Here is a 72,089-nt window from a genome sequence, read left to right as displayed (position 1 = left end):
AGTTGAAAATCATCGTAACAAGAAGATCAAGTTCCTACGGTCTGATCGTGGGGGTGAATATCTGAGTTTCGAGTTTGGTGCTCACTTAAGACAATGTGGAATTGTTTCACAGTTGACACTGCCTGGAACACCACAGCGTAATGGTGTGTCCGAACGTCATAATCGTACTTTATTAGAGATGGTGCGATCTATGATGTCTCTTACCGATTTTCCATTATCGTTTTGGGGTTATGCATTAGACACAGCTGCATTCACTTTAAATAGGGCACCATCAAAATCCGTTGAGACGACACCATACAAACTGCGGTATGGCAAAAGGCCAAAGTTGTCGTTTCTTAAAGTTTGGGGATGTGATGCTTATGTCAAAAAGCTTCAGCCTGAAAAGCTGGAACCCAAAGCGGAAAAGTGCGTCTTCATAGGTTACCCAAAAGAGACAGTTGGGTACACCTTCTATCTCAAATCCGAGGGCAAAGTGTTTGTTGCTAAAAACGGAGCTTTTCTCGAGAAGGAGTTTCTCTCGAGAGAATTGAGTGGGAGGAAGATAGAACTTGATGAGGTTGTCGAATCTCTCATCCCTCTGGATGGTGGCATAGGGCAAGGGAAAACCCCTGTAGTTGCGACGCCGGTTGGGGAGGAAGTTAATGATGATGATCATGAAACTCCGGTTCAAGTCCCTATCGAACCACGCAGGTCGACGAGACCACGTGCTGCTCTAGAGTGGTACGGTAATCCCGTTTTGTCAGTCATGTTGTTAGACAACAATGAACCTGCAACTTATGAAGAAGCAATGGTGGGCCCAGATTCCAACAAATGGCTGGAGGCCATGAAGTCCGAGATAGGATCCATGTATGAAAACAAAGTGTGGACTTTGGAAGTACTACCTGAGGGCCGCAAGGCCATTCAGAACAAATGGATCTTTAAGAAGAAGACGGACGCTGATGGCAATGTGACCGTTTATAAAGCTCGACTTATGGCAAAGGGTTTTTCACAAGTTCAAGGAGTTGACTACGATGAGACATTCTCACCCGTAGCGATGCTTAAGTCCGTCAGAATCATGTTAGCAATAGCTGCATTTTTCGATTATGAAATCTGGCAAATGGATGTCAAAACGGCGTTCCTTAACGGTTTCCTTAAGGAAGAGTTGTATATGATGCAACCCGAAGGTTTTGTCGATCCTAAGAATGCTAACAAGGTATGCAAGCTCCAGCGATCCATTTATGGACTGGTGCAAGCATCTCGGAGTTGGAACAAACGTTTTGATGAGGTGATCAAAGCATTTGGGTTTATACAAGTGGTTGGAGAATCTTGTATTTACAAGGAAGTGAGTGGGAGCTCTGTGGCGTTTCTAATATTATATGTGGATGACATGTTGCTGATTGGAAACAACGTAGAGTTCTTGGAGAGCATAAAGGATTACTTGAATAAAAGTTTCTCTATGAAGGACCTAGGAGAAGCTGCTTACATTCTAGGCATTAAGATCTACAGGGATAGATCGAAACGCCTGATAGGACTTTCACAAAGCACATACCTTGATAAAGTTTTGAAGAGGTTCAAAATGGAACAGTCCAAGAAAGGGTTCTTGCCGGTTTTACAAGGTACGAGATTGAGTAAGACTCAGTGCCCAGCAACTGATAAGGATAGAGAGAATATGAGCACCGTCCCCTATGCTTCAGCCATAGGTTCTATCATGTATGCAATGTTGTGCACTAGACCGGACGTTAGCCTGGCCATAAGTATGGCAGGCAGGTTCCAGAGTAAACCAGGAGTGGATCACTGGACGGCGGTCAAGAATATCCTGAAGTACCTGAAAAGGACTAAGGAGATGTTTCTCGTGTATGGAGGTGACGAAGAGCTCGCCGTAAAGGGTTACGTCGATGCAAGCTTTGACACAAATCCGGCGACTCTAAGTCGCACACCGGATACGTATTTATTCTTAATGGGGGTGCGGTAAGCTGGTGCAGTTCCAAGCAAAGCGTCGTAGCTGATTCTACATGTGAAGCGGAGTACATGGCTGCCTCAGAGGCGGCTAAGGAGGGTGTCTGGATGAAGCAGTTCATGACGGATCTTGGAGTGGTGCCAAGCGCACCGAATCCAATAACCTTGTTCAGTGGCAACACGGGTGCCATTGCCTTAGCAAAGGAACCACAGTTTCACAAGAAGACTAGACACATCAAACGACGCTTCAACCTCATCCGCGACTACGTCGAAGGGGAGGACGTAAATATATGCAAAGTGCACACGGATCTGAATGTAGCAAACCCGCTGACTAAACCACTTCCATGGGCAAAGCATGATTAACACCAGAACTGTATGGGTGTTAGATTTATTACAATGTAATTCGCATGATGATGTGAGGGCTAGATTATTGACTCTAGTGCAAGTGGGAGACTATTGGAATTATGCCCTAGAGGCAATAATAAATATAGTTATTATTATAATTCCTGTATCAAGATAATCGTTTATTATCCATGCTATAATTGTATTGAATGAAGACTTATATACATGTGTGGATACATAGACAAAACACTGTCCCTAGCAAGCCTCTAGTTCGCTAGCCAGTTGATCAAAGATAGTCAGGATCTTCTGATTATGTACAAGGTGTTGTTGCTTGATAACTGGATCACGTCATTAGGAGAATCACGTGATGGACTAGACCCAAACTAATAGACGTAGCATGTTGATCATATCTTTTTGTTGCTACTGTTTTCTGCGTGTCAAGTATTTGTTCCTATGACCATGAGATCATATAACTCACTGACACCGGAGGAATGATTTGTGTGTATCAAACTTCGCAACGTAACTGGGTGACTATAAAGATGCTCTACAGGTATATCCGAAGGTGTTCGTTGAGTTAGTATGGACCGACTGGGATTTGTCACTCCGTGTGACGGAGAGGTATCTCGGGGCCCACTCGGTAATACAACATCACACACAAGCCTTGCAAGCAATGTGACTTAGTGTATGTTGCGGGATCTTGTATTACGGAACGAGTAAATAGACTTGCCGGTAAATGAGATTGAAATAGGTATAGGGATACTGACGATCGAATCTCGGGCAAGTAACATACCGAAGGACAAAGGGAATGACTTACGGGATTATATGAATCCTTGGAACTGAGGTTCAAACGATAAGATCTTCGTAGAATATGTGGGATCCAATATGGGCATCCAGGTCCCGCTATTGGGTATTGACCGAGGAGTCACTCGGGTCATGTCTACATAGTTCTCGAACCCGCAGGGTCTGCACACTTAAGGTTCGACGTTGTTTTATGCATATTTGAGTTATATGGTTGGTTACGGAATGTTGTTCGGAGTCCCGGATGAGATCACGGACGTCACGAGGGTTTCCGGAATGGTCCGGAAATGAACATTGATATATAGGATGACCTCATTTGATTACCGGAAGGTTTTCGGAGTTACCGGAAATGTACCGGGAATGACGAATGGGTTCTGGATGTTCACCGAGGGGGGCAACCCACCCCGGGGAAGCCCATAGGCCTTGGGGGTGGCGCACCAGCCCTTGGTGGGCTGGTGGGACAGCCCAAGAAGGCCCGATGCGCCAAAGGATAAGAAATCAAAGAGAAAGAAAAAAAGGGAGGTGGGAAAGGAGAGAAGGACTCCACCTTCCAAACCTAGTTGGATTCGGTTTGGAAGGGGAGGACTTCCCCCTTTGGCTCGGCAGACCCCCTTGGGGCTCCTTGAGCCTCAAGGCAAGGCCCCTCCCTTCCCACCTATATATACACAGGTATTAGGGCTGATTTGAGGCGACTTTTCCACGGCAGCCCGACCACATACCTCCACGGTTTGTCCTCTAGATCGCGTTTCTGCGGAGCTCGGGCGGAGCCCTGCCGAGATCAGATCACCACCAACCTCCGGAGCGCCGTCGCGTTGCCGGAGAACTTATCTACCTCTCCGTCTCTCTTGCTGGATCAAGAAGGCCGAGATCATCGTCGAGCTGTACGTGTGCTGAACGCGGAGGTGCCGTCCGTTCGGCACTAGATCGTGGGACGGATCACGGGACGGTTCATGGGACGGTTCGCGGGGCGGATCGAGGGACGTGAGGACGTTCCAGTACATCAACTGCGTTCACTAACGCTTCAGCTGTGCGATCTACAAGGGTACGTAGATCGGAAATCCCCTCTAGTAGATGGACATCACCATGATAGGTCTTCGTGCGCGTAGGAAATTTTTTGTTTCCCATGCGACGTTCCCCAACACTCCGGGATCACCAAGTTTCTTTGGAGTTCCACCTTTGGAAGTGTAATTAGCGAGCATGGTGGAGATCTCAAGATCTGGTATCTTCCGTTTATTGGTCATGATATCTTTCATGTACTTGGCATATGGAGACATTTTGAGCATATGAACTAACCGCATCTGTAGAAGGATGGGTCTTATCATTTCAATAAAGTGCTGAAAATCCTCATCATCCTTTTTCTTGGATGGCTTAGGAGGAAAGGGCATAGGTCTGTGAACCCATGGCTCCCTTTCTTTACCATGCTTCCTAGCAATGAAGTCATTCTTATCGTATCTCTTAGGTTGTGGGTTATCAGGATTAACCGTAGGTTCAATCTCACATCCTTATTATTGCTAGGTTGAGCAGTATTATGAACATCGATGTCCATATTGTCACCAGGTTCATGTTCATCACTAGATTGTGTTTCTGCATCAGACGCAGAAATATCATTTGGTTCTTCAGGTGTGACAGTATTTGGTGAACTGGCATGTAAGTTTCTATCATCCTTCTTCTTCTTCTTAGGATGACTGGGTGTATCAGCATTAATTCCTTGAGAATTTTGATCAATTCTCTTAGGATGGCCTTCAGGATACAAAGGTTCCTGAGTCATTTTACCTCCTCTAGTAATGACTTTGACAGAGTTGTCATTTAATTCATTGAGCAAGTCATTCTGAGCTTTAAGTACTTGTTCTACCTGAGTAGTAATCATAGAGGCATGTTTACTCGGAAGCTTCAGATCATTGACATTTCTGTCTACACAAGCACTTAAATGACTAAGCATACGAGTACTTTGTTCCAAATGTCTGCTAACATAGTCATTGAAACTCTGTTGTTTGGCAACAAAGTTGTCAAATTCATCAAAGCATAGGCTAGCAGGTTTTTCAAAAGGAATATCACTCTCATCAAACCTACGCAGAGAATTTACTTCTACTACCTGTATCGGGTTATCGAGACCATGGATCTCTTCGATAGGTGGTAGATTTTTGACATGTTCAGATCTAATGCCTTTCTATTGCATAGATTTCTTGGCTTCTTGCATATCTTCGGGATTGAGGAATAGAATACCTCTTTTCTTCGGAGTTGGCTTAGGAGGTGGTTCGGGAATAGTCCAAGCATTGTCGTTGATCAAGATGTTATTCAGTAGTATCTCAGTTTGTTCTATAGTTCGTTCCCTAAAAACACAACTGGCACAACTATCTAGGTGGTCTCTAGAGGCATCGGTAAGTCCGTTATAGAAGATATCAAGTATCTCGTTCTTCTTAAGAGGGTGATCAGGCAAAGGATTCTGTAGCTGGATGAGCCTCCCCCAAGCTTGTGGGAGAGTCTCTTCTTTGAGTTGAGCAAAGTTGTATATTTCCTGCAAGGCAGCTTGCTTCTTATGGACAGGGAAATATTTCTCACAGAAGTAATAGACCATATCCTGGGGACTACTCACACATCCATGAGCAAGAGAAGTGAACCAGGCTTTAGCGTCATCCTTTAGAGAGAAAGGAAACAACTTAAGGATATAGTAGTAGCGGATCTTCTCCTCACTAGTGAAAAGAGTGGCTATATCGTGTAGTTTGGTAAGATGGGCTACGACCGTCTCAGACTCATAACCGTGGAAAGGATCAGATTCGACTAGAGAGATTATCTCAGGGTCGATAGAGAATTCATAATCCTTATCGGTGATAAAGATAGGTGAAGTGGCAAACTTCGGGTCGTATTTCATCCTAGCTTTCAGAGATTTTTCCTTCCACTTGAGAAGTAATTTATCAGTGTCATAGGCATCCTTACACGCAAGAAAATCCTCAGCTATCTCTCCCTCCATAACATAACCCTCAGGTATATCAGGCAATTCATATCTAGGAGAGCTAGATCTAGCAGGAGCAAGTATCGGCAGTTTCAGAAGCATCACACGCATTGGGAGTAACTCTAGCAATATGAGCATCAAGGAATGCCCTATTGGCACATTAGGCAAAGTAGTATCTCTAGCAGTATCAAGCATAGCATCATCAGGCAAAATAGCATCTCTAGCATCATTAGGCAAAGCAGTATCAAGCATAGCATCATCAGGCAAAATAGTATCTCTAGCATCATCAGGCATAGCATCTCTAGCAGTAGCAGGCATAGTAGCATCGTAAGCATCATCAAGCACAAGAGACATATCAAGATTTCTAGCAGGAGGTGGTGTCACAAACTTACTCATAACTAAAGGTGAATCAAGTGCACAGCTAGATGGCAGTTCCTTACCTCACCTCGTAGTTGAGGGCAAGACTTTGGTTTTTCGATCTCTCAGATTCTTCATAGTGATCAACAGATATAAATCCCAAGTGACTTAGAGAATATAGCAGTCCTTCCCCGGCAACAACGCCAGAAAAATGCTGCTGCCGTGCAACTATTCCTGACTTGATGCCTCCCCGGCAACGGCGCCAGAAAAATGATGCCGACGTGCAACTATTCCTGACTTGATGCCTCCACGACAACGGAGCCAGAAAAGAGCTTGTCCCAGTTGCTCAACAATTAGAAATTGTCTTGCAATAGCCCACCAGCGCGTGGGATCGCGGCAGTTTTCTAGGGTAGAGTATTCAACCCAACTTTGTTGGTTCGCACGACGGGAAGTGAAAGAATATTCACAAGTATTAGCAGCTGAATGTGTTAGATTCAACCACACGTGAAAGATTAGTATCTGCAAGCAAAGTATCAGCAGCAAAGTAATATGATAGCAACGGTGCCAGAAACGATCTGTTGGCGACAGACTATTCCTAACTATTGTATCAATGGTGCCAGTAAGTTGCCCATGGATGGGAAATATTCTTTCCCGTCAACGGCGCTAGAAAAAGTATTGTAGCAGGTAGCAGCAGTGTAACGAGTAACAACAGTGGCAAGGAACAGCAGTAGTGATAGCAGTAGCAAGTAGCAATAGTAGCGAGTAACAGCAGTAGCAAGTAGCAGCAGTAGCGAGTAACAGCAACAACAAGTAACAGTAGCAGCAACAGTAGTAACAGCAGTAGAGCAAAACAAGTAACAGCAGCAGTGGGACAAACTCGTAGGCAATGGGTCGGCGATTCATTGGATGACATTCATCATGCAACAGTTATAACACGGAGAGATATGTGGCTAGCTCGCGTTCGTCAATGTGATGTAGGCATGCATTCCGTGTGTCGTCATACGTGCTTAGGGAAAAGAACTTGCATGACATCTATTGTCCATCCCTCCCGTGGCAGCGGGGTCCAAATGGATACTACGGGATATTAAGGTTCTCCTTTTAATAAAGAACCGGACCAACGCATTAGCACTTGGTGAACACATGAACTCCTCAAACTATGGTCATCACCGGGAGTGGTTCCGGTTATTGTCACTCAGGGGTTGCCGGGTCATAACACATAGTAGGTAACTGCAACTTGCAAGATCGGATCTAAAACACACATATATTGGTGACAACATAATAATTTCAGATCTGAAATCATGGCACTTGGGCCCTAGTTACAAGAATTAAGCATGGCAAAGTAGTAGAAACATCAATCTCAGAACATAGTGGATACTAGGGATCAATCCCTGTCAAAACTAACTCGATTACATGATAGATGTCATCCTACTCATCACCGCCCAGGGAGCCTACGAATAGATTACTCACGAACGATGAAGAGCTTCATGGAATTGGAGAGGGAAGAAGGTTGATGATAACGATGGCGACGATCTCCTTGATTCGGAGCCCAAAACGGACTCCAGATCTGCCCTCCAGATGAAGAACAGGATGTGGCGGCGCCTCCGTATCGCAAACGCGATGAAATCTTCTCTTCTGATTTTTTCGGGACGAAAGGGAATAAATAGAGCTGGAGTTGGGGGCGGCAGAGCCACGTGGGCCCCACAAGCTTTGTTGCCGCGGCCAGGGGGGCCGCGGCAACAGGGCATGTGGCCCACTGGCCCGTCCCCTCCGGTGGATCTTTGCGCAGGTATTTTTCATATTTTCGAGAAATATTCTCCTCAAATTTCCAGGACGTTCCGAGAACTTTCATTTCTGCACAAAAACAACACCATGGCAATTCTGCTGAAAACAACGTCAGTCCGGGTTAGTTCTATTCAAATCATGCAAATTAGAGTCCAAAACAAGGGCAAAAGAGTTTGGAAATGTAGATACGATGGAGAAGTATCAGGGAGGCCTAGCTCTATTCTCTGAGTCACTTGGGATTTACGTCTGTTGATCACTATGAGGAATCCGAGAGATCCAAAAACTAAAGTCTTGCCCTCAACTACGAGGACAGGTAAGGAACTGTCATCTAGCTCTGCACTTGATTCACCTTCAATTATGAGTAAGATTGCGACACCACCACCTGCTAGAAATTTTGATGTGTCGCATGTGCTTGATGATGCTACTTCTGCTATCCATGATGCTTGTGATGATGCTTTGCTTGATACTGCTTTGCCACTATGTGCATTCCTTGATGCACAAATTGCTAGAGTTGCAGTTGAATGTGATGATACTTCTGAAACTGCTGAAATTATTGAAGTAGAACCTGTTGTTTCACCTGTTAGAACTAGCTCTCCTAGATATGAATTGCCTGATATACATGAGGGTTATGTTATGGAGGGAGAGGTAGCTCAAGACTTCCTTGCTTGTAAGGATAGTTATGATCTTGAGAATTTATTGCGCAAGTGGAAAGAGAAATCTCTGAATGCTAGGATGAAATACGATCCTAAGTTTGCTACTTCACCCTTCTGTGTGACTGATAAGGACTATGAATTCTCTGTCGATCCTGAGTTAATCACTTTGGTCGAATCTGATCCTTTTCATGGTTATGAGTCTGAAACGGTTGTAGCACATCTCACTAAGCTGAATGATATAGCCACCCTATTCACGAGTGAGGAAAAGATTCGCCATTACTATATCCTTAAGTTGTTTCCTTTCTCGCTAAAGGGTGATGCTAATACTTGGTTTACTTCTCTTGCTCCTGGTTGTGTGCATAGTCCCCAGGATATGATATATTACTTCTCTGAGAAATGTTTTCCTGCCCATAAGAAATAAGCTATCTTGCAGGATATATATATAACTTTGTGCAATATGAAGAAGAGAGTCTCCCACAAGCTTGGGGGAGGCTTGTCCAGTTACTGATTGCTTTGCCTGATCACCCTCTTGAGAAAAATGAAATACTTGATATCTTTTATAATGGACTAACCAATGCTTCTAGGGACCACCTAGATAGTTGTGTTGGTTGTGTTTTCAGGGAACGAACTATGGAACAAGTTGAAATTCTATTGAATAATATCTTGAGCAATGATAATGCTTGGAATATTCCCGAACCACCTCCAAAGCCAACTCTGAAGAAAAGAGGTATTCTATTCCTCAGTCCCGAAGATATGCAAGAAGCCAAGAAATCTATGCAAGAGAAAGGTATTAAATCTGAAGATGTTAAGAATCTACCACCTATCGAAGAGATCAATGGTCTTGATAACCCGACACAGGTAGTAGAGGTAAATTATCTTCGTAGATTCAATGAGAGTGATATTCCTTTTGATAAACCTGCTAGCTTATGCTTAGATGAATTTGATAACTTCGTTGCCAAACAACAAAGTTTCAATGATTATGTTAGCAAACAATTGGAACAGAATGCTCGTATGGTTAGTCATTTAAGTGCTTGTGTGGATAGAAATGTCAATGATCTTAAGCTTTTGAGTAAACATGCCTCTATGGTCACTACTCAAGTAGAACAAGTACTTAAGGCTCAAAATGACTTGCTCAATGAGTTGAATGACAATTCTGTTAGAGTCATCACTAGAGGTGGTAGAATGACTCACGAATCTTTGTATCCTGAGGGCCATCCTAAGAGAATCGAACAAGATTCTCAAGGAGTTAGCACTGATGCACCTAGTCATCCTGGTATTAGGAAGAAAAAGAAAGATGATAGGAACTTGCATGCTAGCAAACCTGCTGCTGTTACACCTGAGAATCCAAATGATATCTCTGTTTTTGATGTCGAAACACAATCTCGTGATGAACATGAGCCTAGTGATAATATCGATAGTGGTGTTCATGATGATGCTCAACCTAGTAATGATAAGGATGTGGAGATAGAACCTAGTGTTGATCTTGATAACCCACAACCTAAGAACAAGAGATACGATAAGAACAACTTCATTGCTAGCAAGCATGGTAAAGAAAGAGAACCATGGGTTCAGAAACCCATGCCCTTTCCTCCCGAACCATCCAAGAAAAAGGATAATGAGGATTTTGAGTGCTTTGTTGAAATGATTAGACCTGTCTTTCTGCAAATGCGTTTGACATCTATGCTCAAAATGACTCCTTATGCTAAGTACATGAAATATATTGTGACTAACAAAAGGAAGATACCTTAGGTTGAGATTTCCACCAGGCTTGCCAATTACACCTTCACGGGTGGAACTCCTAAGAAACTAGGTGATCCCGGAGTGCCCACTATACCTTGCTCCATTAAAGGAAATTATGTTAGAACCGCTTTATGTGATCTTGGAGCTGGTGTTAGTGTTATGCCTCTCTCTCTTTATCATAGACTTGAATTGGATAAGTTGACACCCAATGAAATGTCTTTGCAAATGGCCGACAAATCAACTACTTTTCCTATCGGCATTTGCGAGGATGTGCCTGTTGTGGTTGCTAACGTTACTATCTTAACGGACTTTGTTATTCTGGATATTCCCGAGGATGATGCCATGGCGGTCATCCTTGAAAGACCCTTTTTAAACACTCCAGGGGCTGTTATTGATTGTAACAAAGGCAATGTCACTTTCCATGTTAATGGTAATGAGCATACGGTGCATTTTCCAAAGAAACAATATCGAGTACATTGCATCAATGCTATTGAAAAAACTTCATCAATTCTTATTGGAAGCTTTGAATGCCCTATACCTACTGTCAAGATGAAGTATGATTTACTTGTTGGGGATATGCACATCCCCGTTGAGATGGATGAATCTAGAAGTCACAACCTTCTGTTCCCAACTTATATTCATGCTCACGCTTTCACTTTGATAGTTGGTGTTCACACTTTGCCACTGTATCATCCATGCTAGTTTATTTCTTTTTCTCGCTTTCTTCTCGTGTGTTTGTTTAGATTGAGAAAAACAAAAAAAATTAGTTGTAATTTTGCTTTCCAGCTTTCTTAATGGTGTTCAAAAAGAAAATCCAAAAAGATTTCCCTTTCTTCTTTTGCTTGTTGGGAGCTTTCCCGTGTAAATAGTTTTCTTTTTCTTTGGGTCAAGGTAGAAGACCATGGTTAAAATGTTTAGTGGCTCTCACATGCATATCTGTTTATCCGTTAAAGAGCCATATTACTTTGTCTTCTCCTCTGTGTTTGCTTGCAGATTCCAGCTTAGTCCAATGCACGAGCACTCTCATTATTATTCACACCATTCGGTCGTGCAAGTGAAAGGCAACAATGACGATATATGATGAAGTGACTGAGCCTGGAAAAGCTGGTATGAACTCGATCTATTCTGTTTTTGTAAATATGACTAGCTCATCGTTCCTAATTCAGCTTTGTTATGAGAGAAACATGTTTGCAATGACAAGTTAGAGATCATAGTTTCTGATGCCATGCTTAATTAGCAAGGAGCTTATAATGGTTTGTCTTGGATGCCAACATGAATTTTAAGATGATTATGATGTAGTATGATAGGATGGTATCCTCCTTTGAATGATTCAAGTGGCTTGACTTGGCGCATGTTTACGCTTGTAGTTGAAACAACATCAACATAGCCTCTATGATATTCATGTTTATGGTGATTTATGGCCTACTCATGCTTGCACTCAATGTTGGTCTATTTCAATGCATATTGATGACTGTTGTCGCTCTCTAGTTGGTCGCTTCCCAGTCTTCTGCTAGCTTTCACTTGTACTAAGCGGGAATACTGCTTGTGCATCCACTTCCATAAACCCAAAGTTGTTCCATATGAGTCCACCATACCTACGTATATGCGGTATCTACCTGCCGTTCCAAGTAAATTTGCATGTGCCACTCTCTAAACCTTCAAGTAATAATCTGTTTTGCATGCCCGAACCGCTCATGTGGTGACAAGGGGCGATCAGTATCTTCCATGCTAGGCGTGTTATCCTTGATACGTGTTTATTCACTATCACTCACGAGAAAGGGGCCGGTAATTGGAATGCCCAGTTCCATGCTCAAATCGAAAAGATAATTGCAAACAAAACTCCCCTTGGATTGTTGTTGGTATGGACGGCACCCGAGGATTCAGTTAGTCGTGGAGTGTGATTGATCGGTGGTGGGGGAGTCAAAACTTTACTTTTCTATTTGGGAACCGCCTATAATTTGTGTAGCATGGAAGATGGTGAAAACTCTTGGTCATCGCGTTGACAATGAAAGCATGCCACCCAAAATTATTTATCTCTGTTTTAAAAGCTTGAGTTGTGGCACCTCTACAAACCAATCCTTCCCTCTACGAAGGGCCTATCTATTTTTTTTTCTGTTGAGTCGTCCTCTCCTTATAAAGGCACCAACTAGAGAGCACCTCCGTCATTTTTATGCTTTGCTTTTAATTGTTATTGAGTATGACTGTGACTGGATCTTGTTTGCCATGAATTACAATGTTCAGTCAGCTCTTGGTCCTTGAAGGAGGTCTGCGTTTATGTTTTGCGGTCTTAGAAAGAGCTAGCGAGATACCATCTGTTCATATTGCTTCATGATTGTTTTGATTGAAGTGTTGACGTCTGAAACTCATTATTATTGCTCGCTAGTTGATTGTGCCATTGATATGAGTTTACCATGAGACCTAAATGTCATTGCTTATGTGGTTAGCTTTTGATCTTGCTGGAAATCTGAATATGAGTTAGACATAATTTCAACAACAAGATCAAACAGAGTTCGTGAAAGTTTTTCTTTTGTCTCTTTCAGTTTGTCAACTGAACTGCTTGAGGACAAGCAAGGCTTTAAGCTCGGGGGAGTTGATACGTCTCCATCGTATCTACTTTTCCAAACTCTTTTGCCCTTGTTTTGAACTCTAATTTGCATGATTTGAATGGAACTAACCCGGACTGACGTTGTTTTCAGCAGAATTGCCATGATGTTGTTTTTGCGCAGAATTGAAAGTTCTCGGTATGACCTAGAAATTTACGAGGAATTTTTGTAGAATATATAAAAAATACTGGCGCAAGAATCACTTGGAGACGTGAAGCCAGGAGCCCACAAGCCCAGGAGGCGTGGCCCCACTGGCCGCGCCTGGCAGGCTTCTGAGGCCCTCGTGGCTCCGCCGCCTCCAACTCCAGCTCTATTTAGTCTCACTCACCCAAAAAAAAATTAAGAGAGAAGAGTTCATCGCATTTTACGACACGGAGCCGCCGCCACCACCTGTTCTTCCTCCGGAGGGCATATCTGGAGTCCGTTCTGGGCTCCGGAGAGGGGAGATCGATGCCGTCGTCATCATCAACCATCCTTCATCGCCAATTCCATGATGCTCTTCACCGTTCGTGAGTAATATCATCGTAGGCTTGCTCGACGGTGATGGGTTGGATGAGATCTATCATGTAATTGAGTTAGTTTTGATGGGGTTTGATCCCTAGTATCCACTATGTTCTGAGATTGATGGTGCTACTACTTTGCTATACTTAATGCTTGTCACTAGGGCCCGAGTGCCATGATTTCAGGTCTGAACCTATTATGTTTTCATCAATATATGTGTGTTCTTGATCCTATCTTGCAAGTTGTAGTCACCTACTATGTGTTATGACCCGGCAACCCCGGAGTGACAATAGCCGGTACCACTCCCGGAGATGACCATGGTATGAGGAGATCATGTATTCACTAAGTGCTAATGCTTTGTTCCGGTTCTCTATTAAAAGGAGACCTTAATATCCCTTAGTTTCCATTAGGGCCCCGCTGCCACGGGAGGGATGGACAATAGATGTCATGCAAGTTCTTTTCCATAAGCACGTATGACTATATACGAATAGACATTTATGTGGTAACCAAGGTTCTTATGCTAATTTTGACCTAACTAATCTAATTATGTCATAAATGAACTAAATAATCTATTATGTTATTTTGGAGGATAATTAGCTAAGAATAAGAAGAAGAAGGAGAAGAAGGAGAAGGAGAAGAAGAAGACGAAGAAGAAGAAGAAGAAGAAGAAGAAGAAGAAGAAGAAGGAGAAGGAGGAGGAGGAGGAGGAGAATAATAATAATAATAATAATAATAATAATAATAAGAAGAAGAAGAAGAAGAAGAAGAAGAATAAGAAGGAGAAGAAGAAGGAGGAGGAGGAGGAGAAGGAGGAGGAGAAGAAGGAGAAGGATAAGAAGGAGGAGGAGAAGAAGAAGAAGAAGAAGAAGAAGAATAAGAATAAGAAGAAGAAGAAGAAGAAGAAGAAGAAGAAGAAGAAGAAGAAGAAGAAGAAGAAGAAGAAGAAGAAGAAGAAGAAGAAGAAGAAGAAGAAGGGAGGAGGAGGAGGAGGAGGAGGAGGAGGAGAAGGAGGATGAGGAGAAGGAGAAGAAGAAGAAGGAGAAGAAAAAGGATAAGGAGAAGGAGAAGAAGAAGGAGGAGAAGAAAAAGGATAAGGAGAAGGAGAAGACAACGAAGTAGAAGAAGAAGAAGGAGAAGATGATTACAATACATGTGTTATTTTGAGCTTATTAGGTCATTTAGGAGGAAGATAAGCTAAGTATATGACATTTATGAGCTAACCAAGGTCTTATGCTATTTTTGACCTAACTAAGCTAATTATGTCATAAATGAACTAAATAAGCTAATTATGTCATTTTGGAGGATAATTAGCTAAGTATGTATTTCTTGGGGAAAATAAGATAGGTATGTCTCTTAATAGGGCTAACTAGCATGTACGAAGCTAATTATGCATTTGTTAAGCAGAACACTAGAGAAAATTTATTGTCGTCGTCATCAAGGATGTGAGTCACACGGGTTGCTCGGGGTGGGTTCACCTCGAGAAGGTTGCCCTGGAGAAGGGTTGGGCAATGCGGCTCCGGAGTTATTCTGCACTAAAGATATTTTGCAATGTCTTGTTAGCATGATGCCCTCAAATGTTAATACTAGTAACTAATGACCATTCAAGCGAAACTCACCATTCCAACTGCAGAAATGTCTGGCATCGGTGGAGGGGTATGACCGGTCTTCTCGTAGATAGACTGCATATTTGGTTTTGAAGAGTCATTCATATTAGTTAGTAATTAAATGGACATTACATACATGATTTGGCTAATGTGAAAAAGAAACTTACCACAAGGAGCTCATAAATGTCCCGGTGAGCCACCTCATTCTGTGCCCTCTACTCCTCCAAAAACTGAGCCATCTTCTCCTGTGTGGCTCGAGTTGTCTCCACCGCCACCCGACCCCTCCTCTTGCAGAAGCTCCTGAATAGCAGTATGGGTTGTCGCTCTGTCTCTCTGGAGAACAGCGTTCAACACCACTCCTCGTTAGCATTGTAATCATCGATGGTCACACACACAATGTAACAGATGAAAGTTTTCTCAGTCCATATAACTAACCTCGATGGCGAGATCGACTGGCCATGGACGAGGCCTTATCTTAGGACAGGACCTCATCTGGCGCACCTTGATCGTCGGGAGAGTGAGAGGACAACGTATCAGCCCATCTCCAATGGCTATCGAGCCATGGGGCCTCCCACCACGAGATATCTTCACCAGCTCTGGATTAAATTCCTGCCCTTTCCTCTCCTTCCCCTCTTCCTTGTATCTCATGAGCTTATTGTGGGAGGAGATGTTGGTGAACTTCTTTGGATGATCAAGGTCGGACTTAGAGAATGCCTTGACATTCTTGTAGGAGGTAGTATGGGCCATGCCATAGAGGTCGTACACCTCCGGAACCTCCGTTTTATTGTGATGCGCGTGAAAGAGAGAACAAAGTATTAGTAAAGGGCTCAAGCTAGCATGAAGAATGAATTGCGTGAATCATGAAGCAAACCACATACCCAATTTCATCCAAACTGAAATAAGTTGGTGTTGCCTTGATGGTGTCGCACACCAACCATTTGGGCACACCGGTCCTTCGCATTGCCGTGGACGGCACGCCATTAGTCTGTGCACCACTCATCCACCAACGCCACCCAACAACCCATCTTATCCGCACACCATCTCGGGGGCACCTATAAGGGCGAGACATTTTGTTAGCTTCTAGAATAAGCTAGAATAAGCTACCCCCTACCCAGCTTATTCTAGAAGCCCAATCAAATTTATCTACTTTTCCCCATTATATTTGGTAGGCCTTTCTTGCATACTATTAATGTTGAAATTAATTGTGCTACTGAGAAGGTCAGAGTGAGCTTCGGTGATATGTCTCATGAATTTAATTTCTTCAAGTTTAGTAAACAACGACACAAAAAATAATTTCCTAATAAGGATGAAATAATTGGTCTTGCTTCTATTGATGTACCCCCTATTGATCCACTAGAAAAATATTTTCTAGACCATGAAAATGATATGCATCTGAATGAAAGGAATGAAATAGATAAGATATTTTTTTGATCAACAACCTATCCTTAAGCACAACCTACCAGTTGATACTTTAGGGGATCCTCCTCCACCCAAGGGAGATCTCGTGTTTGAGTTTAATAAATTACCTGATACTTTGAAATATGCTTATCTTGATGAAAAGAAGATATATCATGTTATTATCAGTGCTAACCTTTTAGAGCATGAAGAAAAGAGATTACTCAAAACTCTAAAGAAGTACAGGGCTGCTATTAGATATAATATTGATGATCTTAAGGGCATAAGCCCCACTTTGTGTCAGCACAAGATTCATATGGAACCAGATGTTGAACCTGTTGTTGATCATCAACACCGTCTCAATCCTAAAATGAAAGAGGTGGTAAGAAGTGAGATATTAAAACTTCTCGAGGCAGGTATAATTTATCCTATTTCTCACAGTAGATGGCTAAGTCCCGTTCATTGTGTTCCTAAGGAAGGTTGTGTAAGTGTCGTTCCTAATTATAAACATGAACTTATTCCACAGAGGATAGTAAGTGCTTATAGGATGGTAATTGATTTAAGGAAATTGAATAAAGCTATTAGAAATGATCATTACCTTTATTGATCAAATGCTAGAAAGATTATCCAAGCACACACAGTTTTGCTTTCTTGATGGCTATTCTCGATTCTCTCAAATACCTATGTCAAAAGAGTACCAAGAGAAAACTACCATTACTTTCCCTTTTGGAACATATGCTTATAGGTGTATGCCTTTTGGTCTATGCAATGCACCTGCTACCTTTCAAACATATGTGACTCCTATATTCCCTCGCTTTTGTGAAAAGATTGTTGAGGTTTTCATGGTTGATTTTTTCCGTTTACTGTTCTTCTCTTTGATGATTGCTTGAGCCACCTTGATCGACTTTTGCAGAGATGTGAAGACACTTATCTTGTCTTAAATTGGGAGAAGTGCCACTTTATGGTGAATCAAGGTATAGTACTTGGGCATAAAATTTCCGAACAAGGTATTAAGGTGGACAAGACCAAAGTTGATGCAATTGAGAAAATTCCATGCCCAAAATATATCAAAGTTATAAGAATTTTCCTTGGTCATGCTAGTTTCTATAAGCGTTTCACTAAAGATTTCTCAAAGATTTCAAGGCCATTAACTTAACTTCTTCCAAAATATATTACTTTTGTTTTTTATGATGATTGTGTAGAAGCCTTCGAAATACTTAGGAAACCCTTAATTTATGCACCTATTGTTCAACCACCTGATTGGAGCTTACCTTTTAAAATCATGTGTGATGCTAGTGATTATGTTGTTGGTGTTGTTCTAGGGCAAAGAGTCAACAAGAAATTGAATGTTATTCATTAGGGATTTTTACATCTGTGCCCCTGGTTCCTTAGCTCTACTCATTCATCCCTGCGCTCTTAACTTTTGCTCAGTTTTCCCCACTCCCTTGCCCGAAACCCTCAGAACTGGTCACAACGGACGTTGTCGTCGGGTCAGTGGCTCGACCGTTAACTCTGACGAGTGGAGTCGCGCTGGACTGTGTCGTCCGTTGGAACTGACAAGTGGGTCCGCATTGTGCGCTGTCGCTGTTCGACCGTTGGGCCGTGGTTTTGTTGGGTCGTCCCTTGCATTAAACGCTTGCGCGCGCCGCCACGACAGAAGCCTGCTATGCATTCACCCATCAAAGCATGTCTGCATGCATCGATGCGCGCCACCACGATTCGCCGACCGAGCCTGCATGCGTTGATGCGTGCCACCACGATGCACAGACCGAGGAACTTTCTTGCATGCCAGCCGCCACGGATGCAGCAACGGTCACTCCACTGGTTCATCTCTTCTAGCTAGGTGGCTACATATTTGGGGCTTGTGTACAAAAAAGAGAAGGGTCCGTTGTGGATGCATGCAATAGGTGGTTACTAACAAAGCGAGCTCTCTAAGAAAACAATCAACAAATATGTAGTCCCAATATGTAGATAGGGCCAACAAGCCCATATCACGATCACATAGTTCAAACTAGGAAGAACTTAATAATAGAATAGATAGAAAACTTAATAATAGAACTTAATACAAGGGCCAACAAGTCCATAGAATCTCCAACCTAGTTTAATTACAACTTAACATAATATAGACTCAAAAAATATAGAGGGTTTAGAACCCTAGCCGCCGCCTTCTCCACCTCGCTCCTCCTCCGGGCGCCCTTCACTGCTCCTCCGGGGCGTTGTCGATGGGGTACGAAAGAGTGTGCATGCGCGAGGCGGTGGGGAAGATGTTGGTGTATTTCGTGAACATGTTGTGGGTGGTGAAAGCGATGAACTCGCAGCCACACCAAAACACCAAGCCGAGGAGGTAGAAGGCGTCGAATGTGTTGGTGAATTGGGAAAGGAGAGCAACCATCACCCAGTTTTGCATGACCTCCTCGACGCGGAACATCGCTAGAGATCCCCGCGGGAGGTGGTTGTAGCCGGACGCGAGGAATAACTTGGTGAAGTTCCTTGCGGTCCTCCACCTTGATATCGCCCACACATGTAGTGTGCGCTCAACGTACACGCCGGTAGGGTAGAGCCTCTCGGGCACGGTGGGTAGGAAGCGGTAGGTTGGTCCGGTGTACTAATGGCTGAGGGATGTGCAAAATAAGGAGAAGGGGTCGAAGAGCAAGAAGGGCAGATGGCAGATGATGGTTTATGGATGAGGGATGGTAGAGGCTAAGGGTGGCTTAAATAGCCATAGTGCTACGTGTTATTTCGCCGTGGCAATAACGGGGTCAAATGTGAAGTAGCCCGTTTTCACACCCACTGCGGCATCGGGAGTGTACACGCGTGGGAAACCGTGGTTTGAAAAGAAGAAGCAAAAGAAGCTAATTGCACGCGTGGGAATCCGTGGTCATATATATTATATGAACAAAAGGAGACAATTTTTGAATAGTTTGTGGCCATTTTGCATGATAAAAATAAATTTGGCCCTTATAAATTTGGTCATTTTGCATTTGTATTGAACAAAAGGAACTAAATTTTCTAGGCAATGTAAATTGTTGTGTAGTTTCAAACGATGCAAAAAATAGAACAAGCACATTCAGAAAAAACAGAGCAAACGATGCAAAAAAGACGTAATTTGACAGCCCAACCAGAGCTTGGTTTCCTTTTGGGCCCAATAACTACGTTTTTTCATGGAGTCAGTGGTGGGCGAGCACACGAGCGCAACCAACATGATCGCCTCTCGCGGATCTCCCCACGATCCAACGATGCGGAGCCGTCCACGTGATCCAACGACACGGAGCCTGCACGCAACCTGCCCACTGAATTCCTTCTAGAAGACCACATCTGAGGGTTGTCACTTGGCGCCAAGGTATGATCCGACGGCTGACGTTCGGAGCTAGGGTTTGCCGAAACCCCGCGGGGTATAGAGGGGTTTTGAGCTGGTCAACGGGGTTTCCAAGGCTTTGATTGAGCATAACTAATTTAAAAAAATTGGAAAATATGAAACTTTCGCCGTTCGTCGTTTTATAAGACCCACTAACGAGGAAAAATATTAAACTTGGTCTATGGTCATTTTCATGAAAAAATCCTACCTAGCACGATCGAGGACAAATGGGCACCATTAATTTAAAAAAATATATATATAACCTGCGCACAATGTTGTCTTATGTGACATGTTACCAACCAAAAATCATAAACTTGGTCTATGGTCATTTTCATGAAAAAAAAAACCTTCACACATATGAGCTATCACATACAACATTTCATAGAGTTCAAGGAGAGGAGGTAGAGTTACCTTCTGTATTTGAAAATTTTAAAAGCGAATAAGAAGGATATGAACTTAGTTTTCCATTTTCATATTTTTAAACGTGTTTTAGTATTTTTATATTAAAGCATATTTTTCAAAAGAAAATGGAAAATATGAAGATTATTTCAAAAAATAGTGAGACTTCAAATCTACACTATATAGATTGAATAAGTGTTAATGAAAAACATTTGGCTCATTTAGAGTAGGTCCAAAAAAAGTTGATTACAAATGGGTCTGTTTACCTAGCCTTGGAGCTCATTTGGAGCACATTTCTCAAATTCAAATTGAAGGATTTGATTACAACATGTGTGATCATTGCAGCATCTAAACTCATAGCTCACAACATCCAAACAGAACTAACCATACACCACAGGAAAATTTAAGGACAAACATTACTACCATAGATGCAGTTCATCACATCATAAACAACCACATTCAGTTTACAAAAAGTAACCCCAAAATATAAAGATAGAACATGTGCCACATTCAGTTCATCATATCATCACATCATCACATCACATCGGAGTCGGGGCCTTCGCGAGGGCAGCATGCTGCCCCCTGATCATGTAGTCCTCCCCGCGAATAGCTACATCCTCTACATGAGACACAAGCTGATCGAAGTGGCTATCCTTTGGCTTTGGCTTGGTGGTGCAGTAGGGGCGGCGCCACTTCTTGATCTTGCGGTTGTAGAAGGAAGCAACTTCCTTGGCCTTGATCTTCTCCACCTCCTTTCTTGTGAAGGACGCGACGTTGCCCTTGTACACATCTTCTCCAGAATCATGATGCACACATTAATGAATTACAATTAATACATTATAGATTCATATACACCATGTCAAAGGAACTAAATGAACAATCTAAATTTCAAGTAGGCTTACTCATATTGTTCGTCGTCACTATACTCTGGATCATACGGGTCGAACCCAGTAAGGGCCACCTCGCACCACTAGACTAAGGGCAGGCCCTCATTCTTCTCCTCTCTCTCATCTCTCTCACCATAAGGCTCAGACATAGCTCAGGCATGGAGATCGGTTCTCCCCTCTCTCTCAAATATCCCATGTAACTCTGTGTTCATGATAGACAAAGGAAAGACTCTCCGGAGCACGAGACGTAGGGTTGTTATCTCCATCGTGAGAGGCCCGAACTCGCTAAAACCATTGTGTCACCCATTTGCATCTCGATAGATCATGCTCCTTTATCCTACCCCCTTTCTATTGTCGGAATCGTTACCACGACAGGGCCCCTGTTGTCCCTTTGACATCCCTCTTCTCTTATATGGTGTGTTATGACCTAGAAAAAATCATCAGAACCATTTCGGGGTGAAGCACTGTCATCTTGAGGCGGAAACCTGGACATATACCCTTTTGCTCTCCGATAGAGAGATTCTCGCGGGGAAACTTCCCTCCGCGAGGGGGAAATCGCAGCCATTGTCATCACCAACACTTCCTCCTTCATGGGAGGACCAATCTTCATCAACATCTTCACCAGCACCATCTCATGTCGAACCCTAGTTCATTTGTTGTATTCAATCTTTGTCTCAAAACCTCAGATTGGTACCTGTGGGTTACTCGTTGTGTTGATTACATCTTGTAGTTGATGCTAGTTATATTACTTGGTGGAAGATATTATGTTCATATCCTTAATTATTATTTTTACACCTCTGATCTTGCACAAGTTGATGAGGTGTGAGTAGTAACTATTGTTCCTGAGGACATGGGAGGAGTCTTGTTGTGCGTAATCATATAAAGTGGTATTCGTTCGATATTTGGATGATATGTATGTTGTTACTTCTCTTAGTGATGTCATGTGAACATAAAATACATGACACTTCACCATGTTATGGGCCTAAGGGAAGTAACTGTGGAGTAACAATTAGATGATGGGTTGCGAGAGTGACACAAGCTTAAACCCAAGTTTATGCATTGCTTAATGAGGGGCTGATTTGGATCCACACGTTTAATCTTATGGTTAGATTTATCATAATTTTCTTTCGTAGTTGCGGATGTTTCAGAGAGAGGGTAATCATAAGTTGGTAGTTTGTTCAAGTAAGAACAACACCTTAGCACCGGACCACCCACATATCAAATTATCAAAGTAGTAAACGGAATCAACTCAAGATGATGAACATGACTACACAGAAATTCCCATGTGTTCTCAGCAGCGCTTGCTTAATATAAGAGTACTTTCACGTGTGTCCTTTTCTACAAAAGGGATTGGTCTACTGATACGTCCATTTTGCATCATGATTTCATGTTGATATTTATTGCTTTATGGGCTGTTATATTACTTGTGGTACCATATTTATGCCTTTTCTCTCTTATTTTGCAAGGTTTATTTGAAGAGGGAGAATTCAGGCTGCTGGAATTCTGGACTAGAAAAGGAGCAAATCTTAGTCCACTATTCTGCACATCTCCAAATGCCCTGAAAAGTTACGTGGATTTTTTTGGGATCATATAAAAATATTGGGTGAAAGAAGTACCGGAGGGGGGCTGTCAGGGCGCCACAAGCCCTGCCACCGCCACCCCCGTGGTGGCGGAGTGGGGGCTTGTGGGATCCCTGACGGCCCACTAGCCCCCCTCTTTTGCTATATGAAGGGTTTTGGTCCCAAAAAAATCATTCGGGAGCTTTTTCGTGGTTTCGCCGCCGCCACGAGGCGGAACTTGAGCATATCCAATCTAGAGCTCCGGCAGGACGATCCTGCTGGGGAAACTTCCCTCTTGGAGGGGGAAATCATCGCCATCGTCATCACCAACACTCCTCTCTCGGATGGGAGGCATCTTCATCAACATCTTCATCAGCACCATCTCTTCTCCAATCCCTAGTTCATCTCATGTAACCAATCTCCGTCTCACGACTCTGATTGGTACTTGTAAGGTTACTAGTAGTGTTGATTACTCTTTGTAGTTGATGCTAGTTGGATTACTTGGTAGAAGAGTTTATGTTCAGATCCTTGATGCTATTCATTACACCTCTGATCATGATTATGATTATGCTTTGTGAGTAGTTACTTTTGTTCCTGAGGACATGGGATAAGTCATGCTGATAATAATCATGTGAATTTGATATTCGTTCGGTATTTTGATATGTTGTATGTTGTTTTTCCTCTAGTGGTGTTATGTGAACGTCGACTACATAACACTTCACCATACTTGGGCCTAGAGGAAGGCATTGGGGAGTAGTAAGTAGATGATGGGTTGCTGGAGTGACAGAAGCTTAAACCCCAGTCTATGCGTTGCTTCGTAAGGGGCTGATTTGGATCCACTAGTTTAATGCTATGGTTAGACGTTGTCTTAATTCTTCTTTTGTAGTTGTGGATGCTTGCGAGAGAGGTTAATCATAAGTGGGATGCTTGTCCAAGTTAGGGCAGTACCCAAGTGTCGGTCCACCCACATATCAAACTATCAAAGTAACGAACGTGAATCATATGAACATGATGAAACTAGCATGACAGAAATTCCCGTGTGTCCTCAAGAGCGTTTTCCCTCCTATAAGACTTTGTTCCGGCTTGTCCCTTGCTACAAAAGGGATTGTGCCACTTGCTGCACCGTTGCTACTACTTGTTACTTGTTAGTTTTTTCTTGCTACGTTTCACCTCGCTACACAATCACTTGTTACCGCTACTTTCAGTGCTTGCAGTTATTACCTTGCTGAAATCCGTTTATCAGAGCCTTGTGCTCCTCGTTGGGTTCGACACTCTTACTTATAGAAAGGACTACGATTGATCCCCTATACTTGTGGGTCATCAAGACTCTTTTCTGGCGCCGTTGCCGGGAGTGAATCGCCTTTGGTAAGTGGAAATTGGTAAGGAAACATCTATATACTGTGCTGAAATTTATTGTCACTTGTCACTATGGAAACTGTTCCTTTGAGGAGTTTGTTCGAGGTATCTTCACCACGAACGGAAGCACGAGGAGTTGTTCCTCAACCTGAGGTACCTACTGAAAATATCTTTTATGAAATTCCTTCGGGTATGCTTGAGAAACTGCTGGATAATCCTTTTACAGGAGATGGATCTTCACATCCAGACTTGCATCTAATCTATGTAGATGAAGTTTGTGGTTTATTTAAGCTTGCAGGTTTGCCCGAGGATGAGGTAAAACAGAAAGTCTTTCCTTTATCTTTGAAGGATAAGGCGTTGACATGGTATAGGCTATGTGATGATACTGGATCATGGGGCTACAATCGGTTGAAATGGAATTTCATCAAAAGTTCTATCCTGTGCATTTAGTACATCGTGATCGGAACTTTATTTATAACTTTTGGCCTCGTGAAAGGGAAATCATAGCTCAAGCTTTGGGGAGGCTTATCAATGCTATATTCCTGCCCCAATCATGATCTCTCGAGAGAAATCATCACTCAAAACTTTTATGCTCGGCTTTCTCATGAAGAGCGTACCATGCTTGACACTTCTTGTACCGGTTCTTTTATGAAGAAGGATATTGATCACAAGTGGAATTTATTGGAGAGAATCAAACGCAACTCTGAAGATTGGGAGCTGGAGGAAGGTAAGGAGTCAGGTATGAATTTTGAGTTTGATTGCGTTAAATCTTTTGTTGAGACAAACACTTCTAGAAATTTTAGCGCTAAGTATGGACTTGACTCTGAGATAGTAGCTTCTCTATGTGAATATTTTGCTGCTCATGTTGATCTTCCCAAAGAGAAGTGGTTTAAATATCATCCTCCTCTAGAAAGCAACATAGCCAAAACCAATCTAGTTGAGGAGAAAGTCATTGCTTTTCGTGATCCCGTTGTTCCTTGTGCTTACACTGAGAAACGCCATACCCTGCTAGGATAAAGGATTATTCTAAAGCTCCAACTGTGATACGTAGGGGTTACATTAGACCACTTGCACCCCCTGAGGAGATTAGAGTTGAACCTAGTGTTGCTATTATCAAAGATCTCTTAGCCAAAGACATAGATGGGCATGTTATCAAATTCTGTGAGGACTCCGCTAGAATTGCTAAACCTCACGCGAAGGAAAAATATAGACTTGTAGTTGGCATGCCCATTGTTTCTGTCAAGATAGGAGATCACTGTTACCATGGTTTATGTGATATGGGAGCTAGTGTTAGTGCAATACCCCATTCTCTATATGATGAAATCAAAGATGAGATTGCACCTGCTGAGTTAGAACCCATTGATGTCACAATTACGCTAGCTAATAGAGACATTATCTGCCCTCTGAGAATTGTGAGAGACGTAGAAGTCCTGTGTGGTAAGACGAAGTATCCTACTGATTTCCTCGTCCTTGGTACTCCACAAGATAGCTTTTGTCCCATCATATTTGGTAGACCCTTTCTCAATACTGTCAATGCTCACAATGATTGCATTAAGTAGACTGTCAGAGTTAGTTTCGAGGGTGTGTATCATGAATTTAACTTCTCTAAGTTTGGAAAACAACCCCATGAAAAAGAGTCATCTGGTAGGGATGAAATCATTGCTCTTGCCTCTATTGTCGTACCTCCTATGGATCCTTTAGAGCAATATCTGCTTGAGCATTAAAATGATATGCATATGGAGGAGAGAGATGAGATAGATCAAATTGTCTTAGAACAATATCCTATTCTCAAGAATAATCTGCCTGTTGAACTGCTTGGGGATCCTCCCCCACCAAAGGGTGATCCTGTGTTCGAGCTTAAACAGTTGCCTGATACTCTTAAGTATGCCTATCTTGATGAGAAGGAGATATATCCTGTCATTATTAGTGCCCTCCTTTCAGAGCACAAAGAGAAGAAGTTACTAAGAACTCTGAGGAAGCACCGTGCTGCTATTGGATATACTCTTGATGATCTTAAGTGTATTAGTCCTACTCTATGTCAGCACAAGATTAAAACCGATCCTGACTTTAAACCAGTTGCTCATCATCAAAGGAGATTAAATCCTAAGATGAAAGAGGTCGTTAGAAAAGAAATATTAAAGCTTCTGGAAGCAGGAATCATTTATCATGTTGCTCATAGTGATTGGGTAAGTCCAGTACATTGCGTACCTAAGAAGGGAGGTATCACCGTCGTTCCTAATGATAAGGATGAACTAATCCCACAAAGGATTATTACCGGCTATAGGATGGTGATAGACTTCCAGAAACTGAATAAGGCAACCAGGAAAGATCATTATCCTTTGTCGTTTATCGACCAAATGCCAGAGAGGCTATCAAAACACACACACTTCTGCTTTCTAGACGGTTATTCAGGTTTCTCGCAAATACCTGTTGCACAATCTGATCAAGAGAAAACCACTTTCACCTGCCCCTTCGGTACCTTTGCTTATAGACGTACGCCTTTTGGCTTATGCAATGCACCTGCCACCTTCCAAAGATGTATGATGGCTATATTCTCTGACTTTTGTGAAAAGATTGTCGAGGTTCTCATGGATGACTTCTCCGTTTACGGGTCTTCCTTTGATGATTGCCTCAGCAACCTTGATCGAGTCTTACAGAGATGCGAAGATACCAATCTTGTCTTGAATTGGGAGAAGTGCCAATTTATGGTTAATGAAGGTATCGTCTTAGGACACAAAATTTCTGAAAGAGGCATTGAAGTTGATAAGGCTAAGGTTGATGCAATTGAGAAAATGCCTTGCCCCACAGATATCAGAGGTATACGAAGTTTCCTAGGTCATGCTGGTTTCTATAGAAGGTTCATTAAAGACTTCTCTAAGATTTCTAGGCCTCTTACCAACCTCTTGCAGAAGGATGTTCCTTTTGTTTTTGATGAGGATTGTGAGGAAGCTTTCGAAATACTTAAGAAGGCTTTGATAACCGCACCTATTGTTCAACCACCTGACTGGAACTTGCCCTTTGAAATCATGTGCGATGCTAGTGATTATGTTGTTGGTGTTGTTCTAGGACAAAGAGTTTACAAGAAGTTGAATGTTATTCACTACGCTAGTAAAACTCTAGACAGTGTCCAAAGAAACTATGCCACTACGGAGAAGGAATTTTTAGCAGTCGTGTTTGCATGTGAAAAGTTCAGATCTTATATAGTTGACTCCAAAGTCACTATTCACCCTGATCATGCTGCTATTAAGTACCTTATGGAGAAGAAGGACGCTAAGCCTAGGCTGATCAGATGGGTTCTCCTGCTACAGGAATTTGATTTGCACGTCGTTGACCGAAAGGGTGTTGATAACCCCGTAGCAGATAACTTGTCTAGGCTAACGAATGTCCTTGATGACCCACTACCAATTGATGACAACTTTCCTGATGAGCAACTAAATGTCATCCGCACTTCACATAGTGCACCGTGGTATGCCGATTATGAAAACTATATTGTAGCCAAATACATACCACCCAGTTTCACCTATCAGCAAAAGAAGAAATTCTTCTTTGATTTGAGACACTACTTTTGGGATGATCCTCACCTTTATAAGAAATGAGTAGATGGTGTTATTAGACGTTGTGTGCCTGAACATGAACATGGATAAATCTTGCAGAAGTGTCATTCCGAAGCCTACGGAGGACACCACGCTGGAGATAGAACTGCCCATAAGGTATTGCAATCAGGTTTCTATTGGCCCACTCTCTTCAAGGATGCCCGTAAGTTTGTCTTGTCTTGTGACGAATGCCAAAGAATAAGGAATATCAGTAAGCGTCAGGAAATGCCTATGAACTATTCACTTGTCATTGAACCATTTGATGTCTGTGGCTTTGATTATATGGGACCCTTCCCGAGTTCCAATGGGTACACTCACATCTTAGTTGATGTGGGTTACGTTACTAAGTGGGTAGAAGCTATCCCCACTAAAAATGTTGATCACCACACCTCTATTAAGATGCCTAAAGAAGTCATTTTCCCAAGATTTGGAGTCCCTAGATATTTAATGACTCATGGCGGTTCACACTTCATTCATGGTGTTTTCCGCAAGATGCTTGTTAAATATGATGTCAACCATAGAGTCGCATCTCCTTATCATCCTCACGCTAGTGGTCAAGTGGAGTTGAGTAATAGGGAGATCAAATTGATCCTACAAAAGACCGTCAATAGATCTCGAAAGAACTGGTTTAGCAAACTTGACGATGCATTATGGGCTTATAGAACTGCTTATAAGAATCTCATGGGCATGTCACCGTATAAAATGGTTTACGGTAAAGCCTGTCATTTACCTCTTGAGCTGGAACACAAAGCTTATTGGGCAATCAAAGAGCTCAACTTTGAATTCAAACTTGCCGGTGAGAAGCGGTTGTTTGATATCAGCTCGTTAGATGAATGGACAGCCCAGGCATATGAGAATGCCAAGTTGTTCAAGGAAAAGGTTAAGAGATGGCACGACAAACAAATACAGAAACGAGAGTTCAATGTAGGTGATTATCTCTTGCTATACAATTCTCGTTTGAGATTCTCTCCAGGCAAGCTTCTCTCTAAATGGGAAGGTCCCTATGTTATCGAGGAAGTATATCGTTCCGGTGCCATCAAAATCAATAACACGTAAGGAAATTTTCCTAGAGTGGTAAATGGGCAAAGAATCAAGCATTACATCTCTGGTACTCCCATAAATGTTGAGACCAATATCATCAATGTCATAACTCCAGAGGAGTACATAAGGGATGTTTATCAGCCTGTTTCAGACCCTGAAAACGAGAGGTATTTGTTTCGGTAAGAAATTGGACTCCCATGCTTTTCCAATAGGAAATTTCCTCCGTTTTGGAATTTTTGGAAAATTAGAAAAATAAAAAGCAGTCCGGAGAGTGCACGAGGCGTCCACAAGCCCTGCCACCACCCCCTACCCCCTGGTGGCGGAGGGCAAGCTTGTGGGCACCTCGTGTGCCTCCCGGACTCCGTTTTCTTGCGGAGGACTCCTTCTGGTCCAGAAAAAAATCAATATATACTCGCCCGAAGGTTTTGATCTCCGTATCGCGCAGTTTTCCTATGTTTTCGTTTCGAGCCTGTTTCTGTGACAGATCTAGATCATCATGACTTTCCCAAACGCTCCTAAGGACAAGATCTTCGAGAAGGTCATCAATCCCTACCTCACGGAAGTGCGCTCAATCTATCAAGATGAGCGAGGGGATGTTGCACATCCGTGATGTTGAGGGGCCTAAGAAGACCGGAAGCATGGAGACGAGGCTCGAAGCAATGGAGCAACAAGTCTTCAAATGCCAAGGGATGGTGGAGCTTGGACTCAACGCCAACCACATGATGATCACGGAGTTCACTAGCAATCACAAGATGGATGCCATTAATATTGGTAAACACCTCTCCAGGCTCTATGACAGGGTTGATCAACTTCAGGGCCAGATCTATGACCTGCAGAACCAAAAATGTGAGTATGAGTACAGATTTAAATCAATAAGGTTGGCTGCAGATTTGAGGATTCCGGCGACTTGTTCATCCTGCCATGATGGAGCACCTATGCCTTGGAAGAGGGAGGATCAGACTACTCCAACAACTCCACCACCATCACCGCCAAAGGAAGACAACTAAGCATTGGTATGGGCAATCCCCTTGGCTTTTGCCAAGCTTGGGGGAGTTGCCCTGGTATCGTATCACCTTTATATCTTTTCCTTTTACCTTTGTTTTAGTTCTTTCCTTTTCAGTTTTTATTTCTTCTCTTAGAGGAATAAGTCTTTAGTTTTTAGTTTGAGTCTTTTGCTTTTGTCTCTCCCCCATTGTATTCGAGCTTACGAGCTTTATAATAAAGAGTATCTTAGTCAAGGGCTTTTCTTTGTGCCATGATAAAAAATATGAAAAGAACGATAGCATGAAAGATCATGAGATGATCTTATGAAAAGTGATAACTTCACTTATGACACGTATGATGATTGAAACTTGTTGAGAATAAATCAACACAGACCTCAGTCATTCTTGCAATTAATAAGAAGTAATAAGGAAAGAGAGGTTCACATATAAATATATCATCTTAGACACTTTTTACAATTATGAGCACTCACCAAACTATTACATGCTTAGGAGTAGATGTTGGACAAGGAAGACAACATAATGAATTTTGTTTGCTTGGTTCCAAACAATGTTATATGATTAGAGATCCCTTAGCATGTGACGATTGCTTCCACCTCATATTAGCCAAAACTCCCGCACCAAGTAGAGATACTACTTGTGCATCCATAAACCTCCAACCCAGTCTTGCCATGAGAGTCCAACATACCTACCTATGGATTGAATAAGATCCTTCAAGTAAGTTGTCATCGGTGCAAGAAATAAAAATTGCTCTCTAATATGTATGATATATTAGTGTGTGGAAAATAAGTTTGTACGAACCTATGATGAGGAAGACATAAAAGCGACAGACTGCATAATAAAATTCTTTATCAGAGGAGGCAATACAAAATGACGTTCCTCCGCACTAAGAGGACACGCATTCAAACCTCAAAAGCGCATGACAACCTCTGCTTCCCTCTGCGAAGGGCCTATCTTGTACCTTTACTTTTTGCCCTTGTAAGAGTCATGGTGATCTTCACCAATTCCCTATTTTTGCCTTTGTCTTGGCTACCGTCACATGCTTGGGAAAGATCTATATTCATATATCAACTTGGAGTTGAGCACTTATGCTTTATTGTTGTTGACTTTACCCTTGAGGTAAACCGTTGAGAGGCAAAACTATAAGCCCCTATCTTCCTCTGTGTCCAGCTGAAACCTCGACACCATGAGTACCACGTGAGTTGTAACAATTGTGGAAAACAAAAGAGATGATTGAGTATGTGGGTTTGCCTTACAATCTCTTATTTGACTCTTTCTAATGTTGTGATAAATTGCAATTGCTTTAATGACTTTGGACTGTTGTTGATTACTTCTCGGTAAGGTTTTTTGCTTCATGCTTTGCTTTGTGAAGGAATTGTTACTTTCCCATAAGAATCTTTATGATACATTGCTGTTCTATGTGTGATCATGATGCCCTCATGTCCGTATTATGTTTTATCGAACCTTCGTCCCTCAACATGTGGACATGTTTATGGAACTTGGTTTTCGCTTGAGGACAAGCGAGGTCTAAGCTTGGGGGAGTTGATACGTCCATTTTGTATCATGCTTTCATGTTGATATTTATTGCTTTATGGGCTGTTATATTACTTGTGGTACCATATTTATGCCTTTTTCTCTCTTATTTTGCAAGGTTTATTTGAAGAGGGATAATTCAGGCAACTGGAATTCTGGACTCGAAAAGGAGCAAATCTTAGTCCACTATTCTGCACATCTCCAAATGCCCTGAAAAGTTACGTGGATTTTTTTGGGATTATATAAAAATACTGGGCGAAAGAAGTACCAGAGGGGGCTGCCAAGGCGCTGTTGGGGAACGTCGCATGGGAAACAAAAAATTTCCTACGCGCACGAAGACCTATCATGGTGATGTCCATCTACGAGAGGGGATGAGTGATCTACGTACCCTTGTAGATCGTACAGCAGAAGCGTTAGAGAACGCGGTTGATGTAGTGGAACGTCCTCACGTCCCTCGATCCGCCCCGCGAACAATCCCGCGATCAGTCCCACGATCTAGTACCGAACGGACGGCACCTCCGCGTTCAGCACACGTACAGCTCGACGATGATCTCGGCCTTCTTGATCCAGCAAGAGAGACGGAGAGGTAGAAGAGTTCTCCGGCAGCGTGACGGCGCTCCGGAGGTTGGTGATGACCTTGTCTCAGCAGGGCTCCGTCCGAGCTCCGCAGAAACGCGATCTAGAGGAAAAACCGTGGAGGTATGTGGTCGGGCTGCCGTGGAAAAGTCGTCTCAAATCAGCCCTAAAACCTCCGTATATATAGGTGGGAGGGAGGGGGCCTTGCCTTGGGGTCCAAGGACTCTCAAGGGGTCGGCCGAGCCAAGGGGGAGGACTCTCCCCCCAAACCGAGTTGGACTAGGTTTGGTGGGAGGGAGTCCCCCTCCCTTCCCACCTCCTCCTTTTTTTTTCCTTTTTCCTTTGATTTCTTATTCTTGGCGCATAAGGCCCTTTTGGGCTGTCCCACCAGCCCACTAAGGGCTGGTGCGCCACCCTTATGGCCTATGGGCTTCCCCGGGGTGGGTTGCCCCCCCGGTGAACTCCCGGAACCCATTCGTCATTCCCGGTACATTCCCGGTAACTCCGAAAACCTTCCGGTAATCAAATGAGGTCATCCTATATATCAATCTTTGTTTCCGGACCATTCTGGAAACCCTCGTGACGTCCGTGATCTCATCTGGGACTCCGAACAACATTCGGTAACCAATCATATAACTCAAATACGCATAAAACAACGTCGAACCTTAAGTGTGCAGACCCTGCGGGTTCGAGAACTATGTAGACATGACCCGAGAGACTCCTCAGTCAATATCCAATAGCGGGACCTGGATGCCCATATTGGATCCTACATATTCTACGAAGATCTTATCGTTTGAACCTCAGTGCCAAGGATTCGTATAATCCCGTATGTCATTCCCTTTGTCCTTCGGTATGTTACTTGCCCGAGATTCGATCGTCAGTATCCGCATACCTATTTCAATCTCGTTTACCGGCAAGTCTCTTTACTCGTTCCGTAATACAAGATCCCGCAACTTACACTAAGTTACATTGCTTGCAAGGCTTGTGTGTGATGTTGTATTACCGAGTGGGCCCCGAGATACCTCTCCGTCACACGGAGTGACAAATCCCAGTCTTGATCCATACTAACTCAACTAACACCTTCGGAGATACCTGTAGAGCATCTTTATAGTCACCCAGTTACGTTGCGACGTTTGATACACACAAAGCATTCCTCCGGTGTCAGTGAGTTATATGATCTCATGGTCATAGGAATAAATACTTGACACGCAGAAAACAGTAGCAACAAAATGTCACGATCAACATGCTACGTCTATTAGTTTGGGTCTAGTCCATCACGTGATTCTCCCAATGACGTGATCCAGTTATCAAGCAACAACACCTTGTTCATAATCAGAAGACACTGACTATCATTGATCAACTGACTAGCCAACTAGAGGCATGCTAGGGACAGTGTTTTGTCTATGTATCCACACATGTAAATGAGTCTTCATTCAATACAATTATAGCATGGATAATAAACTATTATCTTGATACAGGAATTATAACAATAACCATATTTATTATTGCCTCTAGGGCATAATTCCAACAGTCTCCCACTTGCACTAGAGTCAATAATCTAGCCCTCACATCACCATGTGAATTACATTGTAATAAATCTAACACCCATATAGTTCTGGTGTCGATCATGTTTTGGCCATGGAAGAGGTTTAGTCAGCGGATCTGCTACATTCAGATCCGTGTGCACTTTGCATATATTTACGTCCTCTTCCTCGACGTAGTCGCGGATGAGGTTGAAGCGTCGTTTGATGTGTCTGGTCTTCTTGTGAAACCGTGGTTCCTTTGCTAAGGCAATGGCACCAGTGTTGTCACAGAACAAGGTTATTGGATTCAGTGCGCTTGGCACCACTCCAAGATCCGTCATGAACTGCTTCATCCAGACACCCTCCATAGCCGCCTCTGAGGCAGCCATGTACTCTGCTTCACATGTAGAATCTGCTACGACGCTTTGCTTGGAACTGCACCAGCTTACTGCACCCCCATTAAGAATAAATACGTATCCGGTTTGCGACTTAGAGTCGTCCGGATCTGTGTCAAAGCTTGCATCGACGTAACCTTTTACGGCGAGCTCTTCGTCACCTCCATACACGAGAAACATCTCCTTAGTCCTTTTCAGGTACTTCAGGATATTCTTGACCGCTGTCCAGTGATCCACTCCTAGATTACTCTGGAACCTACCTGCCATACTTATGGCCAGGCTAACATCCGGTCTAGTGCACAGCATCGCATACATGATAGAACCTATGGCTGAAGCATAGGGGACGAAGCGCATATGCTCTCTATCTTCATCAGTTGCTGGGCACTGAGTCTTACTCAATCTCGTACCTTGTAAAACTGGCAAGAACCCTTTCTTGGACTGTTCCATTTTGAACCTCTTCAAAACTTTATCAAGGTATGTGCTTTGTGAAAGTCCTATCAGGCGTTTTGATCTATCCCTATAGATCTTAATGCCTAGAATGTAAGCAGCTTCTCCTAGGTCCTTCATAGAGAAACTTTTATTCAAGTAACCTTTTATGCTCTCCAAAAGCTCTACGTTGTTTCCAATCAGTAATATGTCATCCACATATAATATTAGAAACGCCACAGAGCTCCCACTCACTTTCTTGTAAATACAAGATTCTCCAACCACTTGTATAAACCCAAATGCTTTGATCACCTCATCAAAGCGTTTGTTCCAACTCCGAGATGCTTGCACCAGTCCATAAATGGATCGCTGGAGCTTGCACACCTTGTCAGCATTTTTAGGATCGGCAAAACCTTCGGGTTGCATCATATACAACTCTTCCTTAAGGAAACCGTTAAGGAACGCCGTTTTGACATCCATCTGCCAGATTTCATAATCGAAAAATGCAGCTATTGCTAACATGATTCTGACGGACTTAAGCATCGCTACGGGTGAGAAAGTCTCATCGTAGTCAACTCCTGGAACTTGTGAAAAACCCTTTGCCACAAGTCGAGCTTTATAAACGGTCACATTACCGTCAGCGTCCGTCTTCTTCTTAAAGATCCATTTGTTCTGAATAGCCTTGCGGCCCTCAGGTAGTATCTCCAAAGTCCACACTTTGTTCTCATACATGGATCCTATCTCGGATTTCATGGCTTCTAGCCATTTGTTGGAATCTGGGCCCACCATTGCTTCTTCATAATTTGCAGGTTCATTGTTGTCTAACAACATGATTGATAAGACGGGATTACCGTACCACTCTGGAGCAGCGCGTGATCTCGTCGACCTGTGTGGTTCAAAAGAAACTTGAACTGGAGTTTCATGATCATCATCATTAACTTCCTCCTCAACCGGTGTCGCAACGACAGAGGTTTCCCCTTGCCCTGCGCCACCATCCAGAGGGATGAGAGGTTCGACAACCTCGTCAAGTTCTATCTTCCTCCCACTCAATTCTCTCGAGAGAAACTCCTTCTCGAGAAAAGCTCCGTTTTTAGCAACAAACACTTTGCCCTCGGATTTGAGATAGAAGGTGTACCCAACTGTCTCTTTTGGGTAACCTATGAAGATGCACTTTTCCGCTTTGGGTTCCAGCTTTTCAGGTTGAAGCTTTTTGACATAAGCATCACATCCCCAAACTTTAAGAAACGACAACTTTGGCCTTTTGCCATACCACAGTTCGTATGGTGTCGTCTCAACGGATTTTGATGGTGCCCTATTTAAAGTGAATGCAGCTGTTTCTAATGCATAACCCCAGAATGATAACGGCAAATCAGTAAGAGACATCATAGATCGCACCATCTCTAATAAAGTACGATTACGACGTTCGGACACACCATTACGCTGTGGTGTTCCAGGCGGTGTTAACTGCGAAACAATTCCACATTGTCTTAAGTGAGCACCAAACTCGAAACTCAGATATTCACCCCCACGATCAGACCGTAGGAACTTGATCTTCTTGTTACGATGATTTTCCACTTCACTCTGAAATTGCTTGAACTTTTCAAATGTTTCAGACTTGTGCTTCATCAAGTAGACATAACCATATCTACTTAAATCGTCAGTGAAGGTGAGAAAATAACGATATCCGCCGCGTGCCTCTATGCTCATTGGACCACACACATCGGTATGTATGATTTCCAACAAGTCACTTGCACGCTCCATTGTTCCGGAGAACGGAGTCTTAGTCATCTTGCCCATGAGGCATGGTTCGCACGTGTCAAGTGAATCAAAGTCAAGTGACTCCAAAAGTCCATCAGCATGGAGTTTCTTCATGCGCTTTACACCAATATGACCCAAACGGCATGCCACAAAAATATGGCGCTATCATTGTTTACTCTAACTCTTTTGGTCTCAATGTTATGTATATGCGTATCGCTATCAAGATTCAATATGAAAAATCCTCTCACATTCGGTGCATGACCATAAAAGATGTTACTCATAGAAATAGAACAACCATTATTCTCAGACTTAAAAGAGTAACCGTCTCGCAATAAACAAGATCCAGATATAATGTTCATGCTCAACGCAGGCACTAAATAACAATGATTTAAGTTCATCACTTATCCCTATGGTAGCTGAAGTGACACAGTGCCGACGGCGATTGCATCAACCTTGGAACCAATTCCTACGCGCATCGTCACTTCGTCTTTCGCCAGCCTTCGTCTATTCCGCAGTTCCTGTTTCGAGTTGCAAATGTGAGCAACAGAACCGGTATCGAATACCCAGGCACTACTACGAGAGCCGGTTAAGTACACATCAATAACATGTATATCAAATATACCTGATTTTTCTTTGCCCGCCTTCTTATCTGCCAGATACTTGGGGCAATTGCGCTTCCAGTGACCCATACCCTTGCAATAGAAGCACTCCGTTTCAGGCTTAGGTCCAGCCTTGGGTTTCTTCGGCGGATTGGCAACAGGCTTTCCGCTCTTCTTCGAATTGCCCTTCTTGCCTTTGTCGTTTCTCTTGAAACTAGTGGTCTTGCTCACCATCAACACTTGATACTCTTTACGGAGTTCAGACTCTGCGACTTTCACCATCGCAAACAACTCGCCGGGAGACTTGTTCATCCCTTGCATGTTGTAGTTCAACACAAAGCCTTTATAGCTTGGCGGCAGTGATTGAAGGATTCTGTCAGTGATAGTTTCTTGCGGGAGTTCAATCCCCAGCTCAGCTAGATGGTTTGAGTACCCAGACATTTTGAGCACATGTTCACTGACAGACGAGTTTTCCTCCATCTTGCAAGCATAGAATTTATCGGAGGTCTCATACCTCTCGATCCGGGCGTTCTTCTGAAAGATAAACTCCAACTCCTGGAACATCTCAAATGCTCCATGACGCTCAAAGCGACGTTGAAGTCCCGGTTCTAAGCCATACAAGACTGCACATTGAACTATTGAGTAGTCCTCCTTACGTGCTAACCAAGCGTTCTTAACATCCTGATCAGCCGTAGCGGGTGGTTCATCTCCTAGCGCAGCATTAAGGACATAATCCTTCTTCCCAGCTTGTAAGATTAGCTTAAGATTACGAGCCCAGTCTACAAAGTTGCTTCCATCATCTTTCAACTTAGCTTTCTCTAGGAACGTATTAAAATTCAGGATGACTGTCGCGTGAGCCATGATCTACAACACAAATATATTCAAAGTGGACTTAGACTATGTTCAACATAATTAGAGTTCAACTTAATCAAATTATATGCTAAACTCCCACTTAAAAAGTACATCTCTCTAGTCATTTGAGTGGTTCATGATCCACTTACACTATCCCAAGTCCGATCATCACGTGAGTTGAGTATAGTTTCAGTGGTAAGCATCCCTATGCTAATCATATCAACTATATGATTCATGATCGACCTTTCGGTCTCATGTGTTCCGAGGCCATGTCTGCACATGCTAGGCTCGTCAAGCTTAACCCGAGTGTTCCGCGTGCGCAACTGTTTTGCACCCGTTGTATGTGAACGTTGAGTCTATCACACCCGATCATCACGTGGTGTCTCGAAACGACGAACTGTAGCAACGGTGCATAGTCGGGGAGAACACAATTTCGTCTTGAAATTTTAGTGAGAGATCACCTCATAATGCTACCGTCGTTCTAAGCAAAATAAGGTGCATAAAAGGATTAACATCACATGCAATTCATAAGTGACATGATATGGCCATCATCACGTGCTTCTTGATCTCCATCACCAAAGCACCGGCACGATCTTCTTGTCACCGGCGCCACACCATGATCATCCATCAACGTGTTGCCATCGGGGTTGTCGTGCTACTTATGCTATTACTACTAAAGCTACATCCTAGCAAAATAGTAAACGCATCTGCAAGCACAAACGTTAGTATAAAGACAACCCTATGGCTCCTGCCGGTTGCCGTACCATCGACGTGCAAGTCGATATTTCTATTACAACATGATCATCTCATACATCCAATATATCACATTACATCGTTGGCCATATCACATCACAATCATACCCTGCAAAAACAAGTTAGACGTCCTCTAATTTTGTTGTTGCATGTTTTACGTGGTGACCAAGGGTATCTAGTAGGATCGCATCTTACTTACGCAAACACCACAACGGAGATATATGAGTTGCTATTTAACCTCATCCAAGGACCTCCTCGGTCAAATCCGATTCAACTAAAGTTGGAGAAACCGTCACTTGCCAGTCATCTTTGAGCAAAGGGGGTTACTCGTAACGATGAAACCAGTCTCTCGTAAGCGTACGAGTAATGTCGGTCCAAGCCGCTTCAATCCAACAATACCGCGGAATCAAGAAAAGACTAAGGAGGGCAGCAAAACGCACATCACCGCCCACAAAAACTTTTGTGTTCTACTCGAGAAGACATCTATGCATGAACCTAGCTCATGATGCCACTGTTGGGGAACGTCGCATGGGAAACAAAAATTTTCCTACGCGCACGAAGACCTATCATGGTGATGTCCATCTACGAGAGGGGATGAGTGATCTATGTACCCTTGTAGATCGTACAGCAGAAGCGTTAGAGAACGCGGTTGATGTAGTGGAACGTCCTCACGTCCCTCTATCCGCCCCGCGAACAATCCCGCGATCAGTCCCACGATGTAGTACCGAACGGACGGCACCTCCGCGTTCAGCACATGTACAGCTCGACGATGATCTCGGCCTTCTTGATCCAGCAAGAGAGACGGAGAGGTAGAAGAGTTCTCCGGCAGCGTGACGGCGCTCTGGAGGTTGGTGATGACCTTGTCTCAGCAGGGCTCCGTCTGAGCTCCGCAGAAACGCGATCTAGAGGAAAAACCGTGGAGGTATGTGGTCGGGCTGCCGTGGAAAAGTCGTCTCAAATCAGCCCTAAAACCTCCGTATATATAGGTGGGAGGGAGGGGGCCTTGCCTTGGGGTCCAAAGACCCTCAAGGGGTCGGCCGAGCCAAGGGGGAGGACTCTCCCCCCCCAAACCGAGTTGGACTAGGTTTGGTGGGAGGGAGTCCCCCTCCCTTCCCACCTCCTCCTTTTTTTACCTTTTTCCTTTGATTTCTTATCCTTGGCGCATAGGGCCCTTTTGGGCTGTCCCACCAGCCCACTAAGGGCTGATGCGCCACCCTTATGGCCTATGGGCTTCCCCGGGGTGGGTTGCCCCCCCCCCGGTGAACTCCCAGAACCCATTCGTCATTCCCGGTAACTCCAAAAATCTTCCGGTAATCAAATGAGGTCATCCTATATATCAATCTTCGTTTCCGGACCATTCCGGAAACCCTCGTGACGTCCGTGATCTCATCCGGGACTCCGAACAACATTCGGTAACCAATCATATAACTCAAATACGCATAAAACAACGTCGAACCTTAAGTGTGCAGACCCTGCGGGTTCGAGAACTATGTAGACATGACCCGAGAGACTCCTCGGTCAATATCCAATAGCGGGACCTGGATGCCCATATTGGATCCTACATATTCTACGAAGATCTTATCGTTTGAACCTCAGTGCCAAGGATTCGTATAATCCCGTATGTCATTCCCTTTGTCCTTCGGTATGTTACTTGCCCGAGATTCGATCGTCAGTATCCGCATACCTATTTCAATCTCGTTTACCGGCAAGTCTCTTTACTCGTTCCGTAATACAAGATCCCGCAACTTACACTAAGTTACATTGCTTGCAAGGCTTGTGTGTGATGTTGTATTACCGAGTGGGCCCCGAGATACCTCTCCGTCACACGGAGTGACAAATCTCAGTCTTGATCCATACTAACTCAACTAACACCTTCGGAGATACCTGTAGAGCATCTTTATAGTCACCCAGTTACGTTGCGACGTTTGATACACACAAAGCATTCCTCCGGTGTCAGTGAGTTATATGATCTCATGGTCATAGGAATAAATACTTGACACGCAGAAAAAAGTAGCAACAAAATGACACGATCAACATGCTACGTCTATTAGTTTGGGTCTAGTCCATCACGTGATTCTCCCAATGACGTGATCCAGTTATCAAGCAACAACACCTTGTTCATAATCAGAAGATACTGACTATCATTGATCAACTGACTAGCCAACTAGAGGCATGCTAGGGACGGTGTTTTGTCTATGTATCCACACATGTAAATGAGTCTTCATTCAATACAATTATAGCATGGATAATAAACTATTATCTTGATACAGGAATTATACTAATAACCATATTTATTATTGCCTCTAGGGCATAATTCCAACAGGCGCCACAAGCCCTGCCACCGCCACCCCCATGGCGGCGGAGTGGGGGCTTGTGGGCTCCATGACGGCCCACTAGCCCCCCTCTTTTGCTATATGAAGGGTTTTGGTCCAGAAAAAATCATTCGGGAGCTTTTTCGTGGTTTCGCCGCCGCCACGAGGCGGAACTTGAGCAGATCCAATCTAGAGCTCCGGCAGGACGATCTTGCAGGGGAAACTTCCCTCCCGGAGGGGAAATCATCGCCATCGTCATCACCAACACTCCTCTCGTTGGAGGGGAGGCATCTTCATCAACATCTTCATTAGCACCATCTCCTCTCCAATCCCTAGTTCATCTGTTGTAACCAATCTCCGTCTCACGACTCCGATTGGTACTTGTAAGGTTACTAGTAGTGTTGATTACTCTTTGTAGTTGATGCTAGTTGGATTACTTGGTGGAAGAGTTTATGTTCAGATCCTTAATGCTATTCATTACACCTCTGATCATGATTATGATTATGCTTTGTGAGTAGTTACTTTTGTTCCGAGGACATGGGATAAGTCATGCTGATGATAGTCATGTGAATTTGATATTCGTTCGGTATTTTGATATGTTGTATGTTGTTTTTCCTCTAGTGGTGTTATGTGAACGTCGACTACATAACACTTCACCATACTTGGGCCTAGAGGAAGGCATTGGGGAGTAGTAAGTAGATGATGGGTTGCTGGAGTGACAGAAGCTTAAACCCCAGTCTATGTGTTGCTTCGTAAGGGGCTGATTTGGATCCACTAGTTTAATGCTATGGTTAGACGTTGTCTTAATTCTTCTTTTGTAGTTGCGGATGCTTGCGAGAGAGGTTAATCATAAGTGGGATGCTTGTACAAGTAAGGGCAGTACCCAAGCGCCGGTCCACCCACATATCAAACTATCAAAGTAACGAACGCGAATCATATGAACATGATGAAACTAGCATGACAGAAATTCCCGTGTGTCCGGGAGCGTTTTCCCTCCTATAAGACTTTGTTCAGGCTTGTCCCTTGCTACAAAAGGTATTGGGCCACTTGCTGCACCGTTGCTACTACTTGTTACTTGTTACTTTTTGCTTGCTACGTTTCACCTCGCTACACAATCACTTGTTACCGCTACTTTCAGTGCTTGCAGTTAGTACCTTGCTGAAATCCGTTTATCAGAGCCTTCTGCTCCTCGTTGGGTTCGACACTCTTACTTATCGAAAGGACTATGATTGATCCCCTATACTTGTGGGTCATCATCTACCTTGCTGCACCTTTGCTAGTATTGTTACTCGTCACTTGTTATGAATTATCTTGCTACAAAGTATCTATCACTGTTGCTTACAGCACTTGTAGGGAATTCCTTGCTAAAAACTGCTTGTCATTTCCTTCTCCTCCTCGTTGGGTTCGACACTCTTACTTATCGAAAGGACTACCATTGATCCCTATACTTGTGGGTCATCACACTTCCACAACAACACATGCGGGACTATCTTGATTCTATCGTAAATTCGTTACGGATGTACATCGGTGACACAACTCGAGCCCTACTATGACAAACATGTATCATCATTGAAGTGTTTTTGTAGTGGCGGGGACCTTCTCCCCATAATCACCGTTTGTTAACTGGAGTGGGAAATAGCGGTGGTGGCATATGTGATATGGAGATGTCATGTGTATGCACGTATTTGTATCGTCTCCGTCCACAAATAGAATATGCATAGTGATTTAGGAATACGATATATCATTATGTTTACGCACCACTATAGATGCACACTAGAGGAAATCTAGACTCCCTTATAACGCCTTAATCCTATTGGTTTCGACACCCTACTTTATGTTGCCTGTTATTAAATTTTATTTTACTAGTTTACCTATAAGTTCATTACACCGATTCCAACATATCAACACTGCTTTGTATTTTTTTAGAACCTACTCGCATAGCTATTTAAACCCTTCAAGAGACAAAAGATTGATTCGTGCATGCGTTCCATGTGGGATCGATACTCTTACTTTGAAAAGGCTACAACTAAACCTTGTGCACTTGCACGACATCAAAAAATACCCTAAACAATATATATATACATCATGGCGGAGGTTGTCCCCACTTTCTCCTTGTCACTCTTATGAGTCTAGAAGATATGTGAAAAGGGTGAAGAAAACTAAGAAGCACATTAATGCGACAACGTAACGTATGAAGAACAATAATTGCAAAAGGCGTTTCATGCCTAACATAAGAATATCATAATTGTTGATGAAACCCCTTCTATGCAATATACTAGACATTACATTCATGACCGCCTTTTGCGGAAACGATAGGTATCAAACTATGTCGAAGTTTAGAAGAAATTGAAGCAACAAGTTGAAACTGACACAGGTACCATTGAACACGGTTGGTTGTATCCGGTTGACCAAGACTAGCAACTCTTTGGCTAGTTTTTGTATGGATGGAATACAATACTCATTTGATTGCGATTTAATGATATTTTATTAAATAATTTCTTCATACAATTAATTGTTTCCTCCGCAACCATGTGGCAGTTCTCCTATAAATACAACACCCCCGGTTCTTCCTGCTCCACACTGCAATTCGAGACACAACCATATAGTCGACCTTACTCCTCACCATCGCAACCTTGTCACATCTCGGTAGGTCATATTTTTTAGAAAAATATTGTAGGTCCTTGCTCCATCTTCTTCCTAACCATGACACCGCTCATGTCCATTTAGTTTGTGAATTGGTGCCACCACTAGTTTGGTGATTGCTTTGTTCAGAACTTAATGAACTATGAATTATGTTCATGCTCGTCATGTTTATTCTCATTGTTGATTTACATATCGCTTAAAAACATAAAAAGTGTACTTAAGAATCTAATAATTATAATGTTTACAAGATGAATTCAATATATGTTCATAGACCTGAATTTGGTCAATCCATTTTGAAATGTTTAGGATTTTGTCATACTTTTTAAAAGCCATATGATGTAGTCATTTTTTTTCAAAACACATGGATCTTGTCAAAATTGTATGAGGAAAACAAATCCAATCTAATCCACATCTAGATCTAGCCAAATCCTTTTAAAACAGTTGCATATGAAAAAACTTTGGAACATGGTAATTTATTCAAAACTTTTCCAAATCAATGTATACCGTCTCAATGTTTTTAGAGGCGTGTGAATTTGGTCAAATCCTTTGTTAAATAATCTTGCTAAAACATAATATCATTTTTCCAATAACAACCTAATTCTGGTCACAAACTTTTTAGGACGATTGTATCTAGTCAAATCCCATTAAAATAGTTAAACTAGTCAAATTTCTTTGGAAACATATTGATTTATTGACTTCCTTCCACATACATACAAACATGGAAAATCAAGGAAAAGGAATCAAATACATGTTTGATTCATATATAACAATCTTGATCATCGTTTGATGTACTAACTCGTTTCCTCAAATAATTAATCGTTCTCTCCATTATCATGCATTTCAGATCTTGTATTAATACATCACTGTCGGTGCGTTTGCTCCACACTTCCATTCTGGACACAACCACCCTATCAAACTATCTCCTCACCATTGCAACCTTGTCACCACTTGGTATGCCCTTTCTCCATCTTGTTCCCAACCATGCCACTGTTTATTTCCATGTAGTTCATTGATTGGTGCACCCACTTTTTTGGCGACTACATTCTTTAGATCCGGTTGAACCATGAGTGATGTTTACACTTATATTGTTTTCTAGTTGTATTATTATGATTGGTGATCACTATATAACAACTAACCATAAAAATATAGTTAACAATTCTCTTAATTATTAGATTTACACGGCGAACTAAATATATGTGATAAATGTGAATTTTCATATGAATGAATCAAATAATTGAAAACATATGGATCCATTTTAGCTGTATTGAAATGTTTGCATGTGTCCATACTCTTTCTAGAACATGCTACATCGTCGAATTGTTTACGAAATACATAAATCTGGTCAAATCATTTTGAGGACAAGAATCTTCTCAAATCCTTCATCTATATCTGGTCCCTTTTTAAACCACAAGTTTTTAACATGATAAACTAGCAAAATATAATGATTTTAGATAATATATCTGGTAAACTTCTTTTGAAAATATATGGATCTAGTAAAAAACTTTTTTTAAATATGACAAATCATAATCTTTTGGTAAACATTTGAATATAGCGAAATTTCTTTGAAAGCATGTTAATCTTGTCAAAACCCATTGAAAACATTTGATTCTAGCGAGATATTTTCAAGTATATTTGGATCAAGTCAAATTCCACTAAAATAATCATGGGGAAATCCGTTGGAAGCATATTGAATGTATGGATTCTTTCCATATACTTACAAACATGGTGAAATCCATTTGTTAACATATTAGTGTGGTATTTTTTGTGAAATACATGTTAGTCTGTTCAAAGAAATGCATGCTAGCTAATTTATGGCTTTGATAACCGAAATATAAATTCTAGCAAATGATTGGTTGTATCTAATTTACAAGGACAAGCAACTCTCCAGCTCAGTTTTGGATGTATGTAATAGAATAGTCATTTGATTCATATTCAATTATGTTGGTCACCGTGCATTGTCTTAACTTGTTATCTCGTATGATTACTAGCTTAGTCCATTATCACCTGTTTTTTCCAAGCCCCAATTCTTCCCACTAGACCCAATCATTCGAGATACAACCATCCCGCGGACTTACCGTTTCGTCATCACAACATTGTCACATCTTGGTGTGTCCTTGTTCCATCTTCTTCCCAATCATGTAGCTCTTCACGCCTAGGTAGTTTAGTGATGAGATGGCCATTTGTTTAGTGATTAATTTGATTAGATTCGAATGAGCCATGACTGGCATATATGTTTGTGTTGTTTCCTTGTCGTAAATGTTTTACTGTTCATTTATGTATCAATCATCAAGGGTATATAGTTCAACTCTTTTGCATAGTTATCATATTTACACAATGGTGTTTACCTTGAGTGTGGTGCTAAATCATAATAATTTATTCTTACTATTTTTAAAAGTATTGTCAAGAATATTGCACATAGATGACAATATAGATTGACACCTGACATGATCTAAATAATTGATGTATATGTGATAGGTGTTATTTTTTTTTTTGCGTAAATTGGTCAAATATTTTTTTTAAACATATGGATCTAGTGTAGTCGCTTTGACATGTTATGGATATTATCATACTTAAAAAAATCATACGATGTGGCCAAAGTGTTTACAAAACACATGGATCTAGTCAATCCCATTTTAGAACAAGGATCTTGTCAAATCCTTCTTCTCGATCTGGCCAAATTGTTTTAAAATGTCTGCATGTGGGAAAAAGATCCATTGAAAACAATATAATTTTGTCAAAACCTTTCAAAAGTATAGATATGGTCAAATTCTTTTGAAAACGTTCGAATATGATCAAATCCTTTTCAGGATATAAGAATATAGTCAAGTCGTACATATTTTGAGAATCAACAACATATAGTAAAATTCCTTTGAAACATGTTAATCCTGTCAAAACGTGTAAAAAATCCAATTATGTTTGGATATGTTTTTAAGACAATTGCTTCTGGTCAAATCTCATTAAAACAATTAAATTAATTGAAATCTTTAAAAAACGTGTTCATGTGGTGCTAACATATGAACTTGGTCAAGTTTTTTGAAACACAAGGCGGTCTGGTCAAAGCAATGCATGCCATAGCTATTTTTATTTTTATTTTTTTTGCTTTGCTAGCCAGTTGGCATGTGGTGGTAGGGAGGGGAACGGCTTTGGGTTAGGTCCATGTGCACAGTGAAAAAACAGACAACAGCAAAAGAGAAGAAAAAAAATGCACACACAGACACAGAGGGTGGATAAAGCCAAAAGCAGAGGAGGTCACAAAGTAAATATAATAAGTGCCCAGCCCTGGAGTCAAATAATGTAGACCCTTACCAATGCCGCCCTGACGCGCCTCACTTACCTGCCCGTTTTTAATCCCCCACACATCAAATTTAATCCCTTTTTCTTTTCCCAAAAGATTACGTGAGGGCGGGGGAGTTTAGAAAGAAAAGCAAAAGAAGACCAAGAAGAAGAAGAAGAAAAAAGAAACGAAATTGGGAGGAGCGCTCGTGAGGAGGGCAAACAAATTACGTAGGAGATAAGCGAAATCCCCAAATTTCTCCCCCTCCCTCTCCCCCTCTCCTCCCGTTTGAGAGAGCGCCCCCCGAGCTCCGTCTTCCCCGCGCGCAGTGCGAGTGCGCAGCCGACGCCGGGAGCTCGGCTTCGTCGTTCCCTGCTTTCTTGTTTCCTGATTTATCTTTCTTTGTCTTTTTTTGTCCGTATTTTCCCGGTATTATCCCGATTCGCGGTGATTTCTTGGTGATTTTGCCGCGTCCTCGCTCCGGCGGGGGATCTGTGATTTCTGCGCTCTGGTTTCCCGAATCCTCCCGCCGGGGCTTGGATTACCAACCACTCCGCATTATTTTTCCATTTCGTCCCGGCTTTCTTTTCATTTTCCCTCATTTTTCCCGTCATTTGCGGCCTCGTCCCACTCGTCCCGAGACACCGAGAGCTCTGTTCGTCGGCAAAGATTTCGAGCTCTGTGCGGCGTGGGGTTTATGGTTTTCTTATAGCCGCTGAGCTTGCTTGTTCTGGGTAGCAGTCTTTTTGAGGAATGATGGAGGTGAGGGCGTCGCCGGAGCAGCAGGGGGGGATGGCCGGGAGGGAGCCGTTCGGGCTGCCCAACAGCCCGCCCACACCGCAGTCCTCCGGCCCCGTGCCGAGCATGCGCATGACCTACGGCGAGGACGGCAACGCCTACTTCCTTAAGCCGGGCTCAGCTCCGCCGCCGGCGGAGGCCTACCAGCCAGTGGGAGGCGCTGGGCTCGACATGCCCGTCGGCCCCGACGCGGCTGCTGGTCGGGGCAATGGCGGGCCGCCGTTCGAGCTCAACATGGAGGAGGAGGCCGCCAAGAAGCGCGGCCGCGCAATGAAGTTCGGCGACGACGGCTCCACGTCGCTGGCATTGGTGCCTGTGCCGGTGCCCGGGGAGCCGACGGCGGTGGCGCCCGGTGATTTTTCGCAGCCTGCCGCCAAACCGGCGGCCGGCGGCGTGCTGGCGGTGCCGCCGGTCGGGATGAAGAAGCGGGGTCGCCCAAAGGGCTCCACCAACAAGGTGAAGAAGCAGGACAAGGTCATGTCTGCGCTTGCTTTCATTGGTAAATCTCTCTCTAACCTTCTCCATTTTTCCTGTTATTACGGTTTAATTACTTTTATTATGAAGCAATTAGAGGAAATATTTACCTGCTCTTTATTTAATTGAAACTATATGTTTAGAAATTCGAAATTTACTGCCTAGCCTCCCTGTGGGCATACTGATTAGCTTTGACTAGATCTGGGGCGTTGTACTGCGTGCAGACTGCAGGTGGAAATTACTGCTGTACCCTTCTGGCCTTTCAAACTGTAGCCTATTTACTGTAAATGTCGTACAGGCCTGCTTAATTGAATAATTGCAGTGATTTTTGAAATAATGCATAGTTAAGGATCACTATTGCCTGACATTTTCATCATCCAGCTGAAATTTAACTTTTAAACTGAAGCCTTACATGTCTGTTTGACTGAAGTTTAAAATGTGTCGCCGTGCTTCTTTTGAGATCTATAACAGGTGTTTGATCATGTTCCTGGTGAAATTGTATTTTTGCAGGGTCTGCAGGAGCTGGTTTTACTCCACATGTAATTGCTGTTCAAGCTGGAGAGGTAAAGATTCCTCCTCAATCCCATATTTACATTTGAGCAGCGTCTCTTATATTATTATAAAGATCACGCAATTCTCCTGGAAAATTAACTTGAGTGCTGCATTGCAGGATGTAGCTGCAAAGATATTGTCATTTGCGCAGAACGGAGTTCGTGCCGTTGTTGTTCTTTCAGCAAATGGTGCCATTTCAAACGTGACCCTTCGGCAATCTGCCACTTCAGGTGGGACGGTCACATATGAGGTATGCACTTCTAATTCGAGATAATACATCTTCACTTCGATGAAATGGAATTTGCCAACATACAAGAGTTCGAAAAAAAGGAAGACTGGTCAAAAACTGAAAATAGTAGTTATGTTGAAATCATACCGCAGGTTTGTAAGTGATGGTTCTTCCTGCTTTCTGCCACAGGGCCGATTTGAGATACTGTCACTGTCCGGATCGTTCACCGTGCAAGACACTGGAGGCCATCGGAGCCGAACCGGTGGGCTGAGTGTTTCACTCGCAAGTCCTGATGGCCGCGTCTTGGGTGGCGGAATTGCTGGACTTCTGATTGCCTGCACACCTATACAGGTCTCTTCTTTCACACCAACCTCAAATCTCAGTACATCATATATATGCAGTCATAGTTTCATACATCTAGCATTACTTATGTAACTTTGTACATTACATTTTGCTAATACAGCCAGAAGTAAAATTCTTTGCATATTTTCGTTCCCGCGTATTGGCATTCTTCAAATTGTTTATGGTTTCGGTGTACTAGCATTCTTCAGTTTCTTTACTGATTCATACGAAGAACATTGTCTGTCTCCTGGGTTTTGGTTTATGATGTTTACGAAAAGGACATGCCTCTCTGACCGATATTCGGTGCATACTGCTGGAACTTGAATGCTGCCTCATGATTTTATTCCTCACTAGCCAGACTGCTATTTACAGTTACTTCCCTAGACTTTCCACATCATTAGCATCCACCTATTAGATTAGTTCTCTATTAGCTAGTAAAATTATTTGCGTATTTTTATTTCAGTGCAATAGCATTCTTCAGATTATTTTACTGCAGCAATCGTTTGATACATGTGGAACTTTGTGCCTCACAATTGCCATCCTTTTCTAACCCAAAGTAAAAATACTTTTCAGTATATTAGCAGCATTCTTCAGTTTCTTCTCTGCTTCATACTGATAATAGTAGCACAATCTTCTGTCTCCTAGATTTTGGTTTCATGATGTTTTCGAAAAGGAAATGCCTCTCTGACTGTAATTCTTTGGACACTGTTGTAGCTTCATGATTTTATTTCTCACTAGCCAGACTGCTATGTACACTTACTTTTCCACTTGCTAGATCAGTACTCTATTAGCAAGTCATTAGTTCATTACACACTAGAGAAATGACTAACCAGTAGTACTATCCTTGTACCCACAGGTTGTGGTGGGAACCTTCAACACCGTCGCCGAGAAGAAGAAGGCGCCGAAGCACCAAGCTGCTGCTGCACATGAACCCGCATCCGCGCCACCGAAGATGACGCCGAGCTTCGTGCCCGCGCCGATCTCCGTGCCGCTCGCGCCTGCCCCTATCAGCGTCGGGATGGCCCAGAACAGCCCACCGTCCAGGGGCACGCTGAGCGAGTCCTCCGGGAGCCCGATGAACCAGGGCGTCCCGGCGGCGGCCACCCCCAGCAACAGCGGCCTGTCCAGCATGCCCTGGAAGTGAGGCTCCCTGCCTGCTGCATGCCATCGTCAGTGACCAGCTTGACGTAGAACTCTCAAGGAGAAGAAAAACAAAACCTGAACTAGATGTCACCGTTGTCTTAGCGTAATTTCCTGGTCCAGACTGTTTATTTAGGCGTTGAACTGTTTAATGTTGTCGTCGTGGATTGTTGTTAGTCCGGATGTCGTGAACCGGGAGTCGGATTATTGTCGTGTCTTGTCGTCGAGTTTAACCGGTGGTTATGATAAATTTATGAACCTTTTGACGTTTGGTGTTCCCTGCTGTGTGCATGTCAGTGATGCTGATCGTTGTCCATCTTCTCTTAGGTTTTTTGTTTTGCAAGTTTTCCTGTGGTATTGCTAATCTTTCAGCTGCTGCGACGACGATGGTTATCTTTTTTTTTTTCTGCAAACTTTTTTGTGGTATTGCTAATCTTTTTTCTGCTGTGATGATTATATTTTTTCTCTTTGGAATTTTTTTTTTTTTTTTTTTGCAATTTTTTTGCTTTGCTGCTAGCTACTACTAAACTTTCTGCTGGTGGTAGTTACTTGTGAGTACGTCTTCACTCTTCTGGTGAGGTGGCATGGAATACGTCTTCTGGAGGAGAAGGCGGATCAGAGATCAAAGGAGGCGTCCGGATGCTGGGTCGGCTCGCTGCTGCTGGGTCCCGCTTCTTCTCTTCCACACAGCGCAGGCGCTACAGCCCAAATTAGAAGACGGCCAAGAGAAGACACCATCGGCGCACGAGACTTGCGGCGCCCACCAACCTCGCCACGCCGGAACCCTAGCCCGCCAGGCAGCCAGCCCGCCGGCCGCCCATGGTTATCGCCGGAGGGCGGCGCCAGTAGAGGGCGGCGAGAGGAGGAGGAGAGCGGAACCCGCGCGGTGTAGATTAGGACTTCGGAGGAGGGGGGCGAGATGTCTGTGCGGATCAAGGCGGTGGTGGACAGGTTCGTGAAGGAGCTGCAGGAGGCGCTGGACGCGGACATCCAGGACCGCATCATGAAGGAGCGGGAGATGCAGAGCTACATCCAGGAGCGCGAGCGCGAGGTCGCCGAGAGGGAGGCCGCATGGAAGGCCGAGCTCTCCCGCCGCGAGGTAGAAATCCAGCCCCCCCTACTCTCCGTCTCCTTTCCCGCCGTTCCGATTCATCTCCGTGCATATTCCCTGGTGGCTGGTGCTGAATCAATTGGTGGTGGTGTCGACGGCACGATGCCTTGGGAAGTTGGGAGTAGTTCAGATATCGTGTTGCTGAATGCTGGTGCATTTCAGATTTATCAGTGATATCGTATATAGTGGGTCGATCTCCAGAAGGAATTCTGAAGTTTGAGTGACGTGGTTGGATTTGGTACAAGGTGTTTGTTATGTTAGGTGTTGTTTAGTCGGTAATCGCTTGGGGAGCAAATTACCCATCTAATGTTATTGTGAACATCTTTAAGGCCTGAGGTGTAGGCGCACTGGTTATGGTAGTCAGTGACTGGATATAAACTAGTCAGCTTCTTGTACAGGCATGAAGATTGTTGGTGATAATACAGCAGTGATGTGAGTGGGACTACTACTGCTCCTATCATAGTTCTCCATTCTAAGTAATGGAAGGGGTGATGTCTACTGGTTACAGTATTCAGTGATTAGATATGATCTAGCCAGATTCTTGCACATGAGGTCAGAGGTTCAGCCGCACTGGTTACAATATTCACTGATTAGATATGAGCTAGCCAGGTTGTTGCATATGGATGAAAATTGGTGCTATGATTTCCATAATATACATTAGTGATGTGAGTGGGACTACTCCTGCTCGTGTCATAGTTTTTAGTTCTAAGAAATGCAAAGGGGGATTTTATCTTGTTCCCAAAAAAAGTCATGTTTTATATTGCTAAGATGATAGATCCTTAGTGCTGTGGTGCAAATGTCAAATTGTAAGCCTATGCATTACCTTAATATAGGAGTTGAACCGCGCTTTAATTTATTATTAGTATTCTCACAACTATGTTGTTGTGAGAGAACAGTAAATTTCTTGAAGCCTGTGGCTCAGTTCATATTTGGGATTCCTTCTGACCGAAGTGCTCTTATCTGCTTTCTTGCACGACTAGCACTAGGCCACCAGCCAACGATATATGCCTCTCCTGTTGATTCACTGCTGAAGTTTTTTCCTCTTTGTGGGAAATTGACTACTAAAGTTGAATGCACCCTTGTTTTCCTACATGTTTTTCACTGGTGTTGCTAATGTTGTCATGTATCAGCATGTTGTGCTTGTGTCTATGGATTCCGATCTGGCCAGCAACTCATAGAAATACTGAATAGTATTTGTAGAATGCAAGCATATGTTGGGCTGTTGTGGTGTCAGAAAGATGTGGTGGTGTCTTGTCATATTCTGAGCACTATCCGGTTAATTGATTAAAAAGCCATGGCTTATGTGGTCAGTATACACGATTTTAGAGTATCTTGTGCATCTTAAAAAAAATTACGGATGTCCAACATTGCACAAAAAATGTCCAGGGAGAATGCGAATTCATTAATAGTTATCTTTCTGACTGCAACAAGGTTTCTAATAGAGAAACTGTTGTGCTTTATTATTTATGCTGTCTAGTTCATTTTGAATGATTTTTGGCTTGATATTAGGGTAGTGAGCCCTGTCACGGTGATTATATTTTGTCATATTAGGAGCAAGATGAGTTAAGTGCACATTTGTTCTCTCAGACATTTATTTGAACTGTGTTAGAACCAGACATAAACAGGACCTTCTTATAATCTTTAAACAGAATTTTCGACAGACGAAAAGTGAAGAGTTCCTGATCGATAACTGTAAACGTATCCATTCCTTCCCAAATGAAACGATAACACCAGCAGCGTCTTCTCATCATTGCTTGATTGACAGACTACTCATCTTTGACAGGCTGAGATCGCTCGGCAAGAGGCGAGGCTGAAGATGGAGAAGGAGAACCTGGAGAAGGAAAAAAGCGTCCTCATGGGAACCGCCTCCAACCAAGACAACCAGGACGGAGCCCTCGAGATCACCGTGAGCGGCGAGAAGTACAGGTGCCTTCGTTTCTCCAAGGCGAAGAAGTGACGGACGAACGAGGCGCCGTGGAGACAGCCGTGTACTGAACTAGGGGTAGATCTGTGTACCAAATCAGCAACGTTGGGCTTGATTCCGATTCAAATTGAATTCTTTCTGTACAGGGAATTCTGAAATGGGGGTAATAAAATGCATAGCTAGCCAAAGATTTTCGTTATGTGCCTTATGGATGGTGTGCAAGTGCAACTGCTGCAAATGTGACTGAGCTGATGGAAGAAGCTCGCCTGTCAGTTGTCATTGTCTTGTCTGGTACCACCATACCAGGCCCAGATATGCTATGCTAGCAAGTCGTTAACCACTAGACCAGCTCAGTGCTGGCGGTACGAATGTTCCAGTATTAATTCTCCAATATTTCTCCTTGCTTTCTTCTATGCCATCCCTCAGAAAAAAAAAATCTTCTAGGCCAGCATTGGCATATCAGGTTGTGTCGGTGTTCCAGCTAATTGGGCGCTAAGAAACTGTCAGCGGCCATGACAGCCTCCTGATATTCCTGCCAACTTATATAGTAGTATCATCTTAATAATGAATTAACTATAAGCTCCCCGTTCTTAACAGCTACGGAAACTGGCAAATCTTCTGGGCTACTCCTGGAAATTTGCTTGCAAACAAAGCGTAGTGCAGCACATTGCTCGGTTTAGTCCACCGAATGTGACCAACAGCCTGTGTTCCACAGCACTTTATGCCACTTTGTTTATTTATACAAAGTTACAAACGCACACGCGTCTTGAGATAGTAGTACCAAAAAAATCCAGCTTGGGGAACAGCCGTTTGTTTACTGTTTAGCCTTGGAGCGCCATCAACGGCTGGCCCATTTGGCAGCTGGGCAGGGGAGCGGAGAAACGGTCGTCGTCCTCCGGGCCCCGCGGCCCAGCTCGGCCGAACGCGCCATGGAAACGCTCTCGAACGACACCCCCCCGACGGAAACGCGCGTCCGTCCTCCTCCTCCGTCACCATTGGCGCCACGCCTATAAAACCGCCCGCGACCGCGAGTCCAACCTACCTACAGCGTTGCCGCCACCGCGTACTGTCATCCGTCGCACGAGCCGCGGAGAGGAAGGCTTCCTGTCGGTCGGTCGGTTGTGAGCTTGTGATGGGCGCCACGTCGTACGAGAGGCTGTCGAGCCCCGCCGCCGGGAGCGGGCGCCGCGGCGGCGGAGGGGGGGCGTGGGCGGCGCTGATGCGCGGGCTGGCGCGGCTGTGCGCCGCGCGGCGCGGGCGGTGGGCGCCGGCGAGGGGCATGCTGGTGCGGGCGCGGGGGAGGACTAGGAGCTGGCGCGGCAGGAGGGTGGCGGCCGGGTGCGGGTACGACTCCGAGGGCTACGCGCGCAACTTCGACGACGGGCTGTGGAAGGCGGAGGAGGGCGCGCCGTGGAGAGCCGCCGGGCCGGCCATCGGCGCCTGCAGGCTCGCGCGCGCCGCCGTGTCCTCCGTCCAGTGATTCATTCTTTCGGCGTTCTTGTGATCGCCCTGTTCGTTGTGAGGTAGCCATTGGTTGGTTTTTTTTCAGGATTTGATTGTCGTATAGTTGGATTAGTTGTAGGACAGTTTTGTCTGTATAGTTTGTAAAATCAGGCACACAGAAATAAATAAGTCTCGGTGTACATGGCCAAGTTTCAAGTTTTTTGAGTTCGTTTGGAATAGTGGTATACAGGAGAAAAAAATGATAGACATAACGAATGTTTGGCGCAGATTATGATATGGCACGAACAGTAAGCTGTCTCAAAACCTGTCAATAAAAAAATTGAAAGTTAGAAAATATACCAACTCATTACCTCCTTACAGAATAGACTCGAATAGCACTATTTCTATGATCAATGGTTTAGAAAAAACTAGTTGCGGTTTATTTTTTGCGAGTGTGAGAAAAAAAGAATAGTATGAAAGATAATGATGTAGAGTCAAAACAACCTGACAACGATGAAGAACATAGAGATGAACTAATCCTTTTATCTTCTTTATTTAAACCCAAACTCAAGCATACTTGTTTGGTGGTTTCAGTGTCAAGCCAGATGTTAAATATGCTACAAATAAGTATAATTTTTTGTGACTGGTACTTTCTAGAATGCTAGGGTTTAGGAGCACCTGGAAAGAGAAGGTTCTTAAGAAAACATTTCTGAGCATGCTCTAGAGTTTATTTGTATTCAAGAAACCAAGAAACCAGAATTTTTTTATCCTTGATTAGCTGATATTAGTGGTAGATATACTTTTATTTGTCTTTGGCAATCTTCAAAAGGATCCTCTAGTGGGCTCCTCATGGGTGTCAAAAAGGACTTTTGTTATTGATGCTTTAGATTTGCTTGATAAGAAGCGTGAGCTTGCTCGAGTCTTAACAGCTCACGATGAGCTTGCAAAATCAATTGAATAAAATTCTTCGAGAGGAAGAAATCAAATGGTACAAGCACTCGAAGGAGAGAGATATCAAGGAGGGGGATATCAAAGAAAGAGAGAGATATCAAATGGTACATTATGGTTAAGACTAGTGGGTGGAAGCGCAAGGGTAAAATCTTTCGTTTTGTCCATGTTCAAGAGATCATCCTAGGGGATGATCTTCTGCTCAAATATGCAACTAGTTTCTATAAAGACTTATATGGACATGTAGATTAGTTACCATCTGTATCTTTAAGTATCCCTCTTGATAATGTTTTGTCACTAGAAGACAAGGATGAATTAATTTGCAAATATATCATTGACCATGTTAAGACTGCCTTATTTTTCTGTGAACGCATATGTACAGATGGTGGTAAGTGATGAACACATGTGTGAAGAAGTACAACCCCGCAGGGTTAATGATCTATTCGAATAGCCACGTCCGCGGTTAAGGACTACTTGGGAACTTATACTATTCATAGTGTTGGAATTGGTGAAGCGTCTCAACTCCTATACACAGGAGCCTGCGGTGGTTTATATTGATGGGGCGACCAGGAGATCGCGGGGGTTACAGAGTCGGTTGAGATGGCAACCGAGAGAGAGAGAGAGAGAGAGAGAGAGAGAGAGAGAGAGAGAGAGAGAGAGAGAGAGAGAGAGAGAGAGAGAGAGAGAGAGAGAGAGAGGAGAGAGAGAGAGAGAGAGAGAGAGAGAGAGAGAGAGAGAGAGAGAGAGAGAGAGAGAGAGAGAGAGAGAGAGAGAGAGAGAGAGAGAGAGAGAGAGAGAGAGAGAGAGAGAGAGAGAGAGAGAGAGATTTACAAGGAGGGAGATATAGAGATATAACCAAAAGATAAAGAACATTTATCTACTCCTAGCCTTGCGGTACAAGATAGGTGTTTAACACTCCCCCTTAATGACAACCGGACAAGGTTGAGATTACGCCTAAATTCTTCAAAACTCTTGGTAGGCAATGCCTTTGTGAAGCCCTTTGCAAGTTGATCTTTAGATGTGATAAATCTGATTTCCAATTGTTTGCCCGCAACTTGTTCGCTAACAAAGTGAAAATCAATTTCAGTGTGTTTGGTCCTGGCATGAAAAACTGGTTAGCAGATAAGTATGTAGCTCCAAGATTGTCACACCAAAGACAAGGAGGTTGCACTTGAGGAACTCCAAGTTCTTTCAGCATTGATTGAACCCAAATGACCTCAGTTGTTGCATTTGACAATGACTTGTATTCTGCTCCTGTACTTGACCTGGAGAATGTGGCCTGTTTTTTTGCACACCATGAAATAAAATTAGGACCAAAAAAGATAGCAAGTCCACCAGTGGACCGCCAGTCATCCACACAGCCAACCCAGTCTGCATCAGAGAATGCACTCACAAGAGTAGATGATGACCTGTTAAAGGTGAGACCAACAGTCATTGTATGCTTAACATACCTCAAGATCCGTTTTACTGCTGCCCAATGGACTGTGGTGGGAGCATCAAGAAACTGACACACTTTGTTCATTTCAAAGGAGATGTCAGGTCTGGTAAGAGTCAAGTACTGAAGTCCACAACTTATGCTTCTGTATTTAGTGATGTCCTCATGATGCACGAGTTCTCCTTCTACCAGAGACAAAGATACATAACTGGACAACGGTGTTGGAGAGGGCTTGCAGTCTTGCATGTCAATCCTGCTTAACAAGTCAGTTGCATACTTTCCTTGGGACAAATGAATACCGGTTTTTGTTTTCTGAACTTCAATACCGAAGAAAAAATGAAGATCACCTAGATCTTTGAGAGCAAATTCAGAACTTAAATCCTTAAGCAAAGCTCGTACAACTGCACTAGAGGAGCTAGTGACAATGATATCATCGACATATATAAGAACAAAGATGGTAGTTTGCAACTTATTATAGATAAACATAGATGTATCAGACTTCGATAGAGCAAACCCAAGTTGCATCAATTTTGCACTAAACTTAGAATACCAAGCTTTGGGATCTTGTTTTAGTCCATACAAGGCTTTTTCAATCTTGAAAACATGAAACTGTGCATCCTTCTTTTCAAACCCAGGTGGTTGTTTCATGTAAACCTCCTCTTCGAGAACACCATGAAGGAACGCGTTCAGCACATCTAGCTATCTGAGACTCCATCCGCTGGAAACAACAATGGGCAAGCCAAGGCGAATGGTTGCAGCTTTGACAATAGGGCTAAAGGTGTCCTCATAATCAATGCCATATCGTTGCTTCGAACCTTTTGCTACTGATCATGCTTTATAGCGGTCAATAGTGCCATCATATTTTCTTTTGATTGTGTAGACCCATTTGCAGTCAATCAAATTTTCACCTTATCGTCGGAGAACAAGATGACATGTTCTATTTTTCTGTGATGCCGTGAACTCTTCTTCCATCGTACATCACCAAGAGCTTCACCGACGGACTTGGGTTCCCCACCTGCTGAACATGTGAGACCATACTTAGTTGTGTAATTAATATGATGAATAACTCCCCTTTGAAGGCGTGTATGCGGGAGAGAACTATCAACAACAGGAGAATCGGGAGATGATGTGGCCACACCAGATCCGGGTGCAGCAGAAGACGGGCTAGGAGTTGGTGATCCTGAGGCCGATCGTGTGACACCAGGCGACTGCTGTGCAGGAGAGATGGGTTGGGCCTCATCTGCCGTGTGCGAGCCGGATGGTTGGTGGGCCGTCGTGGCTTCATGTTCCACACCGGCCAAGTCAGGCAGACGCACTCAAGGGCGCAAGAGGCGCTCGCAGGCGCTGATTCCTGAGCGGGCGAGGCACTGGTAGTTGGCGCGCATGTCGGGGGCGGAATAACTCGCGCGTCATGCAAGTTAGGGGCAGACCGTGGGGCAGGTTCGCCCTCAATAGCCGTGCCACCAGGACTGCACATAGAATGTAGTTGTACAACATCGTTGTCCATCAGATTTTCACCATGTTCTGCACCAGAAACAACTGAAATACCATGTTGAGGTACAAAGTTAGTCAAAGATGGATCAAAACAATTATTTGTAACCCCATTATCAATGCCAGAAAGGTGTGATGGAATAAGAAGAACCTCCTTTCTAAGGAGGGCGCCGACATTGGGATGAAGGTGTTGAAAAGGGAATTTTGTATCATCAAAGACTACATCATGGGAGAGATATACACGGCTAGTAGAGACATCAAGACATTTCACACCTTTGTGTTGGGCACTATAACCAAGGAAAACACACTCTTTGGAGAGAAACATGAGCTTACGAGGGTTGTAGGGACAAAGATTCGGCCATCATGCACATCCAAACAGACGAAAAGGGGTGTAATCTGGTTTGATGTGTAGAAGTCATTCAATAGGAGTTTCATTTTGGATGACTTGGCTAGGTAGCAGATTATTGAGATGGACATAAGTAAGAAAAGCTTCATCCCAAAATTTTAATGTCATGGCAGCAGCAACAAGGAGAGCGAGGCCTACTTCGACAATATGTCTATGTTTTCTTTCGACCGAGCCATTTTGTTGGTGAGCATGGGGGCACATCACATGATGAGAAATTCCTAATTGTTGAAAGAAGGAGTTTAGCTTCTCATATTCGCCACCCCAGTCGGACTGAACAACAATGATTTTTTTGTTAAATTTGTGCTCAACAAGAGCTTGGAAATTATGAAATACTTGAAACACACTAGAATGCTTCTTGAGCAAGTAAATCCAAGTGTATTTTCTAAAGTCATCGATAAAACTGACATAGTATGTATGTCTGTCAACAAAGGAGGGGGCAGGACCCCACACATAAGAAAAAATTAGCTGTAAAGGCTTAACAGAAATACTCGTAGAGACTGGATAAGGCAACTGATGACTTTTAGCTCGCTAACAAGAATCACAAATAGTTTCAGGATTTTGCTCACCAACAACTAGCAGTTTATTTTTGCTAAGTATTTGTTGAACAACTGAAAAGGAAGGGTGGCATAAATGCTAATGCCATCTTTCCAAGGAGATCTTAGTGGCACTACAAACTTTTTTATTGAATCTGCTAACTAGAAAAATCAACGGATAGAGCCCATCCACGCATCTACCTCGGTAGAGAATTCTCTCCGTGACCTGATCCTTGACCAAGAAAAAAAAGGTGAAACTCAAGAAAGACATGATTATCAAGGGCAATGCAATGAACGGAGAGCAGATTTTTTTTCAGTGGATGGACAATGTAAAATTTGGTTGATATGAATATCATGATATGGGGTTTTAATAATTGAATTGCCAACATGACTTATACTCATACATGCCTCGTTTGCATTGTGAACCTGTCCATGGCCGTGGTACTGCTCCTGCATGGTGAGCTTGTCAAGCTCATTGGTGATGTGGTGGGAGGCACCGGTTTCCGCATACCAATTTGTGTCTACACCATAGGGGGTGTGGGTTGCTGCAACAACTTTCTTCTTATGTGAGTCCTCATAACGCCAATTGCAATCCTTGGCAATATGGTTAGTTTTTTTTGCAAATTTGACATTTTCCTTTATACTCATCATACCCTTGAAAGGTGTTGCCACCTTCGCCTTGACACACCTGTTGTTGTACAAGGGATGTCGGTTGTCGTTGTTCTTGGAGTGGCCTCCGCGGCCACCACCATTGGTGTTGTTTTAGTTATCGTTGTAGGCACCACCGACGTAGTTGGTGTTGCCGCCGTAGTTGTTGCTGCCAGGGCCCCCGCCACCAGGTTTGGAGCAGCCACCGCCATCGCCACCACAGTAGCCCTAGGAAGCCCCTTGGCCGCGAGGTGCAGCGTTGGCGGAGGATTTGAAGCCACCGCCACCATTGCCATGAAACATCTCCACCCTTTGATCATAGTTGGAGACCATGGATAACAAGAGATCAACAGTGCGAGGTTCGATGCGGCAATCTGGGGCAGGGATGATGGGTTGATATTCCATGTCTAGACCGGCTATGATGAAGGAGATCAGTTCGCCATATGAGAAGGGTTTGCGAGCAGCCGCGAGCTCATCAGAGAGAGATCTCATATGGCCAAAGTAGGTTGCGGATAATTGTTGTCCTTTTTGAGCATTGGTAAGGGCAACACGGATGTTGTTGGTGCGGGCAATGGATTGGGCGGAGAACATGGTGGAGAGGGCAGTCCAGAGTGCATGCGATCTTTCGATCAAAGCAACCTGAACAAGCACCTCCTTGGATAGGTTTCGGAGGATATATTCCACAATTTGTAAATCCTAGATGAGCTAGGGGGCATAGGAATGGTTTGGAACAACCTGGTCCTTGCCATCGGAGGTTTTGGAGATGATGGTTTTCTCTGGTTGAGCGATGGACTCATCAAGATAGCCAAAGAGGTCGGCTCCCATGATCTGGGAGCGGGCTTGAGCTCGCCAGAAGATGGATTTGGTTCTTTTAAGGGGTTCGGAGGTGTTGTAGTGGAGGCCCTAGGAGATGAAGGAGCTGGAGGATGCCATGGTTCTCGGACTCGGCGGTCGAGAGGGATATCAGGCGAGGTGGTGATCGAGGGGATGGATCGTTGGGTGGAGGAAGGGTTTTGGTTGGGTGGATCGCCGGAGGAAGGCAAGGGCTAGATGTGATGGAAGAGGATGGCTCTGTATACCATGTTGGAATTGGTGAAGCGCCTCAACTCCTATACACAACAGTCCGCGGTGGTTTATATTGATGGGGCGATCAGGAGATCGCGGGGTTACACAGTCGGTTGAGATGGCAACCGAGAGAGAGAGATATTTACAAGGAGGGAGAGATAGAGATATAACCAAAAGATAAATAACATCTATCTACTCCTAGCCTTGCGGTACAAGAGAGGTGTTTAACACATAGAAAACTTTAATGGTTACACTAAAACCATCTAAATAAGTGTGAGTTCTAGGGATGTCCTTCTCGTAGGGGGTGAGAGAGGATCCATGCTCGTGTATTGAAGTGGTGACTAGCTACATGGACTCATGTGCACTCTTTTTCCTCAGTCACGTCGTAATTCAGGTTAGCCCAGAGTGAGGGCTGACATTTCTATAATAAACCCTACAATCCTCTCTATTTATACCTGATGCACAAGTACTTAGCTTTGATATAACTCTTGTCGAGTACCTTCATACTCACGGTTGCTTTATTATTATTTTGCACATGAGACACCTTAGTCTCATTAGTGGTTTTCACATGAAATTTGACGTTGACCAAGTAGTTTGGCAATCCTAGACATCATTCTAGATCCTTTGGATGGTCGTTTGTTTTGTTCAAAGCTTCTTAAGCCATTTGTTAAACTTGTGTGTACTCAGACATAATTCGATTATGTTGTTGCTTGAATGCTTGAGTGTTGGGTCATGTGACCCTGCTTGTACTAACTATGTCATGTTAACTCTTATGAGCTTTAGATAAATATCTCAGTCATAGAGTTATATTTTAATGCCATGTTGTACCAACACATAACATGTATAATGTGTGTATGCTTATTGAAATGCATGGTATGTGTGGGGTTCGACACCTAGTTTTACACCCGCTAATGGTTTTTCTTATAGGTAAATGCCTCATTGCGCTTTCATGAGCCCTTGTAGTTCTACGACTTCGGAAAACAATGATTGACCGACATGTGCTCCGATGGGTTCACATATTTGTCTGTGCATGATCGAGCCCACCCTAATTTGTAACTAATCATGTCGAGACGCGTTCTTAGTCATGTATTTGCTAGCATAATATTCATATAAGTTTGAGCCAAAAGACGCAAATGGTCCCGACCAAGGTAATGGTGACAGTCATTGCGTACTGTGTGTGATGACTCCCGTTGCTTATATGATAGGTTACAAACTATATAAATTGATCCAAAAATCTCAAAAGGTCCCGACCAAAATGAATGCGACGGCCGTTGTGTACTGTGCTTGAGGACTCATGTAACTTATATGGCTTGTATGGTTAAATATACATGCATAGACCTCAGGTCCCAACAACGGATATGGCTTTATTAACCAACTTAAGTTCACAAAAGCGAATTCACCATGATCTTTTTGCTTCAACATAATTTTTTTCAAGATTTTGAATGAGTTCTTTTACCATTGAACACGAGCTAGAGCGTTGTCCGTGGTCTTGTTCAAGATGTTCATAGCAACAAACTCATCCAATGCTTTGCTCGAGGACAAGGACTTAAATTCTATGAGGAACTTGCGCTTGACCCATGTGTCATCTGTGTCCTTGCTCCCATGATCTCGGAGAGAGACGACAATGGTGGTCAATCTCCGGTAGAGCTCCCTTGGGACTTCATCTTCATTCATCACAAACTCATCGGATTCATCAAGAACCACCTCAAAGTTGCATCGTTGAATGCTCGAGCTCCCTTTGTACAATGAGTTATTGTGCGCCCATGCATCTTTGGCAATGGTGAAAGGACGCAAGTGGGAGACATCTTCGGGTGGCATAACAGATTGAAGAATGAACAAAGCAAAAGCATTTAGTTGGTTGTCCACTTCTTCTGTTGGAGTCATGTTGTTGCGATCATGAGGGTTGAAGCCTTGCTCGATCACCTGTTGGAAATATGCCCTAGAGGCAATAATAATTAGTTATTATTATATTTCTTTGTTCATGATAATCGTTTATTATCCATGCTATAATTGTATTGATTGGAAACACAATACTTGTGTGGATACATAGACAAAACACTCTCCCTAGTAAGCCTCTAGTTGACTAGCTCGTTGATCAAAGATGGTCAAGGTTTCCTGGCCATAGGCAAGTGTTGTTAGTTGATAACGGGATCACATCATTAGGAAAATCATGTGATGGACTAGACCCAAACTAATAGACGTAGCATGTTGATCGTGTCATTTTGTTCCTACTGTTTTCTGCGTGTCAAGTATTTGTTCCTATGACCATGAGATCATATAACTCACTGACACCGGAGGAATGCTTTGTGTGTATCAAACGTCGCAACGTAACTCGGTGACTATAAAGATGCTCTACAGGTATCTCCGAAGGTGTTCGTTGAGTTAGTATGGATCAAGATTGGGATTTGTCACTCCGTATGACGGAGAGGTATCTCGGGGCCCACTCGGTAATACAACATCACACACAAGCCTTGCAAGCAATGTGACTTAGTGTAAGTTACGGGATCTTGTATTACAGAACGAGTAAAGAGACTTGCCGGTAAACGAGATTGAAATAGGTATGCGGATACTAACGATCGAATCTCAGGCAAGTAACATACCGAAGGACAAAGGGAATGACATACGGGATTATATGAATCCTTGGCACTGAGGTTCAACCGATAAAGGTCTTCGGAATATGTAGGATCCAATATGGGCATCCAGGTCCCGCTATTGGATATTGACCGATGAGTCCCTCGGGTCATGTCTACATAGTTCTCGAACCCGCAGGGTCTGCATACTTAAGGTTCGACGATGTTTTATGCGTATTTGAGTTATATGGTTGGTTACCGAATGTTGTTCGGAGTCTCGGATGGGATCACGGATGTCACGAGGGTTTTCGGAATGGTCCGGAGACAAAGATTGATATATAGAATGACCTCATTTGGTTACCGGAAAGTTTCCAGGCATTACCGGAAAAGTTTCGGGCTCATCCGTAGTGTACCGGGAGTGCCGGGAGGGGTGACGGGGACCATCGAGAGGGGTGTCACGCCCCAAGGGGTCTCATGGGCTATGGGAAGAGATAAACCAGCCCTTAGTGGGCTGGAATAAGTTCCCACTAAGGCCCATAAGGTTTGAGAAGGGAAAAACACAAGGTGGAAAGAGTTTCCAAGTGGGAAGGTGGAATCCTACTCCAAGTAGGATTGGAGTAGGACTCCTCCACCTCAAATTTCGGCCAAACCTTGAGGGTTTGAGGCTGCCTCCTCCCCTCCGTCCCTCCTATATATACTGAGGTATTAGGGCTGATTTGAGACAACTTTTGCCACGGCAGCCCGACCACATACCTCCACGGTTTTTCCTCTAGATCGCGTTTCTGCGGAGCTCGGGCGGAGCCCTGCTGAGATTAGATCACCACCAACCTCCGGAGCGCCGTCACGCTGCCGGAGAACTCATCTACCTCTCCGTCTCTCTTGCTGGATCAAGAAGGCCAAGATCATCGTCGAGCTATACGTGTGCTGAACGCGGAGGTGCCGTCCATTCGGCACTAGATCGTGGGACGGATCGCGGGACGGTTCATGGGACGGTTTGCGGGGCGGATCGAGGGACGTGAGGACGTTCCACTACAGCAACCGCATTCACTAATACTTCTGCTGTGCGATCTACAAGGGTACGTAGATCGGAAATCCCCTCTCGTAGATGGACATCACCATGATAGGTCTTCGTGCGCGTAGGAATTTTTTTGTTTCCCATGCGACGTTCCCCAACAGTGGCATCATGAGCTAGGTTCATGCGTAGATGTCTTCTCGAGTAGAACACAAAAGTTTTTGTGGGCTGTGATGTGCGTTTTGCTGCCCTCCTTAGTCTTTTCTTGATTCCGTGGTATTGTTGGATTGAAGCGGCTTGGACCGACATTACTCGTACGCTTACGAGAGACTGGTTTCATCGCTACGAGTAACCCCGTTGCTCAAAGATGACTGGCAAGTGTCAGTTTCTCCAACTTTAGTTGAATCGGATTTGACCGAGGAGGTCCTTGTATAAGGTTAAATAGCAATTCATATATCTCCGTTGTGGTGTTTGCGTAAGTAAGATGCGATCCTACTAGATACCCATGGTCACCACATAAAACATGCAACAACAAAATTAGAGGACGTCTAACTTGTTTTTGCAGGGTATGCTTGTGATGTGATATGGCCAACGATGTGATGTGATATATTGGATGTATGAGATGATCATGTTGTAATAGATAATATCGACTTGCACGTCGATGGTACGACAACCGGCAGGAGCCATAGGGTTGTCTTTAAACTAACGTTTGTGCTTGCAGATGCATTTACTATATTGCTAGGACGTAGCTTTAGTAGTAATAGCATGAGTAGCTACGACATAAACGGAGACTAGCTAAAGGCGAGGTGACGATACGTGTTGGAAGTGTTTCCAAGGTTGATATGATCAAACGTCGCACGCTCCCTCTACCATCGGGATTGGTGTTAAACCTAAATAATTGTTATTTGGTGCTTGCGTTAAGCATGAACATGATTGGATCGTGTTTATTGCAATACGATTATTCATTTAAAGAGAATAATGGTTACTCTATTTGCTTGAATAATCACCTTCAATGGTTTATTGAATCTTGATTGTAGTGTTACACATGTTCATGATATTGGTGCCAAAAGATACGAGGTAATGATGATAGTACCACTTACTTGTGGCTTTGCCACTTGATTCATGTTGGTATAAATTGCATGAAGAGGCTCCATGCTGATGGATCTTTATACTCACTTGATTTTGAATCACTAGTGACATGCAAATCATACCACATGAGCAAGGCCTTGTTTTCATTGAGATGAAACAAGATAGTAACTTGTTGGAAGTGATACATTTGGATGTATGCAGTCCAATAGGTGCTGAGGCACGCAGTGGATATCATTATGTTCTTACTTCAATGACGATTTGAGCAGATACAAGAGTATTTACTTAATGAATCACAAGTCTGAAATATTGAAAGGTTCAATTCTGTTTCAAGAGTGAAGTTCGTCGTAACAAGAGGATAAATTGTCTACGATATGATCATAGAAATGAATATCTGAGTTACGAGTTTTGGTACGCAGTTAAGACAATGTGGAAATTGTTTCACACTTCATGCCACCTGGAACTTCATAGTGTGATGATGCGTCTGAACGTAATAGCCACGCACTATTTGGTATGGTGCATGCTATGATGTCTCTTATCGAATTACCACTATCGTTTATGGGTTATGCATTAGAGACAACCGCATTCACTTTAAATAGGGCACCGCGTATTTCCGTTGAGATGACACAGTATAGACTGAGGTTTAGAGAAATCTAAACTGTCGTTTCTTGAAAGTTTGGGGCTTCGACACTTATGTGAAAAAGTTTCAGTCTGATAAGCTCGAATCCAAAGCGGATAAATGCATCTTCATAGGATATCCAAAACAGTTGGACACATCTCCTATCTCAGATCCGGAAGCAAAGTGTTTGTTTCTAGAAACGGGTTCTTTATTGAGGAAAGGTTTCTCTCAAAAGAATTGAGTGGGAGCGTGATAGAACTTGATGAGGTTATTGAACCATCACTTCGACTAGTGTGTAGCAGGGCACAGGAAGTTGTTCCTGTGGCGCCTACACCAATTGAAGTGGAAGCTGATGATGGTGATCATTGAGCTTCGGATCAAGTTACTACAAACCTTGTAGGTCGACAAGGTCGCGTACTACTACAGAGTGGTATGGTAACCCTGTCTTGGAGGTCATGTTGTTGAACAATAATGAACCTACGAGCTGTGGAGAAGCGATGATGGGCCCGGATTCCGAAAAATGGCTGGAGGCCATGAAATCCGAGAGAGGATCCATGTATGAAAACAAAGTGTAGACTTTGGAAGAACTACTTGATGGTCGTAGGACTATTGAGTAAAGATGGATCTTTAAAAGGAAGACAGACGACGATGGTGATAAGTCACTATTAAGAAAAGCTCGACTTGTCGCAAAAATGTTTCCGACATGATCAAACAGTTGACTATGGTGAGACTTTCTCACTCGTAGCGATGCTAAAAGTCTGTTAGAATTATGTTAGTAGTTGTTGCATTATTTTTGAAATATTGCACATAGGATGTCAAAACATTGTTTCCTCAACGGTTTCCTTGAGCAAACATTGTATGTGATACAACCAGAAGGTTTTGTCGATCCTAAAGATACTAACAAGTATGCAAGCTCCAGCGATCCTTCAATGGACTGGTGCAAGCATCTCGGAGTTGGAATATACACTTTGATGAGATGATCAAAGATTTTGGTTTTGTACAAGGTTTATGAGAAACTTGTATTTCCAAAGAAGTGAGTGGGAGCACTATAGAATTTTTGATAAATATATGTGGTTGACATATTGTGGATCAGAAGTAATGTGGAATTTCTGTAAAGCATACAAGGTTGTTTAAAAGGAGTTTTCAAAGGAATACCTAGATTGAGCTACTTGAATGTTGAGCATCAAGATCTATGGAGATAGATCAAAATGCTTAATAGAAGTTTCTACAAGATTCATGCCTTGACAAGTTTTTGAAGGAATTCGAAATAGATCAGCAAAGAAGGAGTTCTTGACTGTGTTGTAAGGTGTGAATTTTAGTAAGACTCAAAACCCAACCCCGACAGAATAAAGAGAATAGACGAAGGTCGTCTTCTATGCCTTACCGTAGACTCTAAAGTATGCCATGCTGAGTACCGCCCCTGATGTGTGCCTTGCAGCAAGTCTGTTAAGAGGTACACAGAGTGATCCAGGATTGAATCACTGATCAACGGTCAAAGTTATCCTTTGTAACTAAATAGACTAAGGAATTTTTCTCGATTATGGAGGTGGTTAAAGAGTTCGTCGTAAAGGGTTACGTCGATGCAAGCTTTGACACTAATCCGAATAACTATGAGTAGTGAAACGGATTCGTATAGTAGAGTAGATATTTGGAGCATTTCCGAATAGCACGTAGTAGCAGCATCTATAAGATGACATAAAGATTTGTAAAGAGCGCACGGATCTGAAAGTTTCAGAACCGTTGACTAAAACCTCTCTCACGAGCAAGACGTGATCAGACCCCAGAACTATATGGGTGTTGGATTCGTTGAAATCACATGGTGATGTGAACTAGATTATTGACTCTAGTGCAAGTGGGAGACTGTTGGAAATATGCCCTAGAGGCAATGATAATTAGTTATTATTATATTTCTTTCTTCATGATAATCGTTTATTATCCATGCTATAATTGTATTGATTGGAAACACAACAATTGTGTGGATACATAGACAAAACACTCTCCCTAGTAAGCCTCTAGTTTACTAGCTCGTTGATCAAAGATGGTCAAGGTTTCCTGGCCATAGGCAAGTGTTGTTAGTTGATAACGGGATCACATCATTAGGAGAATCATGTGATGGACTAGACCCAAACTAATAGACGTAGCATGTTGATCGTGTCATTTTGTTGCTACTGTTTTATGCGTGTCAAGTATTTGTTCCTATGACCATGAGATCATATAACTCACTGACACTGGAGGAATGCTCTGTGTGTGTCAAACGTTGCAACGTAACTCGGTGACTATAAAGATGCTCTACAGGTATCTCCGAAGGTGTTCGTTGAGTTAGTATGGATCAAGATCAGGATTTGTCACTCCGTATGACGGAGAGGTATCTCGGGGCCCACTCGGTAATACAACATCACACACAAGCCTTGCAAGCAATGTGACTTAGTGTAAGTTGCAGGATCTTGTATTGCGGAATGAGTAAAGAGACTTGCCGGTAAACGACATTGAAATAGGTATGCGGATACTGACGATCGAATCTCAGGCAAGTAACATACCGAAGGACAAAGGGAATGACATACGGGATTATATGAATCCTTGGCACTGAGGTTCAACCGATAAAGGTCTTCGGAATATGTAGGATCCAATATGGGCATCCAGGTCCCGCTATTGGATATTGACCGAGGAGTCCCTCGGGTCATGTCTACATAGTTCTCGAACCCGCAGGGTCTGCACACTTAAGGTTCGACGATGTTTTATGCGTATTTGAGTTATATGGTTGGTTACCGAATGTTGTTCGGAGTCTCGGATGGGATCACGGACGTCACGAGGGTTTCCAGAATGGTCCGGAGACGAAGATTGATATATAGGATGACCTCATTTGGTTACCGGAAAGTTTCCGGGCATTACCAGAAAAGTTTCGGGCTCATCGGTAGTGTACCGGGAGTGCCGGGAGGGGTGACGGGGACCATCGAGAGGGGTGTCACGCCCCAAGGGGTCTCATGGGCTATGGGAAGAGATAAACCAGCCCCTAGTGTGCTGGAATAAGTTCCCACTAAGGCCCATAAGGTTTGAGAAGGGAAAAACACAAGGTGGAAAGAGTTTCCAAGTGGGAAGGTGGAATCCTACTCCAAGTAGGATTGGAGTAGGACTCCTCCACCTCAAATTTCGGCCAAACCTTGAGGGTTTGAGGCTGCCTCCTCCCCTCCGTCCTCCTATATATACTAAGGTATTAGGGCTGATTTGAGATAACTTTTGCCACGGCAGCCCGACCACATACCTCCACGGTTTTTCCTCTAGATCGCGTTTCTGCGGAGCTCGGGCGGAGCCCTGCTGAGATTAGATCACCACCAACCTCCGGAGCGCCGTCACACTGCCGGAGAACTCATCTACCTCTCCGTCTCTCTTGCTGGATCAAGAAGGCCGAGATCATCGTCGAGCTATACGTGTGCTGAACGCGGAGGTGCCGTCCATTCGGCACTAGATCGCGAGACGGTTCGTGGGACGGTTCGCGGGGCGGATCGAGGGACGTGAGGACGTTCCACTACATCAACCGCATTCACTAACGCTTCTGCTGTGCAATCTACAAGGGTACGTAGATCGGAAATCCCCTCTCTTGGATGGACATCACCATGATAGGTCTTCGTGCGCGTAGGAAATTTTTTGTTTCCCATGCGACATTCCCCAACATCACCCTCCATAGTTGCATTAAGATGTGATTCAAATGAGACTTGATACAAAAAACCCAATTAGGGAAGTTAGTCAAATCAAGCTTGGGTAGGTGCCCATTAGGATTAATAGGGGATGAGGAACTGGTCCGCCATAGGATAGGGGAGGGGTAACCGTGGCCTTGGAGCCCGATCCATTTATTCCATGAGAGGGTTTGGGTAGCTCCATACTAGTTGTTTCCTTGATGGAGTCAACATATGTCTCGGTATAGAATGAATTAACCAAATCCTCTAGATCGATGGGGAGTTTAAGAGTTTCAAGGAATTTATTTAATGTGTATTTGACCTCGTCCATCATGGATGATTTGAGAGAGCTGATGGCCTCATTCAAACCATCGCGAGTGACTACGGTCGCGGACGCGGTCGCAGAGTTATCCCCTCCGCCACTCATGTCGTCAACCATAATCTTTGGACGGTTAAGCCTTTAAAAGAGACATATCTTTGATACCAATTGGAAGGATCAATATGGTTGACTAGAGGGGGTGGGTGAATAGGCAACTACCAATTTTTATATTTTCTTAACAAATTAGGTTTAGCAACAAATGGGTTGTTTAGATATGCAACTAGGTGAACAACCTATATGATGCAAGAAACAACAACAATACAAGCAAGCAAAGGATGCAACACAAGTAAGGCTTGCACAAAGTAAAGGTTAGAGATAACCACAAGTGGAACGGGTGGAGACGAGGATGTGTTACCGAAGTTCCTTCCCTTTGAGGGGAATACGTCTCCTTTGGAGTGCTGAGAAGGCACAAGTCGCCCCAAAAAGCCACTAGGGTCATCGTATTCTCCTCACACCCTCACACAATGCGAGATGTCATGATTCCACTAGTGGTGCCCTTAAAGGTGGCAACCGCACCTTTACAAACAAGGTTGGGGCTATCTCCACAACTTAATTGGAGGCTCCCAACACCACCATGAAGGTTCACCATAATGGATTGTGGCTCCGAGGTGACCTCTACCGTCTAGGATGCTCAAACACCCAAGAGTAACAAAATCCACACAAGAAAGTATGGGGGAATCAATTTTCCTTTGGTGAAAGTGTAGATCTAGGTCTCCTCCTTCAATCCCTAGCAAATGAACATTTTTGAATGGCTAGAGAGAGAGAGATCGGCCAAGAAAATTTGGAGGGCATTAATGAAGGAGAGAGAGGTAAGAGGTAGGTGAGAAGGTGGAAGAACACCCCTTTATATAGTGCCCCCCCAATCCAACCGTTATAGTCGTTTTTACACTGTAGCGGTACAACTTCTATGAGCACCACGTTGTAAATATGACCTAAAGGCAATAATAAAGCGGTTATTATTATATTTCCTTGTTCATGATAATTGTTTATTATCCATGCTATAACTTTATTGATTGGAAACTAAAATACATGTGTGGATAGATAGACAACAAAGTGTCCCAAGTAAGCCTCTACTGGACTAGCACGTTGATCAAAGATGGCTAAGGTTTCCTAGCCATATACATGAGTTGTCATTTGATAACGGATCACATCATTAGGATAATGATGTGATGGACATGACCCAAACCGTAAGCATAGCGTTTGATCGTATCAAGTTTACCGCTACTACTTTGTACATGTCAATGTATCTGTTCCTATGACCATGAGATCATGCAACTCCCTGACATCGGAGAAATGCCTTGTATGTATTAAACATCACAATGTAATTGGGTGATTATAAAGATGCTTTAGAGGTATATTTGAGGGTGTTTATTGAGTTGGCATGGATCAAGATTGGGATTTGTCACTCCAAGTGACGGAGAGGTATCTCGGGGCTCACTCGATAATATATCATCACAATAAGCTTGCAAGAAATGTGACTATTGAGTTATTCATGGGATATTGTATTACAGAAGTTGTAAAGAGAATTGCCGGTAACTAGATTGAACTAGGTATGTGGATACCGACGATCGAATCTCGGGCAAGTAACATACCGATAGACAAAGCGAACTGCATATGGGATTAGCTGAATCCTTGACATCATGGTTCAAATGATATAGATATTTGTAGAATATGTAGGAACCAATATGGGCATCCATATCCCAGTATTGGTTATTGAT

At 43.4% G+C, this 72,089-nt stretch overlaps 3 protein-coding genes across 4 annotated transcripts; all 3 read left to right on the top strand.

Moving 5' to 3' along the window:
* Positions 1-43,155: 43,155 nt before the first annotated feature.
* On the top strand, positions 43,156-50,296 carry LOC123399435 (AT-hook motif nuclear-localized protein 10-like). Of its 2 annotated transcripts, XM_045093843.1 has the most exons (7): positions 43,156-43,224; positions 44,066-44,172; positions 47,237-47,792; positions 48,278-48,330; positions 48,438-48,569; positions 48,738-48,899; positions 49,747-50,296. In XM_045093843.1, exons 3-7 carry the CDS (start codon positions 47,249-47,251, stop codon positions 50,032-50,034), a joined length of 1,179 nt encoding a protein of 392 aa, XP_044949778.1. In that variant the 5' UTR covers positions 43,156-43,224; positions 44,066-44,172; positions 47,237-47,248; the 3' UTR covers positions 50,035-50,296. The 2 variants fall into 2 exon arrangements, with proteins under 2 accessions (XP_044949778.1, XP_044949777.1); XM_045093842.1 differs by lacking the exons at positions 43,156-43,224; positions 44,066-44,172 and having other exon boundaries at positions 46,486-47,792.
* Positions 50,297-50,686: 390 nt separating this feature from the next.
* On the top strand, positions 50,687-53,264 carry LOC123399433. Its single transcript, XM_045093841.1, has 2 exons — positions 50,687-51,129; positions 52,925-53,264. Exons 1-2 carry the CDS (start codon positions 50,950-50,952, stop codon positions 53,096-53,098), a joined length of 354 nt encoding a protein of 117 aa, XP_044949776.1. The 5' UTR covers positions 50,687-50,949; the 3' UTR covers positions 53,099-53,264.
* Positions 53,265-53,767: 503 nt separating this feature from the next.
* LOC123398468 lies at positions 53,768-54,727 on the top strand. The gene has a single exon (XM_045092936.1). The coding sequence runs from the start codon at positions 54,198-54,200 to the stop codon at positions 54,543-54,545; it is 348 nt and encodes a 115-aa protein (XP_044948871.1). The 5' UTR covers positions 53,768-54,197; the 3' UTR covers positions 54,546-54,727.
* The last annotated feature ends 17,362 nt before the right edge of the window (positions 54,728-72,089 follow it).

Source organism: Hordeum vulgare, chromosome 5H (assembly GCF_904849725.1).
Source record: "Hordeum vulgare subsp. vulgare chromosome 5H, MorexV3_pseudomolecules_assembly, whole genome shotgun sequence".
Lineage (NCBI taxonomy): Eukaryota > Viridiplantae > Streptophyta > Magnoliopsida > Poales > Poaceae > Hordeum > Hordeum vulgare.
Note: the sequence above shows the minus strand (reverse complement) of the source record. Positions and strands in the feature narration are given on the sequence as shown.

Bases quoted from the DNA above. Each gene is read 5' to 3' on its own strand.
- LOC123399435 (XM_045093843.1), top strand. From the start codon at position 47,249: ATGATGGAGGTGAGGGCGTCGCCGGAGCAGCAGGGGGGGATGGCCGGG. The intron at 47,793-48,277 runs GTAAATCTCTCT...GTATTTTTGCAG, and splicing joins GTCTGCGCTTGCTTTCATTG to GGTCTGCAGGAGCTGGTTTT. The intron at 48,331-48,437 runs GTAAAGATTCCT...GCTGCATTGCAG, and splicing joins TTGCTGTTCAAGCTGGAGAG to GATGTAGCTGCAAAGATATT.
- LOC123399433 (XM_045093841.1), top strand. From the start codon at position 50,950: ATGTCTGTGCGGATCAAGGCGGTGGTGGACAGGTTCGTGAAGGAGCTG. The intron at 51,130-52,924 runs GTAGAAATCCAG...CATCTTTGACAG, and splicing joins CCGAGCTCTCCCGCCGCGAG to GCTGAGATCGCTCGGCAAGA.
- LOC123398468 (XM_045092936.1), top strand. From the start codon at position 54,198: ATGGGCGCCACGTCGTACGAGAGGCTGTCGAGCCCCGCCGCCGGGAGC.